Source organism: Gossypium hirsutum, chromosome D09 (genome assembly GCF_007990345.1).
Source record: "Gossypium hirsutum isolate 1008001.06 chromosome D09, Gossypium_hirsutum_v2.1, whole genome shotgun sequence".
Taxonomy (NCBI): Eukaryota; Viridiplantae; Streptophyta; class Magnoliopsida; order Malvales; family Malvaceae; genus Gossypium; species Gossypium hirsutum.
In genome coordinates, this window is record NC_053445.1 from 13,072,250 (window position 1) to 13,144,338 (window position 72,089).

At 32.8% G+C, this 72,089-nt stretch overlaps 1 protein-coding gene, 1 long non-coding RNA gene and 1 other non-coding gene across 6 annotated transcripts; 2 read left to right on the forward strand and 1 right to left on the reverse strand.

The window, feature by feature from the left end:
* Positions 1-13,918: 13,918 nt before the first annotated feature.
* On the forward strand, positions 13,919-14,025 carry LOC121221417 (small nucleolar RNA R71). Its single transcript, XR_005918808.1, has one exon. It is a non-coding gene; the product is annotated as a small nucleolar RNA R71 (small nucleolar RNA).
* A 19,195-nt stretch (positions 14,026-33,220) lies between these two features.
* LOC121221180 (uncharacterized) lies at positions 33,221-36,461 on the reverse strand. 4 transcript variants are annotated; one of them, XR_005918698.1, is made up of 6 exons: positions 36,059-36,461; positions 35,636-35,697; positions 35,382-35,437; positions 34,806-35,114; positions 34,309-34,707; positions 33,221-33,558 (listed from the first exon to the last, which is right to left on the reverse strand). It is a non-coding gene; the product is annotated as an uncharacterized lncRNA (long non-coding RNA). The 4 variants fall into 4 exon arrangements; XR_005918696.1 differs by having other exon boundaries at positions 34,309-35,004; positions 36,059-36,460; XR_005918695.1 differs by having other exon boundaries at positions 34,309-35,114; positions 36,059-36,460.
* A 29,431-nt stretch (positions 36,462-65,892) lies between these two features.
* Positions 65,893-68,888, forward strand: LOC107893003 (probable WRKY transcription factor 75). The gene is made up of 2 exons (XM_016818000.2): positions 65,893-66,622; positions 68,436-68,888. Exons 1-2 carry the CDS (start codon positions 66,270-66,272, stop codon positions 68,611-68,613), a joined length of 531 nt encoding a protein of 176 aa, XP_016673489.1. The 5' UTR covers positions 65,893-66,269; the 3' UTR covers positions 68,614-68,888.
* Positions 68,889-72,089: the final 3,201 nt, after the last annotated feature.

The following is a 72,089-nucleotide window of genomic DNA, read 5'->3' on the forward strand; positions in this document are numbered from 1 at the left end:
TGTTTATAATCCTGAGGGAAAAAAGTGGGAATAATTGCAATTAAAATGGAAACAAATAGATGGTTTCTTAACCCCTAACACACCTGAAGTAGAGGATGAAGAAAATTCTAAAAAGTCTATTGACTTAGAACACGCTACAAAGAGTGCAAAGTAAATAGAAGAAATCCCTACCATAAAAGAGGTTCTTGTAGAACCCACTGTTCAACTGATTGATAAAGAGATAGAATTCCATTTCATCTTACCTTTCATTTTATTATTCTGTGAGCCATGTGATATCTTCCATACTTTTCAATGAATCAATTATTTACCTTTCCCTGTTGTCGTACTTATTATTATGTGACAGTATCAACTAGCCTTTATAAAAACACGATTTTCACATACTTGAGAGACTAAACCAGGTTTAGCGTATTTTGCATACAGGGCTCCTTTCACATAATTTATCCAAGAACCGACTAAATTGGGCTTTGATACCAACTTGTAACACCCTCTACTCGACCCAAGTTACCAGTCTAGATCCCGGGTGTTACCACACAAAACTTAACCATTTAAAAGAACATTTTATAGTTTCTTACTTATTTAAAATATGTTCTATGGTATTTGAATTGAAAAACTTCTTATGTGAAAACAAGGGAAGTATCTTACAATAGTTTGTTACATGTATCTTGATACAAATCCCTACAAAATAGAAGTTTATTAAAAATAGACTTGAAAGAGCGTATTTAGAGACTATGCCATAATTCCATTGTATGCATAATAGCCCACTTTGCCACCAACTTGGCACAATCCTAGCATTGTCCCTCCAAGCAAAGTCTCTTCTCAAAAACCTAAAAAGAAATAACAAATTTTGTAAGTACAAGAGTACTTAGTGAGCTTATTAACCATACCTTGATGGATGCTTTGAATTCTTGTAGGAATTGCTATGAATTAACTATTGCTCTGCATCATTTACTTCAGCTGATATCATACAATTTTATCACTCTCGTATATGCCAATTATCATACCCTTTTTATACTTAATCTTTCATATCTAGTTAATTGATAAATCCTTCCCATTGTTTCATAATTTTATTGTCCCATAATACTTAATTCAAACAATCCATGCCTTAACCCATATTCTAAATTCAAACAGTTGTTCACTGACGTTTATCACATACAGATACTCATATATGTTTGACGAATACTTACGCAAAATTTAATACCATCAATTCAGACTTAGACAACCCCTAATTTAGTACCAGACATATTCATACTGATAAATCATTACATAGACCATTCAAATACACTCCACAACATACTATATCATAATCCCATAATCTGAGATAACATTAACTTAGACTCAGAATAATTTTAAAAAAAGATACAATACCACTCACTTTTCATACTTGCAAGTAATAATGATAGATACCCTTCTTAACATACTGATATACATCTCATTTCACGAAAACCCTTGAAACTTATTTGCTCTTAACCTGGAACATATTGACACCATATCTTAGTCTTACTTATTACAGAACTAAAAGAATTTACTCATATCTTATAATAGAGACAGACATGTAGATTCATATCTTATCAGACATCCCTAACAATTTATGTTACATAGGCCTAACAAAACACGCCACAGTGGCAATCATATAGAGTACACCACTAAGTCATTCCATTCAGAGGATGCCACATAGTTTGTTCTTAGTTTTATTATTTACAATATGGATTTGTCTAAACTCAAATTATGTGTGGTTTACCTATTATTGTCCTAGGACAAGTAGAAAACCCCATTGGGTAACCACCATTCATTAGTTTCTTTTAAGAGGGTGAATGGACATGGACTTATCTTTCAAGTTTCATATCAGAGTTCATGTTTCCTGTCTTGATAGACATCATCAGATACCACTGCGGTGACTAGGCACAGACTCACTTTACAGAGTCTTAATGCAGTGACTGAATCTAAGCCTAACTCTTTAACTCTATCTTGCGTGTGAATATGATGTGCAAATTGTGCAACTGTACATGTCGAATCAAGTAATAAAGTGATGAGTGAGTATGTTCCCATGAGGATTGGATGAGTGTTATTTGTCTAAGTTATCACAATTGAAGAGAAAAGATAAATGTATCGAATGATGTTTACTGAATTTAAAATGGGATTAACACATTAGAAGTGAGAGGAATAAAGTATAGTAGCAGAGATTACCATTGCAACAAATCAAACAAGATCACTAAGGACTTTAACAAGGTTGAAATATTAGTCATGAAGGCAGGGATAACTAAGGGACCTGTTCTAAGCCGTGAACAATACCGTGGTAAAACTATTGCGAACTTACTACTCGATTGGGTACTAATGCGGTTTATCTCTGTCGAAAGCAAGATCTAGGGTTACTCACCCCAAAGGCACTATATGTATATAGGCTTGGGATTAGCAACTACTACAAAAGCTCAACCCTCTAAATCATATAAGGTAAGGCTTTATGTCTAGAGTTTACATGAGAATTTCACTCAACACTAACTTGTATTACCCAACTTTGGTCCAAGTAACCTAATTCTATCGGTGTCAAGCTACCTTAAGACTTATTGAGCATTCATAAACACCCTTAAGCATCTAAACAAGAACAACCATTGGGTAAAGCTGTAATATGAACCATATTAATTCATAAACATTAATCGAAGTTAAAACATCATCCAAAGCAAACTCAAGCCATTTTAAGTTAGCTCATGGCTAGGCTACACAAAAAATATCCCAAAATATCAGTTTAGAATAGAAGAATTTAAACAAAATGCAGAGGAAGAAATCTGGGTTTCAGAACTCAATTCCCCCCAACTCGGCGTCTTGTTGCTCGTCTTTACCAAAGTTCTCAGTCAGCTTAATTTGCCCTTCTTGCCATAATGAGACCTCTGCCGAAGCTCAGAAAAATTATCATTTTTTTCTCGTTTTTTCCTTTTTTTATCCTTCTTTTTGTCTTTCCCCTTTTTATTTTCTTTTGTACTTGGATTGTCTTCTAGGGTAAAATTCATTAAGAAATGATTTTTTTCCCTAATTTTGAGGTGAATATTCTCTATTACAAGTGCTTGTAGGGGACCAATTACTGACTAGGTGTTTCTCATTTTCTTCACCAACATTACAATGGAAATCTCTTATAATGCCTCGACAAACCTCCATTCTCTACTATCCTTCTCCCTTAAACCAGCCATTCAGCCACAGCAAGACCTTTCCACGAGCAATTAAAAGTAAAGATGCAATAAATTAATCACCATCTCAAGTTCTTAGATGCACTACTCAACTGAATAGAAATGATCATGCAATTACCTAAAATGAAGCTAATTTTACTTAAGTAGAAGCAAATAATTAAGTCTAAAAGTATGAATTATAAATCTTTCAAGAGTTATCACTCCCCAACACACACCCTAAATAACATACATCTCATAAGATACATTCTAGACATACGTATCTAGCAATACTTCAACATCATAGTACTCACACAACACCCATCACATATTTGAACTTATAAGATTCCAGACAAATTATACATACTATCCTTAGCAAACATTCATACACTTACAAATATTGTCAAGTAATCATTCATATAATAATATACATATCCTATTCATAATATACTTTTCATGGTTTTGGATTCATAGTTTAATCAATTTTCCTATAGATATGCTTCGGTATAAAGATTATACATGCAAGAGTCAACATAGGAACTCACTTGGAATTCATATACCGTAGCTTGAACTCTAAACACATCCAACATGAAACTATAGTAGCCACAACTAATAGTACATATGAACATCATCAAAGACTCACTCAAAAAAATTCTTTACATCACAAACACTAAGAACCCCAGTACAGAGTCTTCTACTTTGATTTTACTACTCAAATATTCTATACAAACTACTTTTTTTGAGTTCAATATGGAGAATCATATTACTTAACTAGACATGTAGTATTTATTGATAAGATCTAGAATTACAACTTCCAGCTTAAATGAGGGAGAAATGCTTTTGGTTCAAAAAGAACTAGATAGCGGTAATTTAGAAGAAGGAAGAAGAAGAACCCTCTATCTCTAAGCTCATACACATATATAAATAGACAAAATTCACTTACAAGAGCTCAACATGTGCTACCTGAATTTAGAGTTTAACTTTCATAATGGCTTACAGAATATAAGGATGAAATTAATAAAAACCCAACATTTTATATACCTAATAACTCAATCTGGTTGACTCCTAACTTGATTACCTTGTATCATAACTTGAAAGTGCTTCAGACATAAAATCACACTTTACTTTTGGCGTGAACTCATACCATAAATATATTTTTACTTTGTTGTTATCATATTGCAATTTAGATAGTAACCTGACATAGAACCATCATTAACTTAAACATAGTTTGGAAAATGCCTATCCTATATGCCAAAAGTACTTGGACGGATACTACTTCGCTACACAAACTATTTTGAAATTACGCGGCATAACCTTGAATCATCTAGAGCTAGAATGTTACACAAACACGTATGTTTCGACTGAATTAACTAGTGATCTGGGCATTCTAGTGGAAACCATAGATAAGAGAGTAACACTAACTAGTTTGTTTGGGGATAGTGTGTTGGTCAATAAGGTGCACTGCAGATGTCCTCTAACGATTCAGTTAATTTTTCTATACGAACATGATAGATTTTCCATTTTGTGCCTTCGACATGATTTTGGGAATAGATTGGCTGACTAAGCACAAAGGAAGGGTTGACTTTGAGATAAAGATAGTCACTTTGCAAAGTAATGAAGGTCAAGAAATTGCTATGGATGGTGAGTGAGCTCATTCTATGTATTTGGTCTCAACATTGAAGGTATAGAAGATAATAGGTAAAGGCTACAAAGCCTATCTCACTTTTGTGATTGGTAAGCTAGATGGGATTAAAGGGGTTTACGAGATGCAAACTATGCAAAAGTTTTCTGATGAGCTACTTGGTTTACCTCTAGACCGCGAAGTGGAGTTTTCCATTGAGTTGTACCCTGGTATTTTGCCAATGTCTATCGCATCATATCAGATGGAACCCAAGGAAATCAAGGAGCTAAACATACAACCTTAGGAGCTGCTTGATAAAGGTTTTATTCGACCAAGCATATCACCTTGAGGTTCGCCCGTGTTTTTTGTGATGAACAAGGATGCTAACATGAGAATGTACATTGACTATAGGAAGTTGAATAAATTGACTATCAAAAAACACACCCTTTACCAAGAATTGACAATTTGTTTGATCAGTTGCATGGTGCCACTGTGTTTTTAATGATCAATCTGCGATCTGCTTACTACCAACTTAAGGTGAAGGAGTCTAATGTTTTTAAGACAATATTCAAAATCAGGTTTGAGTACTACGAGTTTGTGGTGATGCGCTTTGGATTCACAAATGCACCTGTTGCTTTCTTGGACCTGATGAATCAAGTGTTACATGAATATCTGGATCATTGTGTGGTAGTGTTTATTGATTACATCCTAGTGTATTCGCAAACTGAGGAAGAGCACAATACTCATTTGCAATCTGTGTTGCAAATTTTGTGAGACAAGCAACTATTGGTGAAGTACTTCAAGCGTAAGTTTTGGCTAAAGAAAGTTGCATTTTTTAGGCACATCGTTCCAGCAGAAGGAGTTCACGTAGATACAAAAAAGATTAAAGCTATTGTGGAGTGAAGATCACCAAGAAGTGTGACTGAAGTGCGATGCTTTTTAGGGCTCACAAGTTACTATTGTAGGTTTGTTGAGGGATTCGCCACAATAGTCGCACCCTTAACAAAGTTGCTCCAGAAGAAAGAAGATTTCGATTGGACAAAGGATAGATAGCAAAGCTTCGACAAGCTGAGATAGATCCTTATCAAAGCAGCTATGTTGATTCAACAAGAACTAGGGAAGGAATTTATGGTTTAATGCAACGCCTCTCACACAGGGCTTGGATGTGTGCTAATGCAGGAAAAGAAGGTGGTAGCTTATGCATCAAGACAATTGAAGGCGCATGAATGAAACTACCTAACCCTTAACTTGGAGCTAGTGGTAGTGGTGTTTTCATTAAAGATTTGATGACACTGCTTCAATGGTGAGAAATGTACCATTTACATGGACCACAAAAGTTTGAAGTACCTACTTTCATAGAAGGAGTTTAATCTACAACAATAGAGGTGGATCGAGTTGCTAGAGGACTACGACTATGTGTTAAAATATCATCTAGGCAAGGCAAATGTCGTAGAAAATGCACTGAGTAGGAAGTCTTTGAGTGAGCTGTAAGCTATGTTCGCGCAGCTAAGCGTAACCAGTGATGGCGGGCTACTCGTAGAACTACAGGTAAGGCCAATATTGTCAGAACAGATTAAGGCAAAACAAGTTTTTGATGAAGAGTTGGCGAAGAGGGTTTGCCTAGTGCAACAAGGAGTGTGAGGTGACTACACACTTAACGATGAAGTGATACTTTGTTTTCATAAAAGACTATGTGTTAAATGATAAGGAGTTGCAACAAGTTATCCTTAGCGAACCCATAATGGTCCATATGAAATGCACCCAGGAAGTAACAAGATGTATCATGACCACCGCAAACTTATTGGTGGCTTGTTGCTTGTAAATAACTAATGCAATTATGCAAGTGTACACATCATTCAAGTAATAAAGTGGTAAGTAAGTATTGTCTCCACAGAGATCGAAAATTGGTAAGAAATTGAGTAAGTTATTATAATCCTGTTAACTATACTAAATATCAAGAAATACTCTTAAATTCAATAGGTTGATTATATAATGAATTAATGTAATTAAATGCTAAAAACAAAGAATTGATATGACAAATAAAATAAAGTGGAAAATTACAGAGAAAAGCAAGAGTAATTATGTTATAGAATGAATAGGGTTGGAATTATTCAGGTGAAATGCTCCTATCAAAATAATGTCATAGAAAAATATTGTCTAATCAACTGCTCAGAGAGTCAATGCTGTAACCTACCTCTTTCGATAGCTAGATCTTAAGCTAAAAATCTAAGCTACTGTATGTCTACAGAACTTTAGATTAATAACTACAATGAACGTTCTTCTCTGCACAACTCACAACATCTATGTCTAGAGTGCTACGAATATTCTTTTGAGTATTTGCCTACACCAAATGATTCAAGATCCAATATATTTAACCTTTTTAGAATTAAAAATACATCTAAGAGCACAACACACAATCAACTATGTCTAGAGTTTGCATGCATATATTTAAAATAACAATAAATCGAATAAAAAGTAACATAGACAGTCTCAAATCATGAGCATTAAAGATGATAAAACATTCACCGAAATAACTCCAACCCAGAAAAGATTTAGTTCATAGGTTCAAAAGTTAACACAAAAATAAAATCATTCATCAACATTTAAATAGGCTTGAATCACAGAAATCAGGAAAATAAAGGCAAAAATTGCAGGATTTCTCGCCACACTACAACTTCTCTTTTATCTTTTGATTGAACGTGAACCCAAGTCAGGTGTCTCTTCACCTTCTTCACGTTTATATTCTGCCCTCTATAGCTGCTACCCTTTCTTCCTGTGGAATTCTCCAATGGAGTTCTTCTTTGCGCAGAGAGAGGATTGCTATCACCATTCACTTTCTCATGCTAATTCTCATCCTCCTTTTTTTTTCTTCTTCTATCTCCTACTTTTATTACATAGATCCATCCCACCTTAGCACACATTTTTCATTACCCTTTCCATGTTGGTTTTTTGGTACACGCATAGCTGGCTGAGAATGACGTGGATAAAGTGTTGAGTCATCTTCCATGAATAGCCATGGCAATTCTGTTGGTAATCAATCTCACCATATGCCACGGAAATGTGTCACTTCCCTTATTTTCCCCCTACATCTTCTTCTTCTTCCTACACCTGTGTTCACACAAAACCACACATTTTCCCCCCAACTGATAAAAGTAACAAATAATGATCTTTATATCACAACCCAAGCTTTGTTATGCAATGTTCTAAAAATATCCTAAAAATGCAAATGTATTCACTTAATTACAACCAACTAATTCCATTTAGAGGCATTAGATATAACTCCTTTTAAGAGTTATCACACCCCCAAACTTGAATTATTGCTTGTCCTTAAGCAAATGATGTTTGAATATGCATGAATGCATGGAATTGCAAAAACAATGAATCACCAATTATATTGCCAAATCATAATAAGCATACTGTGCACCTCTATTTTCAGTAATCTTCTACTAAAACAAAGAGAAATTGCTTAAAGGTAAAATTTTCTAAATATTTCAACAATTAAACTATAGCAGATTTCTCTAAATATAATGAGGTTATCTCTCTCCAAAACTCAGTTTTTTTAGGAACTATATATTTCCAACACAAAATTTTCCTAGGGAATTCATATTGTCATATGCTTGTATACTTTACAACCTTAATGGAGCATACACTAGACTGCCATGTATATCATGTCACAATTTGAGTATAAATCACTTATGAAACAAAAGCTTTTAAACAACTACCTTCTTAGCAAATTAGCCTCAAGATTCAGTGGAATGTCCCTAAAATATGTACACATTTTTTAGACAAAAACTCATATTTGAACTTATTTTTTTGGTCAAAATATAATGGAGCAAACAAAATATTATTGACCTACTCAACAAGTTCAAACATTGGAGTACTCATATTATTTTACCATGACAAAATTATACCCTATTACAATGAAATTAAGTCAAGAAGTCCCAAATTTATTCAAAGAATGCTACTATAGCTTTATTGCATTTATATTTCAATTATTCTACTTTTAAAAAGTAATTTCCAACAATTGTCCAATGTTGAACATGCCTAAACAATTATCACCATATTTTCTAAGTTTACAAAGAAGAGTTGTTATCCTTATTGAACATCATTGATAACCATATACTTACATAGTCCGGTAGTTGAATGGAAATTAAACATCATGGCAAAAAGACTGTATGAACAATTAACAATGTAGTATATATGCACAACACACCACAAACCCAAGGGATGCATTGTCCTAAATGTATGAACCTGTGGGATCAGTCTTCCCTCAATCATGTGCTGACAAAGCAAAAGAATTAACATTTAGCGGGAATAGAAAATGGAATTAGCGCAAACTTGGGAGATTTAAAATAATTTGGGCTAATGGTTCCAATTTGTACTTAATTCAGGCCCAAATAAAAACCAGTAACAAGAAAAAAATATAAACAATGAAATAAAATTTATTGGGTAACAAATAAGAAAAGTAAAAAAATAATAAACAAAGAATTTTTTTTTGCAAAGGAACAATTATTAAGTATTATGAAGAGAAATGAATTTTTTGTCACGCATTATAAGAGTTCCAAAATAATGTTTAGGCATTGACCATTTACTTTGAAATTGGACCCAATGCTTTCATCTTTAAGGTCAATAGCTCCATGAGGATATATACTCTCAACTTCGAATGGTCCAGACCATCTCGACTTTAATTTGCTAGGAAATAGTGTAAGTCTAGAATTGAAGAGCAAGACTTGTTGTCCAGGTACAATTGTCGGGGAAAAATTTTCTTGTCATGCCAGTGCTTTGTCTTTTCTTTGTAAAGTCTCGCATTATCATGAGCTTGAGCTCGAAATTCATCCATCCCATTAAACTCCAGTAAGCGATGAGTAGCAGTAACACCCAGTCCATGTTTAGTTTTTTGATTACCCAAAATGCTTTGTGTTTTAGCTCAACTGGTAAATGACATGGTTTACCATAAACAAGCTTGAAAGGTGACATTCCAAATGGTGTTTTGAAAGTTGTGCAATAAGCCCACAAAGCTTCATCCAACCTTACTAACCAATTCTTAAGGTTGGGATTGACAACCTTCTCCAGAATCTTCTTAATTTCTCTGTTGGAAATTTTAGCTTGTTTATTTGTTTGGAGGTGATATGTCACGGAAATTTTATGTTTAACCCTATATTTTTCAGAGCATTGGCAACTAATTTGTAATCAAAATGTGAGCATTCATCACTAATTAAGGCACAAGGGGTACCAAACTTGGTAAAAATATTTGTATGCAGGAATCTAAGAACTGGTTGGCATCATTTGTAGGTAAAGCCACAGCTTCAACCCCTTTGGAGACATAATCTACAATGACAAGAATATAGATTTTTCTAAAGGATAGCGGAAATAGACCCATGAAATCAATTCCCCAAACATCAAATAATTCTATCTCTAAAATATTTTGCAGCAGCATCTCGTGTCTTCTTGATAAGTTACTAGTTCTTTGACAGTGATAACAGTTTTGACAGAACTCATTAGCATATTTAAACACGGTGGGCAAATAAAAACCAAATTGGAGAACCTTTGCAGTAGTTCTCATGCTTCCAAAATGTCCACCATAAGGTGAAGAATGATAGTGATGCAAGATACTTTGGAATTCATCATTTGGAATACATCTTTGAATTACTTGACTTACACACTGCTTGAATAGAAATGGCTCATCCCAGTAATAATACTTGACATCATGAAGGAATTTCCTTTGTCCTTGATGAATGAGTGCAGGTGGAAGCAACGAACTGACGAGAAAGTTAACAATATCATCATACCATGGCAATGTCATAGCCAACAATATCTACTCATCAGGGAATTCATCTTTAATCATTTGATTATCACCATACTTATTTCCTGCTTCCAGTCGTGACAAATGATCAACCACTTGATTTTTAGTGTCTTTCCTATCTTTGATTTCCAAATCAAATTCCTGCAGTAGCAATATCCATCTAATGAGTCTAGGTTTGGCCTTTTTTTCGTCACCAAGTATTTGATGGCAGAATGGTCTGTATAAACTGTGACTTTGGTGCTCACTAAATAAGCTCTAAGTTTTTCAAAGGAAAACATCATTGCTAGCAATTCTTTCTCCGTAGTGGTGTAATTGAGCTATGAATCTGTCAGAATGCGACTGGGATAATATATAGCATGAAACATCTTGGCTTTTCCTTGCCCCAACATTGCTCTGACAGCAAAGTCAATTGCATCACGCATTAGTTAAAATGGTAGAGTCCACTTTGGTGCAGTGACTATAGGTGATGTAACTAATCGCTCATTTAACTCTTCAAACACCTTTGACCATAACTCATCAAAATGAAATTGTCTATTTTGATCCAAAAATTGCCATAGAGGCTTTGATATATTAGAAAAATCCTTGATGAAGCGTCCTAAAATCTCGCATGACCAGGGAAGCTTCTGATTCCTTTCACTGAAGTGGGTGGTGGCAAATTTTCATTGACTTCTATTTTTACTTTGTTGACAACAATTCCTTGCTGTGAAATCTTATGGCCCAAAATAACCATGAAGTGGCATTTCTCCCAATTCAACACTAAATTTGTTTCTTAACATCGGTAAAGTACTAACTCTAAATTTTTAGGCAATATTCAAAAGTGTCTTCAAACACCGAGAAATCATCCATGACTACTTCGAGGAACTTCTCCATCATGCAACGCTAGAAGGTTGCTGGGGCATTACATAACCCAAATGGCATTCTTCTAAAAGAAAATGTTCCATAAGAATAGGTGAATGTAGTCTTTTCTTGATCAGTAGGGGATATGGCAATTTGGTTATACCTTAAGTAGCCAAATAAAAAATAGTAGAAGGCTTTCTCTACTAGTTTGCCCAACATCTGATCTTTAAAAGGCAGAGGGAAATGGTCCTTCTTCGTTGCTTTGTTGAGCTTTTGATAATCCACACAAACTCTCCAATCTATGATAGTATGTGTGGGAATGAATTCATTATTATCATTGCTAACTACTGTGACTCCTCCTTTCTTAGGTATGCATTGAACAGGGCATACCCAAGAGCTATAAAAAATCGAGTATATAATTCCAACATCCAACCATTTGATAATACCCTTTTTAACTACTTCCTTCATGACAAGATTTAGTCTCCTTTGCTATTCAATAGAATTGCCATGGCAATCTTCAAGTATTATTTTGTGTATGTAGATTGCTGGGCTAATTCCTTTGATATCCGTGATTGACCATCCTAAAGCTTTCTTGGATTTTTTTAAGACTTCCAATAATTGCATCTCAAGGTCTATTGTAAGCTCGATCGAAATAACCATAGGCAGTGTATCATTATCTCCCAAATAAGCGTACTTCAAATCCAACATTAGTGGATGTTCTAATGATGAGCGAGGAGGGTTGAAAAAGTGACTTGATAAGTCTAATGTTTCAAAGCTCCTTCTACATCCATTTTCAAATTGTTGAGTTTCCATCAGTTCTCCAGATTCTTCAGTCAATTTTGTTCCATTTAATTCGACAGAGTCTGCATGAGAATTGTTGTGCATATGTCTCGTAAATTCTTCCTAAATTACAATGTTAACAAATTTTATAGCATTGCATTCTTCATCTGGGTTGCATGCTTTAAAGCATCAAACACATTAAATGTCAACTACTGATCATTAATTCTCTTGGTTAACTCACATTTCTGTACATCAATCAATGTTCTACTAGTTGCTAAGAAATGTTGTCCAAGTATTATAGGTACCTCTTTATCTGCTACACATTCCAGAATAATAAAATCTGCTGGGAAGATGAACTTGACAACTCTTACTAGTATATCTTCAAATTTACCTTTTGGATGGACATATGATCTATCAGCTAGTTGTAGTGTGATTCTAGTAGGTCTTGTCTTTCCTACCCGAGTTTTGTGAAATCAGTCATAGGCATTAGATTGATACTTGCACCTAAATCACATAATGATTTGCCTACATAATAGTTTCCAATCGAGCAGGGTATAGTGAAACTCCATGGATCTTTTAATTTTGGTGGCGGTCTATTCTTCAATATTGTTGTGCACCCTTCAGTAATTGCAACAATTTCAAATTCCTCTAACCTTCTTTTCTTTGACATGATATCTTTCATGAATTTCATATAGTTAGGCATTTATTGTAATTCTTCCACCAAAGGTATGTTGATGTGTAATTGCTTCAAGGCCTCCAGAAATTTCATAAATTGAGCATTTTATTTCAACTTTTGGAAATGCTGGGGACAAGGTGGTGGTGGTCTTCCTTCCATTTGTTGAGGTTTCCTTACCATGTCATTTGTATTTTCTTGGCAAGATGAATTTGCTTCTGTATGCTTTTGTCTACTTCCATATTTTGTGGTTTATTCCACTTCTGATTTGAAAGTTATGCTTCAAGTAACTTCTGAACTTTCCTCCTCATAAAAGGCATCATTCACTAGGCAATGCTCCTTGTTGTATTGAAATTAATGCAGTGGCAATTTGTCCCACTTGATTCTCTAGAGCTCTTAAAGAAGTCGCTTAGCTTTGAATAATTGAATCATTCTTAGCCATATACTCTTTTAATAGAGCTTCCATAGTTGACGTTGAAGATGACGAACTTTGTTGCACATTTTGTCATGGCATTGATTGATTGTGTCTAGGTGGTACACTAGCCACATTCTATTTATTAACAGTGTTGCCATTTCCCATTCCCTGATTACTCTAGCTGAAATTTGGATGTTTTTTCCTCCCTTTATTTTATGTGTTGGAGTAGGGACTATTGTTGCTACAATTAAAATTCCCCATATAATACGTAAAGGTTGGATTGGATGGGCATTCATCGAAAACATGATCTTCTCTACAGTATATGCATGCTAGTTCTGCAACCTTCATCTCCTGTACTGGAAAAGGTCTTTTTAGAGTTTTAATCATAATTGTTAAAGATGATACATGAGTTGTTAACGATGTAACCGCATCAAGTTCCATTGCTCCAAGAACTCTTCTACCAGTACCAACTCTGGTAGTCGGGTACTAATAATCATTACTTGCTATTCTTTCCAGAATTTCATATGTTTCATTGTAAGATTTGTCAACCAATTTCCCATTAGCAGATACATCCACCATCATTCGCATATGAGCATTTAATCCATTGTAGAACATTTCCATTTGTGTCCAATGTTGAAAACCATGCATCGGGCATTTTCTAATTAGTTCCTTGAAACGCTCCTATGCTTCATATAATGTCTCACCTTCAGATTGCGTAAATGATGTAATGTTGTTCCTAAGCTTGGCATTCGTGTTGCGAGGATTGTACCTAAGCAGAAATCTCTAATATAGTTGATTCTAAGATGCCACTGTACCTGATGGTAATGCATTCAGCCATGATTTGGCACGATCTCGCAATGAATAAGGGAATAGTTTTAATCTAAGGGCATCTTCAAGAACAGCTAGCTACAAGAATGAGTCACAAACTTCAAGAAAAAGACTCAAGTGATATTTGGGATCTTCAGTAGGTAAAAAACTAAACTACCCTACCATCTATAGCATTTGAAACATTATTGGTATTAATTCAAAGTGTTAAGCTTGAATATGTGATCTAACAATTCCTTGACATAGATCACCCGAATAGGAACTACATGTTCTCTGATGGGTCTTTCTATGTCATCTATGATTCGAGGAATATCAACATTCCTTTCATTCTAGAGTACCTGATCTTCTCTGATAGGATAATTTATAATACTCTATATTTATCTTAACTCTTTTCTTCTTCTCCTTAATTTCCTTTCAATTTTAGGATCGAAACTATATTATGTATCCTCTTGAATACTTCTTCTAATGCACTAATACAAACTTGAAAAATCAAATAAAATACTAATTAACTGTTCTAACAAAAATAACAAAAATAATAACAAATCAACCTTTCACCAATGTTGTTGATCCCCGGCAGTGGTGCAAAAAAACTTGTTGCGTGTAAATAAGTAATGCAACTCTGCAAGTGTACATGTCATTCAAGTAATAAAGTGATAAGTAAATATCGTCTCAACAAAGATCAAAAATTGGTAAGAAATTGAGTAAGTTATTATAATCCTATTAACTATACTAAATAATGGGAAATACTCTTAAATTGAATTGGATGTTTGTATAATTAATTAATGTAATTAAATGCTAAAAACAAAGAATTCATATGGAAAATAAAATGTAGTGGTAAATTACAGAGAAAAGTAGGAGTAATTCTGTTGTTGAATGAATAGGGGTGGAATTATTCAGGTGAAATTCTCATATCAAAATAATGTCATGGCAAAAAATTGTTTAATCAACTGCTCAGAGAATCAATACTGTAACCTGCCTCTTTCGATAGCTAGATCTTAAGCTAAAAATCTAATTCAATGTATGTCTACAGAACTCTAGATTAATAACGGCAATGAACATTCTCCTCTGCACAATTCGCAACATCTATGTCTAGATGCTACAAATATTCTATCGACTATTCGCTTGCATCAAATGATTCAAGATCTAGTATATTTAACCTTTTCAGAATTTAAAATACATCTAAGACAACAGCACACAATAAACCATGTCTAGAGCTTGCATGCATGTATTTAAAATAAGCATAAATTGAAGGAAACAGTGACATAGACAATCTAAAATCATGAGCATTAAAGATGATAAACCATTCACCCAAATAACTGCAACCCAGAAATGATTTAGTTCATGGGTGGAAAAGTTAACACCAAAATAAAATCATTCATTAACATTTAAACAAGTGTGAATCACAGAAATCAGGAAAACAAAGGTGGAAATTGGTTGATTTCATTCCACACTTTAGCTTCTCTTTTATCTTTCGATTGTACGTGAACCCAGGTTAGATGTCTCTTCCCCTTCTAAATGTATGTATTCTACTCTCTGTAGTTGGTACCGTTTCTTCCTCTGGAATTCTCTAATAGAGTTCCACTTTGGCAGAGAGAGGATTGCTGTCACTAGTCTCTTTTTCACGCTAACTCTCCTCCTCTTTTTTTCTTCTCTGTCCTTCTTTTATTGGGTAGATCTATCCCAGCTCAGAACACATTTTTCATTCCTCTTTTCAGGTTGGTTTTCCTGATACATGCACAAATGACTAAGAATGGTATAGATAAATGGTTGAGTCATCCTCTTGGAATTGCCATGGTAATTCTATTGGCAATCAATCTCACCATTTGCCACAATAATATTTCACTTCCCTTATTTTCCCTCTACATCTTCTTCCTCTTCCTACATCTTTGTTCACACAAAACCACACCTTTCCTCCCCAAGTGATAAAGTATCAAATAATGACCATTATATTGCAATCCAAGCTTTGTTATGCACTGTTCTAAAAATATCCTAAAAATACAAATATATTCACTTAATTACAACCAATTAATTCCAGTTAGAGGCCTTAAATATAACTCTTTTTAAGAGTTATTATGGCCTGGATTAAAGCAAGATATTACAAAGTTTACGGCGAAGTGCTTAACTTTTCAAAAGGTGAAAGTAGAGCATCAGTATCCTTTAGGACTACTTCAACCACACAAAATTCCAGAATGGAAATGGGAAAGGATCACCATGGATTTTTTGTCAAGTTTTCCACTGACTACGACCAAGAAAGATGCTCTTTGGGTGATTGTAAATCATCTCACAAAGAAATCACATTTTCTAGTTGTTCGCACAAGCTATACTTTACAAAGGCTCGTAGAGATATACATTGTTGAGATAATACAATTGCATGGTGTGCCAATTTTTATAATTATCAATCGAGATCCTTGATTCACTTCAATATTTTGGAGAATTCTAGAAGAAGCTTTGGGTTCAAAGCTTCAATTTAGCACTATTTATCACCTTCTAATAAATGGTCAATTTGAGCGAGTGATACAAGTGTTAGAAGACATGTTACGAAGATGTGTTTTGGAGTTCACAGAAAGAGAGGAACGTTCTTTACCTTTAGCAGATTTTGCCTATAACTACAATTACTAAACAAGTATTTAGATTACACCCTGTGCAGCACTGTATGGAAGGAGGTGCCGAGCACCTCATTGTTAGGCTGACTAGGATGAAAAGCAAATTGTTGGACCTCAGTTGGTTCACAAAATTCAAGACAAGTTAAAGTTTATATGTGAAAGGCTTAAGGCTACTTCAGACATACAGAAGTCTTATGCTGACTTGAATCAACAAGATGTTGAGTACCAAGTGGCCGATCATGTGTTTTTTAATGTATCACCATGGAAGAAAGACCTAAGGTTTGGGCGTAAAGGAAAACTAAGTCTGAGATTCATTGGCCCCTATAAAGTGGTAGAAAGAGTTGGCCCTGTAGCATATCAACTTAAGTTATCCCGAAAACTTGAAAAGGTCCTTGATGTTTTTCATGTGCCTATGATAAGGAGATATTGCACAGACCCATCTCATGTTGTAGCAGTAGGTGATATTGAAGTCTGACCTGATTTGACTTACAAAGAAGAACCAGTAAAGATTGTGGCTCGGGATTTAAAAGTCTTGCGAAGAAGAATGGTTCCTTTAGTCAAAGTGTTATCGTGTGATTTGGCATAAATCGATGTACTAGATTAAACTAGTTTTCACACATGAAGGGCTTGAATACAATAATTTTTATTATGTTTTAATATTGGTCGCTGCGTAGCAACACTGGGAGTTTGATGTTGCAACATAGGGAGCAGAGGGCAAGAATTCCAAGACTGTCTTTAGTGTTGCAACACAACCAATGGATATCGTGACACACCCTAAAGTTTTCCTGAGCATACAACCTTCGATGTCGCGACACAATCATTAGGGTGTCACTTGACTCATTTAATAATTGAATCACAAGTGTTGTCACGACGACAATCCTACCTCTATAAATAGACTCATTTAACACTTGACATTATAGATTTTCATACTAATAATTTTATTTATAGTTTTAGTTTTTAGTTTTTCCATTTTCTTATGCTTTAGTTTATTTTCAATTGTGCATTTGTCAGGATATATGATTTGTGGAAGTCAATCAAGTCTTTGTAGATTTCGTCTTTCAATTAAATACAATTCAAGCTTCTCTTAAACCTTTGTCTCTTGATTTACTAATCATTTTCATCTTTTATATCATGTGTCTTATGTTTTTGAGATCCATGAGGAACTAAACCTCTCGTGGGGGATTAGCGAGTGTAGTTATGATTAATTGATTGTTGTGTAGAGTTTTCTTAGCAGATCAGTTGTTTGGGAAAGAAAGAATTGAAACCTTAGGCTTGACAACCCTAGGAAGTCATTTAGGTGGGAATGTAACCAAAATTGGTATGGCCTATCGTTGAACACCTTTACCTCAAACTAGTCTGGATTGTAAGGTAGAAAGATAACTAGTTCTTGCCGACTCATTATTCTAGTAGAAGATCGATAAATCATGTTAGGACAATGACTAGTTGATTGAAAATGAAACCCGAAGAAATAATTAGTTATGTTTACTGAAGCGAGCTAGTCTCCCATGGTAAGATCTGATTAATTTTCCATAGAAAATTTCCCAAAAATTTCCACTTTATATTATTTTATTTCTTTAGTTATTAAAATCTCTCTATGTTTAGTAGTACTATAATTTATTTAAAGTACTAATTAGCTCTATTTGTGCATAGGTTAGGATTAATTTAGTGGTCGCCTCCATTGGGTACTATCCTCGGAGTACTCACCTACTTCATTGTAACTATATTATAGCCTGACCCATCCACTTATGGATACCGCGTATTTAACATATTTTGTGTAGGATTTCTACTATAGACGTGGTTACGTCCAGAGGGAGGTCAAGTTGTTGGTGCCAATATCGGGGAGGCAATGCCACTAATTTAATTTTAATTTTTGCATTTTAAATAATAAGTAGGAAAGTTTTTTGTTAAAGCTACAACCTTATTTTCTTGACTGTGCTAAGTCATCTTAATCTCCTTTTGTTTTCAGTGTATGACTCATAGTTGGGGAACACCTATAGAGCCAGTTACTAATCCTAAGAAGATAATATACAGGAATCATTGACAGCAACAACAATAACAGCTATAGTAAATGCAAAACCCACAACCTATAATGGGAACCATACCTCACGAGAACCCACTCTTTGGTGAAGCTAACCATAACCTACTAGACTTATCATCACCACCACAGCTACTTGGTTTAGGCGAGTATAAGGAGGCCAGCTATTACGACCAATAATTTTGAGATCAAACCAGCAATGATTCAAAATTTACAGTTTAGGGGCATGATGACAAAGGATTTTGACCAACATTTAAAATGATTCCTTCTCCTTTGTGACACATTTAAATATAATGGGGTCACCGATGATACTATTCGTCTTTGGTTGTTCCCTTTCTCCTTAATAGATAATGTTTTCTCATGGTTAGATTCGCAAGCACCAGGATCCATTATGACATTGGACTAGCTCGCAGGAAAATTCCTATAAAAGTTATTCCCTATTAGCAAGACGATCCAACTAAGGAGAGAGAGATTGCTACGTTTAAGTAATTAGAAGGAGAAAGTTTCCATAAAGCTTTGGAGTGCTTTAAAACGCTGATTCAAAAATGCCCACACCACGGACTTCCTGAGTGGATACGATTGTAGATATTTTATAATGATTTGGATGCATATGCACAGTCTGGGTTAGATAGAGCAACAGGAGGAGCTTTAATGAATTGGACATATGAGGACGCATATGAAATGATAGAAAACATGGCAATGAACTCACTTCCTGAGTGGATACGATTGTAGATATTTTATAATGAGTTGGATGCATATGCACAGTCTGGGTTAGATAGAGCAACAGGAGGAGCTTTATGAATAGGACATATGAGGACGCATATGAAACGATAGAAAACATGGCGATGAACTCTTGCCAGTGGCCAACTAAAATCTATACATATGGCCAAATACCATCTACAGTGAATGTTGTCCATAAGGATGACAGATACTAATAATTAGTGGACAAATCAACCGTATTGAGGCTTCAAATAGTGCACCATCTACAGATGGAAGAGACAAACTTCTTTTCCCTATATTAACAATCCCTCCGAGAATGTGAACTACATCAGGAATAGGGGTGGAAACCCTTATTCAAATACATATAATCCTGGATGGAGAGATCACCGAAACCTTGATGGAGGGAAATCAAGGAGGACGTAATAGTTCTAATCAAGTTAAAAATGCTAACTACCAACTTCATTATTTGCCAAAACCTAAAGAGAAGGCCAACCTAAGTTACCATATTGTATGTGGTCAATGATTTGATCAAATCAAATGGGAAATGCAGTCAATGAGGATAGATGTGAAACAAGTGCAGTCTGAGTGCACCAATTTAGTGAAAAACTTGATTAAACCTGAAGATTAGATGAGTCAATTGATGAGCATGATGGGAGACATCAAGAGACAAATTGGCACTGGTATCCCTAGTAATGCAGAAGATAATCCTTGAAGAGATGAGAATGAGCATGTGAAAGTAATCATGCTCTGATCAGCTAAAGTGTTGAGTAGCCGGAAAGCCCAACTTAGTAGGCGAATAAGGGGAATACTGATGATCTTCATAAAGAACCTTCAGAAGCTGAATCGGCTATTGAGCAGGAGGAAGAACCAAAAAAGGAACCTGCAATTGCAAAGGTACCAGTCCTGTCATGGTTGAAGGAGAGACAAAGATGGGACGAAGATGATTTTTTAAGTTTTTTAAATTTATTTAAATCATTAAATGTTAACCTACCATTGATAGACTTAATTGAAAAAGTTTCGAAGTATGCCAAGTACCTTAAATAAATTATGTCAAGGTGTAGGAAAATTAAAATTAGAGAGAAGGTTACTATAGACGCATCGTGTAGTGTAGTAATATCTAGACAGGTTGCCTCAAAATTAAAAGACCTATGGAGTTTCACTATACCTATAGAGATAGGTGATATCCATTTTCGTAAAGCTTTATGTGATTTAGGAGCTAGTATAAACCTAGTGCCTCTGTTTATAAATGAAAAACTTGGGCTAGGGGACTTCAAAAATTTTCATATTACTTTACAGTTAGCCGATAGGTGGTTAGTACAACCTAAAGAGGTCGTTAGTACAACCTAAAGGAGTATTAGAATATGTGTTGGGAAAGGTGCATAATTTCATAATTCCCGCAAACTTTGTGATCTTGAACTTTGAGAAAGCTCGTTAAATACCTATTCTATTAGGAAGGTTTTTCTAGCTATGCTATGGTCCAACATCGATCTAGAAAAAAAGAATTAACCAAGAAGACCAATGGTGAAACAAAAACTTTTAAATATGGACACCAACAGAGTAAGGAAAACAAGAAAAAGTTAGGAGAACATTATCATAAAATTCTATCCTTAAGCCTAACTACCCTGAATCAAGAGAGTTATTTTCTGTAATCTATACAGGTAGAAAGAACATGTTTAAAGAAAGGGACAAATAGAAGAAGTTGGAGTGGCAGGATGAACATTGGACCAACATTGAAATACTTATGGATTTGATGTCGCGACACAGGTACTAAGGTGTCGCGACATCGATCCTATACAGGAAAGACTTGTGAGCCAGGGGCGTTTTAGTCTGCACAATCAAATATTAAACACGAGAGCATTAGCTGAACTAAGGTTAAGGACGACAGAACCCTAAATCTATAAATAGGCTCATTTAACACTTAACATTACAGCATTTCATACTGTATAATTTTCTTTATAATTTAAGTTTTTAGTTTTTCCCATTTATTAGGCTTTAGATTATTTTCCATTTTGCATTTTTTGGGAGATCTGATTTTGTGGAACTCAATCAACTCTTTGTGGATTTCGTGCTTCAATAAAATACAATTCAGACTTCTCTTAAACTTTTGTATCTTGATTTACTATCCATATTCATCTTTTATATCAAGTTTCTTATGTTTTTGAGATTCATGAGGAACTAATCCTCTTGTGGGGGATTAGTAAGTGGAGGCATGATTAATTGATTGCTATGCAATGTTTTCTTAGCAAATCAACTATTTGGGAAAGGAAGAATTGAAGCCCTAGGTTAGACAACCCTAATAAGTCAATTAGACGGGAATTAACCCAAAATTGGTATGGCCTATACATGAACAAATTTATCTCGAACCAGTCTGGATTGTGAGGTTGAGAGTTAAGTCATTCTTATAGACTTGTTATTCTAGTGGAAGATCGAGAGATCCTACTACGATAACAACTAGTGGATTAAAAAGGAAACCCGAAGCAACAGTTAGTTATGATTACCGAAGCAAGCTAGTTAACCCATGGTTAGATCTTATTAAGTTTCCATTTATATTATTTTATTTCTTTCTTATTAAAAACTCTCTCTTTATGTTTAGTCATACTATAATTTATTTAAAGTAATAATTAGCTCTATTTTTGCTTAGGCTAGGATTAATTTAGTGCTCCCCTTCTTTGCATACGATCCTTGGAGTACCCACCTACTTCGTTGTGACTTTAGCACAACCAAACCTTTATACTTGTGAATATCGCCTATTTAACATATTTTGTGTAGGATTTCCACTCTAAATGTGGGTACATTCGGAGGCGATCATGGCGAAACCACAAGACCAGCAAAGCTACTTAAGAGATAGAAAAAGCAATGAAGCAACAGTATCCTCAACTATTTAGAGGTGAACTGTTTAAGGACGAAATGTATTAAGTAGGGGAGAATTGTATTATCTCGAGATTGGACCTTGAAGTTTTAGCCTTGCAAGTGAGTGTTTGTCAATGCTTCAGTGATTTGGTGGTTTGCTAAGATTTAGGCGAGCTGGGGGTTTGCAAAAAGAGTGTCAACAAGGAGTTCACCAGTAGTAATGTACGCTAAAAAGTGTGGTAAGGGGTTTGCTAGTGTAGTTGGTAAACCGGTGTTCTCCAGGTAAGGTGTCGATTGGGGGTTCCCAGTCTATTTGGCGAACCGGTGTTCTCCAGGTAAAGTGTCGACTGGGGGTTCACCAGTCTATTTGGTGAACCGATGTTCTCCAGGTAAGGTGTCGACTGGGGGTTCACCAGTCTATTTAGCAAACCAGTTCGCCAGTTGAGTTGCGAACTCGGAGTTTTGCAGTCAAAGATAGAGTCAGACTAAAATTAGGAAATAAAGATATAGTGTATCTAGCATTACTTTACTTGCAAGTAACATCTTTCCAAAGTTAAGTAAGGTATCCTAAGATTTCCAAGTCACTCTCGTCTATAAATACGACCCTTATCCCATAGGAATTCTCTTATTGAATATTCTATCATCAATCTCTGTTTTGAGTCAAGTTTGTGCTACCCAGGGTAAGCCTCTGTCCTGTTAAGGTCAATTGTCCATGAAATAAGTTCACTTGTATGTGTTTATTCTATAAATTTTGTCTATTTAAGTAATCAGTGTGTTTATATATGTGTGAACCAGCTGGACCATCTACCAGCAAGGATAAAGGGAAGTCTATTCTTGTTTGATTCTCAGTTTTTGGTTAGTGATCTAGGATTCATCATAAGTATGTTCACTAATATGTTTTCAAAGTGTGAAGTTGTTAAGAAATTGTTTTAAGTATGCTATCTGTTATGATTTTTAAGAAATTTTTTTAAAAGTAAGTTTTTTTTTCGCAAAAACCTATTTTAACTTTGATATTTGTTTTCAAGGTTAAGTTTTCAAGTTATGTTTTAAAGATATGTTTTATGCGAGCTCTTAAGTGAGCCTATGTTTTCAAGAAACGTTTTTAACATATTGTTTTATAAAATGTGTTTTTACGCGCTTTGGTGCGATCTCTACATAAGCAAGTGTTTTCAAGTAAGCTCTAAATGCGAGCTCTCTATGATATGTCTCTGTTTGTACTCCATTGCAAGCTATGTTCGATATATTGTTATACCAAAGGATTGTGAGTACTTACCTCTCTGTTTCTATAATTCTAGGTGGTGAGGCACTCATACATCTGGAGAGATAAGGGAATGTCGAGCTATGATCCATTCACTAGGACAAATTGGTGTACAAGAGAGTGTATTACCTTGTGCTGCACTTATGGGACATGTTATAAGGATTCTTTGAGTAATTTTGAGGCGTTATAAGGAGACCTGCATATCCAATGAGATAAAATTCTGATAAGTGTGGGCGAGAACATATCTTATTTTCCTCTACCATTTTGATAAGACAAGTTGGTGACCGTGTTTCACATTATAAAAGATCTAATTTCAAACAAGCGCAAGCTAAGTTTTTAAGATTGATTTTCAATAGCACGTGCGATAATATTTGACAAACTTATGTTTTTTGATAGGATCTGTGAACTGGGTCTTGCAACCTGACCCGTGAACCCAGCATGCGAAATGATTTTTAAGACTAAGTCTTCTTTCTGTTTTCAGCTCTATTTTAAAGCATACCTTGTTGATTCCTGATTATTCACTAAGTTCGCAATGAACTCACCCACTCCTCTCTTACGTCGTAGGTAAGTTAGTCGCAGGTAGTAGTGGCAAGGTAGATTACTTGGCAAGGCTCACTCTTGACTAGATATTAGCATAACTGGGAAAATAGGTGATTGGGTTTATTTTACGAGGGTTTTAGACTTATTATGCTTTGCTGTTATTCAAATAGTTCCTTTAAAGTTTTTGTAATATTCTTTTGCAACCATGACTTGAATATTTGTTTATCATTTCTTATGTGTAAAATTGATGTTTTTTATGCATGAGTGTTACGTTGATTTACAATTAAAATATACGAGTTAGATTTATTTCTAAATATTGTTTTATGCAACCCTTGCATGTTTGCGATTCAAAAAATTACATGTGTACCCCAGCTAGAGATAATCTTATTACTTAGCGAACCTAGGTGAATTGTGCAAACCCATATATGTATTTATGCGAACCCTATTAAAGTATGAAAACCCATGCATGTATAATACCTCTTATTGCGAAGTTTGTTTGTTTGTGGAACTATATTGCATGTTGTGAACTTAGGTATTATGCAAACTATTGGTATTTAACGAACCTATACTACTGTATGCGAACTTATGCTGTGGTGCAAACTCATACTTTGTGTGTTGCGAACTCATGTTGAATGTTGTTAGGTGAGCTTATGTTGTTTGATGTATACGAACTTTTAAGTCTTTCTATTGTTTGACATGTGACCCTTTCCTTTGATGTTTTGTAACCTCGTATGTTTATATGCTATGTATAAGTTAATTCCACTTCTTTATCATAACTTAGCACATTTTATGTTATAAATAAGTGATGTTTTCGAGGTTCAGTTGGGAGTTAACGAAAAGTCACTTTGGTGGTAATGTAGCTCGCCAGATTCAGGCCGAACCTACTCATTTGGGTTTGGGGTGTTACACATATACCTCTGAATAATGTCCTGCACACTAACTGAATACGTTAGGCTTACTTTAGGCCTATTTTGGCTTATAAGTTCATATAAATGTCTCAAATTATACTTTTTATTATTTATTAACTAAAGATGAAAACTAAGTAAAAACATAACTAAATTCTTTTTATATGATCTTCTTAAGTAAGGAATGTAATAACTCGCCTGTGAAGTCTCCGTATTTGGTTATTGTTCGGCTTGTAATGGTAAATTAATGATAGATTTGAGTTAGTATGTGTTTGTTTTGGCTAAGTATAGAATTCTGTGTAATTCGTCATTTGGTGACCTATTAGTTTTGGTGAGCTTTAAGGTTTGGCGAACTCTTCTGTCAAGTATTCACCAAACCCAGATGCTTTGGGTGAACTCATTAAGTATGCAGGTGTTTAGAGTTGTTTCTTATTTTTAGTTTGGTAACTTGGTTATTAAGTTGAGATTTAGTCTATAACAACTCACTTTTTTGTGGTGTCAAAATCAGTGGTTTCGAGAACACAAATCTGACGTGTTAGACCGTAAATATTAAATAATTAATATTTACGAGGTCATTAATGTCGTATTAAAATTTGGCTATAAAATTTTATCATTTAGATAGTTAACTAAGTAAAATGGACTAAATCATAAAAGCTGAGAAAGTTTATCTCCACTAGTTGAAGTTATTAAATAGCTATAGAAAACTAATTAAAAGGACTAATATGGTGATTTAACCATTAGGGGTTGTAATGGACGGTTCTAAGTGTTAAAAGAAATGAAATTCAATTATTTTTTAAAGGGTAAAATAGTAAATAATTAAATAAGTGTTATAAACAAAACTAAATTAAAAGAGTCATCTTCCTTATTAAGCTAAATTGACCGATTAGCGATTTCGACCAACCAGGGTTATTCCATTTTAGAGGTAAATCCTACCAGTTTTTAGTAATTGTTATTTTTTTGAGCTCGTTTTAGATTCATTTAGCTAACCCGATGACTAATTTGCAAAACTTTCAAACATTATAGATTTTTCAATTGAAGATTTTGAGTTGTTCTTGAAGTTGTATGAAAGTTTATTGAGTTTGGTAGTTAGATAGGACTATTTTGTAAAGTAGTTTTTATGATTTTAATGTTTAAGGATTAAATTATTAAAGTGATAGAATTACTTGTACTTGATAAGAAATAATTGCAAATATGGACTGTAGTGAGACCCTTGAATGTTTGGGTAAGCTTAGGTTTGAATGAAAATGGTCAAATTGCATGTTTTGGGCATAGGGACTAAATTGCATAAAAGTAAAATATTGAGGGTGGTTTTGTAAAAATTTTAAAAAGGACTTAATTGCATAAAATTTTTTGATTTTCCTATTAGAATTAGTTAATTGAAATAAATTAATATTATAGATCAAGAACGAGCTGATAATCGCGAAAAAAGGAAAATTACAAAATAGTCCTTGTACCTTGTCGTGCTACAGTTTAGTCAGGTAAGTTCGTTTGGTTAATTCTAATACATTTGAAATATATATTAAATGAAACTTATATGTTGATTGATGATTAATGCATCGATATCATGTAAATGTGAACTGAAATAATGATTTGATAAAACACAATAACTCCTAAACCGATGAATATTGGATAGAGTACGACTGACATGTCGATAGGTTGTTTTGCGTGTGGTATGGGATTGGTATAAGATGTGATGATGATTTCTGAATATACCGAGGTCCTACATATGCTGCGAACTATCGTGTTATATTACAGTATTTGCTTGTATGAGTGTCTAGTGCGTTCTGGATGGTTAACAGTGTACTCGTATTCATATATCTTTCATCGGGCATTGTTTATTTGATCATTTAATGTTATGGAGATGTAGAGAATTTGATTGTATTATTACTTAAGCATTACTCACCTATTGTGACCTATGATTGACAGGAACTCTGTTATTAATATTATTATTTGATTTATTAATTTACTTCAGTATGCTTTATCGTTTAATTGATGAACTTACTAAGATTTATGTAAGCTTACTCATGCCATTGTCTTTTTCTTTGTAAATTACGTTTTTGTAGAAATCGGGAGCTCAGATCAACTCAAAGAATCACACTATCTGGGGATCTCCTTGGTAGATTTTGAATTTCACTTGGCTTATATGACACGTAATAGGACCATTGGTCATTTTATTTAATGGTTTATTAGTATTTATGAGTGATGTGCATTGTGCATTTGATATTGTTGTTTTAGCAACTAGATGAGGAATGCATGTTTAACCCTAAGTTTGTGCATAAATGGTCGAGCATGAAATGGTATGTTTTTTATGAATGAAGCATGGCATGTTGGGTTGAATATGATATGGTAGGTTTGGCTTGAGTTAAGCAAGACACTTTGGGATTTATTATGAGTCATTTGAAGCATGTTTGTGGCTTGTATTTGTATTTAAGGAAATTAAATATGTAAGTGTTGTATTGTGGTGTCAATGAGAGCATATTATTAGTTATTTAGGGGTTTGGATTCATAAATTATTGTATTTAGTGGTAAGGTCACTTTTGGCATGAATTAAAATTGCTAAGATAAGATTTTTACCATTATTGGGTTAAGAATCAATACTATGGCATTTGGTCTCGGTACTTGACCAGAACAATATCCAAACAAAACAGAATGCTAAAATGGTAACGATTTTTAGTTGAGTATCGATACTTTTCATAAAATATCGATACCAGCAACTAATTATTGATACCATTGCTTTTCAAGGAAAATGGAATTGAATTTTTGTATAAATTTTCCTAAAGGTATCAATTAGGTATCGTGTAACACCCCGAACCCGAAACCGACACCGGAGTCGAACACGAGGTGTTAACTGACTTTAACCCCTTATAAAATTTATTTTCCAGACACTGCCCAATCTGTGTACTATTCGTTTTAAAAATCATATCTTGAGTTTCGTAACTCGAAAATCAGTTTTGTAATTTTTCCTAGAAACTAGACTCATGTGCCCATCTATGTATTTTTTTCTAGAATTTTTGGTTGGGCCAATTAGTACAGTTTATTAGTCAAAGTCTCCCATGTTGCAGGGGTCGACTACACTGACCTTTTCCCATTACGACTTGGATATCTCCCTGCACGGGGCTTCAATACTGATGCCGTTTGTTTCTATGAAAACTAGACTCAGAGAGGAATCTGTACATATATGGTACGACCCCTAATTATCTCTGGTTAATTTATAATGAATTTCCAAAGTCGGAGCAGGGAATCCAGAAACCGTTCTGGCCCTGTCCCACAAAAATCTGATTATCTCTTAATATACTGCCCATATGATCTTTTCGTTACTTCCTCATGAAAACAGACTCATCGAGCTTCGATTACATAATTTATTCATCAATTAATTCCACTCCTACTATTTTTAGTGATTTTTCAATCTCATGACACTGCTGCTTCCAGCATCTGTTACGAAAGTAACTAGGTCCATTTCATGCCTACCCTTGATCCAACTCAATCGAACATTCGTGCCATTTTCGCATGGCTTAAAGTTTACATGCCAAAGTTCAAACACAACGTAATAGCTTATACATGCCAAAATGTTCTTCTAAGCCAACTAAGAAGAAAGTACCAAAACTTGCTATCCGGTGTGATGACTTCGATGACGGCCTGACCCCGCAAAAATAGATGAGTCCAAGCAACCTATAATGGGTGACAAGGAAACGCCGAGTGAGTTTATAACTCAGTAAGTCATAAGCAATGCACTACCATCCATCAATAACATTATCACAAGAGGAAACAAAATGGAACGAGACAATTTACTCCATCCATACCGAACCATACCATAGTTCCTCCAACCTATCGATTCAGTTTCATATCAATTCATGCATTCACATTCCATATACTCATCAATAGGACATTGAAGCATTTTCATAAATCAATTTATTTTCGTTACAATCAAACGACTAAACGGCCTTTCACCCATCCTACGATAAATTTTATGTACGTGACTTCAAATATATTTGTCACATAGGTTCAAACTTACCGAGCTCAACACCAAGTATAAGCATAGCACCTATTAGCCATGTACTCAAGACACTTACCCGATCCGCTGTCCGCGATCGACTCAATAGTGTCGCACACATAGTGTCCATAATGATTCACGAATGTATATTGAGCCCGCACACTCAGTGCTATATAGTCAACTCGCACACTTAGTGCTACGTAATCAAATCGCACACTTAGTGCTACATAGTCAATCTCGCACACTTAGTGCCGCATGGTCAATTCGCACACTTAGTGCATCATATTCATTTCGCACACTTAGTGCAACATAGTCAAATCGCACACTTAGTGCTGTACAATTTAATCCCGCGCACTTAGCGCCAATCTCATGGTCATAAATGGTTATACCCGCACGTTTAGTACCGAGATCAACAACTCAGTACATCTTACCTCTTTTCTTTTCATTCAACAATTTCATCATCACATACGTACATGCATATATATATGTATATTTATTCATTCCATTCAGCATCAATACATAAACATTATGACCATTTGAAAGAATACCAACTACATGCTTAATGACTTACCTTGTGTTGGGTAAGACGGTTCCAACTCGGCTACTCAGTGATCTTTTCTTTGCCTTTGCTTGATTCTCCTCCTTTAGCTCCTTGAGCTTAATCAATAATTCACTAGTTTAACCATCTTGTTAAACATTCATAATTCAATTACACATGCTTATGTATGTTTGTATATTCGGCAACCATCCTCACTAATTACTCATGTTGATGGCCGAATGGATGTATGTGTGTACAATGTCAACTATAACATCATGTAATTCCACATATGACTACATTTCTTATGTTCCACATCTTAATGCCCATTATACATAATCAAATTTAACATCATCTATATACTTACTCATATGGCCGAATATACATACCCCCATATAATATCATTTTCATTCCATTTAACACTTAATTTCCACCACATAAACACTTGGCCGATTTTGCTAGCACACAAGCCTATGACCGAATGTCCTTGACCTCTAGTCACCTAGATTTTTATTCTTTAAGCCTCATCCAACTCATATTTTTCATTGACAACCTCCTTAACTTCAATTTATTCACATCTTTAATCATGCTACATTCGACCATTATTTAACAATAATTCATGCATCCTTTTTATTAAACACTCAAAATCAACCATCTTCATACCTCATCACCAAAGACATCAAAATACCAACCAAGAATGTAACATTCATGGCCGAATATCATCTCCATCAATTAACAAAATTTGAACCATGGCTAGGTAGATTTTCACTTACAACTTAAAATATACATGAATCTCAAAGAATAATATCAAACATACCTTAGTCTAGCAAACCACCATAGCCGATTTTCTCAAGCTTTTCCCCTTCCTTTCTTTCCTCTATTCGGCCAAGGAGGTTCAAGAATGAACACTTTTTTTTTTGTTTTCTTTCTTCAATTCACGGCAACAAGGGGGTATGGATGAGACCATGTTATTTTTTTTTTCATCACCCTTCCTTTCATTATTTAATCACCATGCTCATTATTTTATTTTTCTTAACATACATCACTAGCATAACATGTTGGAGACATGTTTCCACCCATAACATGGCCGGCCACTATGCTTTAGGGAGGGGGAATTTGACATGCAAGTCCCCTTTTTCTTCCACTTGCACTAATAGGTCCTCATGCATTGACCTATCACATTTTAAAATTTTCTCATATAAGTCCTATGCAATCGACTAAATCGAAGCTTGAAATTTTCACACATTCATGATTACATATTCTAGACAATAAACATCACATTAAAACCTTTCGGTGACTCGGTTTAGCGGTCCCGAAACCACTTCCCGACTAGGGTCAATTTTGGGCTGTCACATATCGATACCTGAAACATCCCGATTTTGGGCCTAGTCGAAACAGTGGTTTCGGGACCACAAATTCGAAGAGGAAAAAATTATTTTTCTTATATTTTTATGGTCTACGATTTTAGAAAATGATTTCATGAAAATTTCGTTCGAAAATTTCAACGTTTGGGCACTCAATTTAGTCAAAAGGACTAAATTATAAAAAGTGTAAAAGTTGAGTTCTACATGTTAGAGGTATCGAATTGTTATGAAATTTTAAATTGGAGGTCCTTATATGGTAATTAGACCATTGGTTAAGTTGGTAGACAAAAATGGACATGGTTAGACATGTTTCCAAAGTTTTTCATTAAGGGCATTTTGGTCATTTAGTTATTAAAATGAACTAAAAAAAATTAAATGCCAATTTTTGTCCATCTTCAACCCCATGGCCGAATTTCACACAGGGAAACCATGGCTAGGGTTTTTCAAGCTTCCAAGCTCGATTGTAAGTCTGTTCTAGCCCCGTTTTTAATGTTTTTTATGTTTTTGGAGTCCCGGTAACTTGATTTAGCTTATTCTAGCAATAATTTAACCTAGGTTTCGTATTTGAAAATATACCCATAGGTGAAATGTGTTTATTTTGATGTTTTACGATAGGATATGAAGCTTGAAATTATGTTAAACAACTTTTGCTAAGTGATTTTAAGTGAAAACGAGTAAAACGACATAATCGGTAAAAATACCTAATGTTCATAAGTAAGTGTTAGAGTGGGAATTTGATGATGCCATAGAAGGTAAAAATGTTCAGCATGTCATAAAACCTAGAATAAGGGATGAAGTTTAATTTTCGAGCTTTGGGACAAAACTATAAATATGCAAAAGTTTAAGGGCAAAAATGTAATTTTTTCAAAGTTTGAGTTGAGGACTGTTTTGATGAATGTGAGTATTAAATAAGCTAATTTTCTATTATAGATCAAGAAGAATAAAATTCGAAGTTAGACTGAGGAAAGAAAAGGGTTGAGGACTAAAGTGCTGGATTTAATCATATTTTGTACCGAGGTAAGTTTACGGTAAACAAATGCAATATTTTGATAATTATTATTAATGCTGTTATTTTTCAGAAATTATGTATTTATTTCATGAAAATATCTAATGTTAACTCAAGTATGAGATGACAGAGAATCAGTGTTAAAAGGCCCCGTTGAAACATGAGGAATGTATTGGATACAAATGTCATGACATTCGGGTAAAGAGATCCCATGTAAGACCATGTTTGGGACATGGCATTGGCATCATTGAGATTATGAGAGGTCTCATGTAAGACCATGTTTGGGACATGGCGTTGGCACCAAGATGAGAGGTCCCATGTAAGATCATGTCTGGGACATGGCGTTGGCACCGAGATGAGAGGTCCCCCGTAAGACCATGTCTGGGACATGGCATGGGCACCTATATGAGAACTCTCATGTAAGACCATATCTAAGATATGGCATTGGCAGTACAAGAAACATCCCATGTAAGACTATGTCTCGGACATAGCTTTGGCATGTTGTATTCAGACAGGAGACCGAGTATCCTTAGTATTCCAAGTGATTCAACGGGCTAATAAATAGGCGCTGTTACATGAAAGTTCAGGTAAATGACTAATAGAGAAGTTTAGGTGAGTTAATAAGATTAAGAGTATCTCAGTTATCGGTTAAGAAAAGAAATTTTAGCAACGAAGGAGTAAGTTAAGCAAGCAAGTAAGTAAACGAGTAAGAGAGTAAGTAAAGAACACTACACCAAAACAGGCTTTTAACGTCACTTTTTTAGGCCTTTAGTGCCGCTAAAAGTCTTTGCGGCGCTTTGAGAAGCGCCGCCAAAAACCCCGCTAATGACAGCGTCGCTAACTTTAGCGATGTTTTATAACTAAATGTCGCTAAAGACCATGACCTTTAACGGCTCTCTTCCCAAAAACGCCGCTAAAGACCAAGACCTTTAGTAGCGCTTTTCCCACAAACGCCGTTAAAGACCAAGACCTTGAGCGGCACTTTTTCCACAAACGCCGCTAAAGACCATGACCTTTAGCGGCGCTTTTCCCACAAACACCGCTAAAGAACATGAACTTTAGCGGTGCTTACCCCACAAACGTTGCTAAAGAACTGATCTTTAGCGGCGCTTTTATCACAAACGCCGCTAAAAATACGGTTCTTTAGGGGCGTTTATGGAAAAGTGCCACTAATTTTGGCAAATTTGTAACATCCGATTTCCATCTATAAACAACCCTTCTTGTAACATAAAATCCAACCAAAAACGGCAAATTTAAATGATACTTCAAATTCAATTAAAGATATGTGATATAAATTAATAACTGAATTATATTTCAAAATATTTTTACAATAATATTAAAATTAACAATGTTAAAAATATTCTTACAATAACTAAATCACACTAAAATGTTTACACAATCACCTCCCAGAAACAGGTCCAGCAGTAACCACAAGAAAAAAAAAGAAAAATACACAAATCTCGAAACAACAATTTTTGGCAATCACTTTTTCAGGAGTAATACCGAAAAAATAACCCTTTGGTTTCAAAAAAAATGACACATTACTTAGAAGTCTGCTTGCTTTGTCTTCCGTTTCAAATCTTAACTGCAAATAGAAGAATAGAAATGCACTTCTGATTCATACATTAGAAGACCAAAACCACATCTGCAAATAAATAAAAGAAAAACATACACACAATAAGTACTGGAAAATTAAACCAATACTAACTTTCAAGGTAACACTTTGGAATAAAAATAAATAAGTAAAGGTCTAATAATGAATTTTATCCCCTTAATTTACAAAACCTGATAAGTTAGTCCAATTAATTAATTGGATAACATTAATAAACCTTACTGTTAAATTACTAGCTTGAATATCAACACTTCAATATTTAATATGTAAGGAATTATCAAAAATCAACATTTCAACATGCTAGCAAAGCAGCCTGCTCCTGCAGCATGCAAAGATGATCCAATGCTTCAATAGCATAAAAAAAGTAAAGTTTTTAAGCACGCTAAAATCCTAAAGAGAAATAAAGAAATTGACTTGGTCAAAGATATAGAAGTTTTTCATTGGCATAAATTTCAGTTAGAACATTGAACAAATAAGAAACTATATATATATAATGCAAAGTATAAATCCTGGCAATTCAATCTATTTGATTAAAAATCTACCAAATAGTTTGAACTCACATGCTTACCTGCTTCCTATATTGAAAGACAAAAACATGCATTAATTTTTCTATAGGAAGTGAAAACATAAAATTTAAGACTAAATAGAATATGGGTATCTCCCCATTATAAGGAAGAAAATCTAAGATGAGACGCAAAAAAAAAAATCAACATGAACCAGTTAAGGAATGAATTAAAAGAAACCCAATAAGCAGACAGAAAAAAAAGGAAAATTTATTATTACCTGTAGAAAAGTAACTTCAAGGGTGATTAATGTAAAAGCCTTTTCAGCTGAAAATAACGATAAGAAGAGAAGAGGTGAAAGTCCAAAATCCTATGCAAATATGGGTTTACTTTTTTTTCTTTTAATCATTTCTCTAAATTATTTACAAGAGAATCGGAAATTTTATTTAGGGGGTGGTGGAAAACCAAGAAACCATTCGAACCAAAAATTATAAAAAAGCAAGAAGCCATGTATTTAAATATATTCTCTTTTAGGAACATGGAGGTTTTGGGATCAAATTCTAACAAATTAAAGTTTCCAATGAAATTCAAAATTACACCATTAAGTAAATAAGAGTTTTAAATTACCTGAGATCAAAAACCCATTTTGGGTATAAACTTTTGTAACTATTTATTAAATCTGCAATGTCGTTTTGATGCAATTTTAAAACAACAAAATTTAAAAGAATAAAAAAAACAAAGCTTTTTTTGAGATGGGGATTCAATGAGGCAAAATACCTGTTCGTCAACGACATTGATATCACTGAGTTTAGGAGCAGATTTCTTCCCAGAACTGCCCATTTCTTTTGCTAAGAAATAGTTTCTTGAGAATCCAAATTCCTCTTCCTCCGTCGCGTTAAAATCCATTTTGTGAGAATCCGCTTGCTCAGATTCCATTCACAAGCATAGAAATGGTTGAGCTAGATAAACACAACGCCTACACAGGATCCAAGAAGTCCATTTACCTTGATATCAGTACTAGTGTATAGATATAGTCTGTTTGCTTAAAGCTTCATGCATTTGGTTCTGCTGCTAATTTGTTCAACACTGTACCACGTTGAAGGCAGAAATAGATAACTTAAACAAATTAGAAATAGATAAATTAAACAACTTAGACTAGATAACAGTAGTCTCTCTATCATATCCATCACTTAGAAATACATTTGCCTTATCTATTTATTTTTAAACTACTTTAAAAAAACATTCAGTCATCCTCAAAACCCAAAAAGTACCTCAGCCAAAATGGTTACATTAGCATTCAGCACAAGCAATTTAGTAAAAAAATTCCAAGTATTTCGATGAAAAAATACTCACTTATCAAAAACAAGAATTTTTGACGAATTACAAAAGCAGATCAAAGCCTGGTGCCCCTGTTAAGTCACAGTGAATATCTTAACCATCAAATTAACATATTAAATTCTATCAAAATGAATGATTAAAATTGGGATTAACATATTAATCATCAAATTAACATATTATGCATACAAGTCTAAAGCAATTTGTTGAACATCAACAGCTTAAAATTGGAATTAAAAGAGCAGTAATTCGTCATAAAGATAAAAACATACCGCGAGAGAATTTGGCTGTCGAGATCCATTTTGAGTGGCACTGCTGTCCCATAAGTATTGGCCTACACAGCATAATGAAATTTACTAAGGCACAAATGTCAGTTCATAAGACTCAACAATTAAACAAAAATTACAAATTTCCTCTCTTCTAACACATACTCCATAATAAAGTAATTGAAAAGAGAAAATCCTAAACAAAATTACAGTTAAAATCAGTATCGATAATAACAAATGGAGGGACGAGAGAACCATAAATAGTTACAAAGCCCTAAAATTTGAACCAAAATTTCAAATTTCCTCTATTCCAACACATTCATAGGACAAGTAAAATTAGATTCTGAGTAAATATTTTTCTCCATATTAACCAATACAAAAGAACAAAACAAATAAAAACTCAAAAGAATAGCAGAATAGGAAGCTAACCTGGTCCCATGTCTGGTAGTTATCATAAATCCTTGAGTATTTCCTCTCCATAGTCCTATGTACACACCCAGGCGTTTACGATATATAATTATATGATGGCGGTGGTGCATAACTAGGATGTTGCGACGTGTAGTAATAATTTTGTTGAGGATATGCAGATTGTGGTGGCGTGGGGTATCCATAAGGACTCCATGAATCTGTACCACTTTACCTGCTAGTTCGAGACCTCCTTCTGCTATAACCTTTTGAGGAGATGCAGAAGGCTGCCGATTTGGAGAAATTGGGGGGAAAAATAAAGAGAATCGGGGTAGGGGAGAAATGGTATGGGGAAAATAAAATGGGGAAAAAAGAAGAAGAAATTTCAAGTGGGATTTCTGGGGGTGTGGGGAAATAGATTTTGGGAAAAAGAAGGGGGAAAAAAATATTTCATTTGAAATTTTGGGATAAAAAATATGATTTTTTGTGGCGTTTTTTATAAAAACATATCATTGCTTATCTTTTGCGGCGTTTTTTATATAAATGCTACTAAAAATTAAAGTTCTGCTCATAAACGGCGCCGTTTTATTAACCTTTAACGCATAGTTCTGGCGTTTTCTGTAAAAAACGCCACAAAAAATTAATTTACTTAAGCCAAACGGTGACGTTTTAAATAAATAATTCTAAACTTTTTAAGTAATATTTATAAGAACTATATAAAATTATAAATTTTAGGTTTTTTTGTCTTTTTTGTTTGTATTTTTATTTCATTTCTTATAATTTGGTTCTATATATCCAAAATAATTAATTATACGTACCTAAATATATATCCATCCATATATATATCAATACGTATTTTAACTTATTTATTAATTCTATTTAAACTAATATTTAAATATATCAAATGGTTTAGATTAAATTTTTAAAAAAAACTAATTAATCTAAACCCAAAACCTTGATCTGACCCTAGAATCCCTAAACTCTAAATTCTTAACTCTTAACCCCTAACCCCTCTTTTACAATTATATAAGAACTTAATTAATATATAAATTAAAAAAATACTAATTAATCTAAACCTTAAACCTTAACCCGACCCTAAATCTCTAAACCCTAAATCACTAACTCTTAACCTCTAATCCCTAACCCTAAACCCCGAACTACTAACCCCTAAACCTTATTTAATATTTAAATTAAAAAATACTAATTAATCTAAACCCTAAAACCTAACCCGAATATGTAACCCCTAACCCTTAAACCTTATGTAATATAAATTAAAATACACTAATTAATCTAAACCATAAGCCCTAACCTGATATTGAATCCATAAACCCTAAATTCTTAACTCTTAATCTCTAACCCCTAACCCCTAAATCACAACCCTTAAACCAAAATCCCTGATTCCACAATCTATAAACCTTGAAATTGTAACTCCTAAATCGACCTTAAATCCTAAATTAACCATATACCCTAAACCATATATATTAAACCCTAAACTATAATGATAATTAATTAAATATTTTAAAATTAATACTATCATATCCTTTACAATTATATATGAAATTATTTAATATATAAATTAAAATCAATCAGTCATGTACCCAAAAAATTTTAAAATTATTTTAAATAATAGTATTTTAATTTTTCTATTTTTAACAAATATTTTTCTATGTTTTTTTTTCAAATTATTTCTACGTGTCATTATTTCAAACTTATCCATTTTTAACAAATATTCAATTAAAAATAAATTGAATTTTAACTAATATAAATAAACAAATTAAATAGTAAATAGACAAATAAAATGTTTTTGCGGCGCTTTTTCAAAAACGCGGCTAAATCCCCTAGCATTAGCGGCGCTTCTTGGAAAACGCCATTGAATCCCTGAGCATTAGCGGTGCATTTTTAAAAACGCAGCTAAAGCTCTGAGCATTAGCGGCGCTTTTTCAAAAACGCCGTCAGAGCCCTCAAAAGGTCAGAAAACGATGTCGTTGGGCTTAGGTTTTTTGCGGCGTTTTTCCAAAAAACACCGCTAATGCTCATTTTTAGTGGCACTTTCCTGAAAGCGCCGCTAATGCTCGATCTTTAGCGGTGTTTTATGTAAAGCACCGCTAATGCTCGATTTTTAGTGGCGTTTTTGTCAAAACACCGCTAAAAGCCTGTTTTGGTGTAGTGGAAGAAAGTAAAGATCTTAATGCTTAATAAAAATTTATGAATATAATTGTTTATGATAAATGTTGTTATTTATGAAGGTGTTTGTTGTTATAAATGTCTAGGTGATAAATTATGCATAGAAATCATGAAAAAGTAAAAATTGGTAGTGAATCAGTTTTGAGACAGCAGTAGTGACGTGATTTTGAAAAATCACCAAGGATAGTAGAAAATGAGTAAGAGGGTGGATGAGATATATAATTAAATCTTATTGAGTATATTTTCATAGAAAAATAACGGTGTAGACAAAGGAATTATGTATTCTGAGATATTTGTATTTTAGTTAGACAAGGTCAAAGTGGTTTTCGGAATTCCCTGTTATGACTTTGGAAAATCATTAAAAATTGTACAAAAATATTTATGAGTTTTAATTTATATTATAGATTTTTTATTGAGTCTATTTTCTTTACAAACAAGTGAGAACACCATATGAAGTCTGTACAATGAGATAATTAAATTTTAGTGACGAGAGGGCATGATAGTCAATCAGTGAAACAGGGGAGATTTTAACTAATAAACTGTACTAATTGGCTAAACAAAAAATTCTAAAAAAATTATGGTAAAAATATATATGAGTCTAGTTTCAGGGAAAATTTACAGATCTAAATTTTGAGTTTCTTATCTCGAGTTATAATTGATTTAGTGATTGTTGCACAGGTGGACAGCCTTATTATGAATAGTGAAATAACTTTTAAAAGTAAATTTTTATGCCTCGAACTTTTAAGTTAACTCAAGTAATGCCTCATGCTCGAGTCCGACAATGGTCTCGTGTAACGGGTGTTACATTTTATTGGTATTAGAGCAGGTTCAGTCGGTTCTTGGAATATTTAGTCGGTTCTTGGAATATTCAGTATGAATAAGAGTCTAGCTATAAATGCCATACTTATATATTTTGATAGTGTGACGACTCCTGACAATTTTGAAATGTTTTCTTTTATAGTTATGGATCTCGAACGAGTTGGTACAGATGAAGTAGAGAGTAATGTGCCTACTCTCACAGAAGGGACGGTGCCATCAGATGTTAATGTTAGTGAAAGGCCCGTTACAGTTAGTCAGGGATGAGAGGCTCGAGAAGCCTTCTTCCATGCTATGAATAAATAGTTTGTCGAGTTTGTTCGTATGAATCCGGCTGTTAGACCTCCACCCCCTCATGATTTTTATATTTCCTATGTAGCTCCCCCAATTATAGGTACAGTTATAGGAGAAAGGCCACCAGTTGATAAGATTAGAAAATAAGGAGCTGAAGAGTTTCGGGCTACTAAAGATGATGATGCAGAGAGAGTAAAATTTTGGCTTGAGAATACTAATAGAGTTTTTGATGAATTATCTGGTACACCTAAAGAATGCATGAAGTGTGTTGTCTCACTGCTCAGAGATTCGGCTTATCATTGGTGGAAGACTCTTGTGTCAGTGGTACCTAGTGAGAGGGTTACTTGGAATTTCTTTCAGGAGGAGTTCTGTAAGAAGTATATCAGTCAGAGGTTTATTGACCAGAAAAGAAAAGAGTTCCTTGAGTTAAAGCAGGGTAAGATGATTGTAGCTGAGTATGAACGTGAATTTGTCAGACTCTACAAGTATGCTCGAGAGTGTGTATCTACAGAAGCTATTATCTGTAAAAGATTTGAGGATGGGCTCAATGATGATATCCAACTGTCAGTTGGTGTTCTAAAGATAAAAGAGTTTGTTCTTCTAGTCGAGAGAGCCTGTAAGGCAGAGGAGTTGTTAAAAGAAAAAGAAAAAGAAAAGGGCAAAGCTGAAATTGAAGTTCAAGACTCGAAGAAAAGGCAGATGAGTCAGATAGTTCTCTTGCCATGATTTTTGTTATGTCTGCTCAGAAATGTTTGAGAAAAGGGTGTGAAGCTTATCTTGCTTTTGTATTGAACACTAAAGATCCAAAGTTGAAAATTGAATCAGTGCCAGTGGTACGTGAGTATTTAGTTGTGTTCCCGGAAGAATTGTCAAGTTTGCCTCCTGTTAGAAAAGTTGGATTTGGTATTGAGTTGATTCCAAGTACAACTCCTATTTCTATTGCTCCTTATAGAATGGATCCGTTGGAATTGAAAGAATTGAAAGCTCAGTTGCAGGAATTAACTGATAAAGGTTTTGTAAGGCCTAGTTGTTCTCCGTGGGGTGCACCAGTGCTTTTTGTGAAAAAAGAAAGACGGTTCAATGAGGTTGTGTATAGATTATCGGTAGCTAAACAAAGTGACAATAAAAAAATAAATATCCACTGCCCAAAATTGATGATTGGTTTGACCAATTGAAGGGAGCCACAGTGTTCTCCAAGATAGATTTGAGATCCAGTTACTATCAGTTGCGGGTTAAAGAATCAGATGTTTCGAAGACTGCTTCCCAAACTAGGTATGGTCACTATGAGTTTCTTATTATGCCATTTGGTTTGACTAATGCTCCTCCCATATTCATGGATTTAAGGAACCAAATCTTTGGATCGTACTTGGAAAAGTTTGTAGTTGTGTTTATTGATGATATTCTGATTTATTCTCCTAATGAGACTGAACATGCCAAACATTTGAGAACAGTTTTACAGATTTTGAGGGACAATCAGTTGTATGCCAAGTTTAGCAAAAGTGAGTTCTGGCTTCGAGAAGTCGTATTCCTTGGGCACATTGTCACAGGTGATGGTATTAAAGTTGATCCAAGTAAAATTTCAGCAATTGTTGAGTGAAAACCACCCAGAAATGTGTCAGAGGTTAGAAGTTTTCTTGGATTAGCTGGTTATTGCAGACAGTTTGTAAAGGGATTTTCCATGATAGCTACCCGATTGACAAGATTGTTGCAGAAAGATGTCAAGTTTGAATGGACTAAGAAGTGTCAGCAGAGTTTTGACTAGTTAAAGGCATTGTTGAAAGAAGCTCCTGTTTTGGTACAGCCAGAACCGGGTAAAGAATTTGTGGTTTACAGTGATACATCCTTGAATAAATTGGGTTGTGTACTTATGCAGGAAGGTAAAGTAATAGCATATGCTTCCAGACAGTTAAAGTCACATGAGAAAAACTACCCGACGCATGATTTAGAACTAGCTGTCATTGTATTTGCGTTGAAAATCTGGAGATATTACTTGTAAGGTGAGAAGTGTCGAATATTCATTTGACAAGTTAGCCGAGTTCTATATTTTAGAGATAGTCATACTGCATGGAGTATCGTTATTGATTATCTCAGATAGAGATCCGAGATTTACTTCAACGATTTTGGAAGAAATTGCAGGAAGCTTTGGGTACAAAGTTGAGTTTTAGTACAGCTTTCCATCCTCAGACCGATGGTCAGTCAGAGAAAGTTATTCAGGTACTTGAGGATATGCTCAGATGTTGTGTTTTTGAATTTCAATGTAGTTAGAAGAAATATTTGCCATTGGTAGAGTTTGTCTATAATAATAGTTATCAGTTGAGTTTGAAGATGGCACCTTATTAAGCTTTGTATGGACGTAAATGTCGTACGCCTTTGTATTGGACAGAGCTTAAGGAAAATCAGATTTACGGGGTTGATCTAAGCAAAGAAGCAGAAGAGAAAGTAAAAGTCATTAGAGATTGCTTGAAAGTAGCTTTAGATAGACAAAAATCCTATACAAATTTGAAAAGAAAAGAGATTGAGTTCCAAGTTGGTGATAGGGTATTTTTGAAAGAGTTGGGCCTTTAACATATCGGTTAGCTTTGCCGACTGAGTTAGAGAAGATTAATGATGTGTTCCATGTGTCTATGTTACGCTGTTATTGTTCAGATCTGTCACATGTGATTTCTCAGAGAGAGGTTGAGATTCAGCCAAACATGACTTATGATGAAGAACCGGTAAAGATATTAGCTCGAGAGACCAATCAACTAAGGAACAAAAGTATTGCACTTGTGAAAGTATTATGGAATAGGCATGTGATAGACGAGGCTACATGGGAGCCCGAAGAGGCTATGTGAAAATAGTACCCAAATCTCTTCACAGGTAAGATTTTCGGGGACGAAAATCCCTAAAGGGGAAAAGTGTAACATCCCGATTTTGGGCCTAGTCGGAAAAATGGTTTCAAAACCACAAATTCGATGAGGAAAAATTTATTTTTCATATATTTTTATGGTCTACGATTTTAGAAAATGATTTTGTGAAAATTTCGTTCGAAAATTTCGACGTTTGGGCACTCAATTTAGTCAAAAGGACTAAATTGTAAAAGTGCAAAAGTTGAGTTCTACATGTTAGAGGTGTCGAATTGTTATGAAATTTTAAATTGGAGGTCCTTATATGGTAATTAGACCATTGGTTAAGATGGTAGACAAAAATGGACATGGTTAGGCATGTTTCCAAAGTTTTTCATTAAGGGCATTTTGGTCATTTAGTTAGTAAAATGAATTAAAAACAAAATTAAAAGCTAATTTTTGTCCATCTTAAACCCCATGAACGAATTTCAGAAGGGGAAACCATGGCTAGTGTTTTTCAAGCTTCCAACCTCAATTGTAACTCTGTTCTAGCCCCGTTTTTAATGTTCTTTACGTTTTTAGAGTCCCGGTAACTTGATTTAGCTTATTCTAACAATAATTTAACCTAGGGTTCATTTTTAGAAAAATAACCATTGGTGAAATGTGTTTATTTTGATGTTTTATGCTAGAATGTGAAGCTTAAAATTATGCTGAACAACTTTTGCTAACTGATTTTAAGTGAAAACGAGTAAAACGACATAATCGGTAAAACTACCTAATGTTCATAAGCAAGTGTTAGAATGGGAATTTGATGTTGCCATAGAAGGGAAAAATGTTCAGCATGTCATAAAACATAAGACTAAGGGATGAAGTTTAATTTTCGAGCTTTGGGACAAGAGTGTAAATATGAAAAAGTTTAGGGGGAAAAACATAATTTTGTCAAAGTTCGAGTTAAGGACGTTTTGATGAATGTGAGTATTAAATAAGGTAAATTTTCTATTATTGATCAAGAAGAACAAAACTCAGAGTTAGACCGCGAAAAGAAAAGGGTTGAGGACTAAAGTGCTAGATTTTATCATATTTTGTACCGAGGTAAGTTCATGGTAAATAAATGCAATATTTTGATAATTATTATTAATGCTGTTATTTTTCAGCAATTATGTATTTATTTCATGAAAATATCTAATGTTAACTCAAGTATGAGATGACAGAGGATCAATATTAAAAGGCCCCGTTCAAACATGAGGAATGTATTGGATACAAATGTCATGACATTTGGGTAAAGAGATCCCATGTAAGACCTGTCTGGGACATGACATTGGCATCATTGAGATTATGAGAGATCCCATGTAAGACCATATCTGGGAGATGGCATTGGCATCGAGATGAAATGTTCCATGTAAGACCATGTCTGGGACATAGCGTTGGCACCGAGATGAGAGGTCCTATGTAAGACCATGTCTGGGACATGGCGTTGGCACCAAGATGTGAGGTCCCCCGTAAGACCATGTCTGGGACATGGCATGGGCACCTATATGAGAACTCTCATGTAAGACCATATCTGGGATATGGCATTGGTAGTACAAGAAACATCACATGTAAGACTACGTCTAGGACATAGCTTTGGCATGTTGTATTCAGACAGGAGACTGAGTATCCTTAGTATTCCAAGTGATTCAACGGGCTAATAAATAGACGCTGTTACATGAAAGTTCTGGTAAAAGCCTAATAGACAAGTTCAGGTGAGTTAATAATATTAAGAGTATCTCAGTTATCAGTTGAGAAAAGAAATTTCAACAACGAAGGAGTAAGTTAAGCAAGCAAGTAAGTAAACGAGTAAGAGAGTAAGTAAAGAAGAAAGTAAAGATCTTAATGCTTAATAAAAATTTATGAATATAATTGTTTATGATAAATGTTGTTATTTATTTACTTGTAAAATTACTATGCTTTATTATTATTTCTTTTATTTCTTTTTCTTTCATATAGTATTATCAATCATAGTCGGGATCTTGAAGACGTTGGAGAGCGTTCACACTATCAACCACCACAACTCGGTATTTTAAGACGATAAATTTTTGAGCTATGGCATGTATAGGGACTTGGTATTTCAATTGTATATTCTTAAGATATGACCAAAATATTATATGTAAAAATTTGATGATGAATAGTTATTAAAATGACTAATTGTGAAGGTGTTTGTTGTTATAAATGTCTAGGTGATAAATTATGCATAGAAATCATGAAAAAGTAAAAATTGGTAGTGAATCAGTTTTGAGACAGCAATAGTGGCGTGATTTTGAAAAATCACCAAGGATAGTAGAAAATGAGTTAGAGGGTGGATAAGATATATAATTAAATATTATTGAGTATATTTTCATAGAAAAATAACGGTGTAGACAAAGGAATTATGTACTCTGAGATATTTGCATTTTAGTTAGACAAGGTCAAAGTGGTTTTTGGAATCCCCTGTTCTGACTTTGAAAAATCATTAAAAATTATAAAAAAATATTTATGAGTTGTAATTTATATTCTAGATTTTTTATTTAGTCTATTTTCTTTAAAAACAAGTGAGAACACCATATGAAGTCTGTACAATGAGATAATTGAATTTTAGTGACGAGAGGTCAGGACAGTCTTTCAGTGAAATAGGGGAGACTTTAACTAATAAAATGTACTAATTTGCTCGACCAAAAATTCTAAAAAATTGATGGTAAAAATATATATGAGTCTAGTTTCATGGAAAATTTACGGATCTAAGTATTGAGTTTTGTAGCTCAAGTTATAATTGATTTAGTGACTGCTGTGCAGGTGGACAGCCTTAATATGAACAGTGAACTAACTTTTAATAGTAAATTTTTATGCCTTGAACTTTTTAGTTAAGTCAAGTAATGCCTCATGCTTGACTCTGGCAACGGTCTCGGGTAAGGGGTGTTACAATACCAACTAAGGAACTTTCATTTTTAGTGTTAAAACTTATTGTTTTTGAGTTTTAATCCTATTACATGACTGAAGTTTGTAAATATATCTTGTTAGAGTTCTAAAATTAAATTATATATTAGTTTACACATGATTGATGTTTTAAATATTAGAGTTTTGTGTATAATAAAGTGATTCTCAATGATCTAGCTTTGTCGTAACTTCAATTACTCAGGTCCGGCATTTGGGTAAGGTAAGGGGTGTTACATAGTCTGAATAGAACTAGACTGTTGTAGATTATAAGACCTAAATTTTGTCAAGTGCACTTAATCATGGTAATCAAGAGAGTTAGTGGAAATATCTGATTTTTCCACTAATCCTTGTCCCGTTGCTTAAGTATTTAAGGATTGTGGTGGCCTTTTGGAACACCTTAGTGTCTTCTTCTTCTTTCTTGATTTCCTTTGAAACTCTCTAAAACCCTAAGTTTAAAAAACATCTTCTAAGTGAAGGTTCGTAATATCTAGCTAACTTATATATTAATACCAGCTCACTGGTTATTACTAATGAACCCTTAGGTTACTATCGAAGTCATTTACATGCCTTTCGTACTACATACATAGATATTAGAATGGTGTGTGAGGAAGGAAACTTCCTGATTCTGGATTAAGTGATGTTGATTCTTGCAAGCATGTTCAGATTTGATATATTGAGGATCTGATATGTATAATTATTTTCCTTTTATCTCTTTGGAACTCACTAAGTTTGTATGAACTTACTCCGCTACATTTTTCTTCTCAAGCATACTAGCTGAAGGAAGACTTCGTTTGGAGGATGCAAGAATGTTGCTGTTATTGTGAGCTGACTGTTTTATTATTTATCATGCATGACTCTTGGGGGTGGCATATAAATGTATTATGAAAATGATATATATAAAGAACTTCCATTTTGACAAGAATCTCTTTTTACGAGATATCTATTAAGTATAAATGCCTAATCTGAATCATTACATTTTGTGTAATGAAGTTATTATATTTGAACTTATACGCCAAAAGGCTTGAATGTTATTTTTGAAAATTTTTAATGGTTCAAACTTTAGGAAAGAAACAACTATTATATGTTTGATATCTAAAACTAGTAAAATTTTATAAAGCTTCCGCCAAAATGCTTTGAAGTTGGGTTGATTTCAAGTAGTTCCACACCATACTTGGATCCAATTATTGAGTTGGGTTTGGTGTGTTACATAAAAAATGGTTTAATCTACTGTAATGAATTGCGGCAGATCGATATTGAAGTATGTTATGAATTGTTAATCCTTTTGAAACATTTAGGTGTGCCATAAGTAATAATATCTATGTTCTTTCTTTGGAATTCAGTAAGTTCGTATGAACTTACTCCATTACCTTGTCTTTCTTAGGCTTACTAGCAGAAGGAATACTTTGTTTGAAAGACTATGCCAAAATACTGCTGCTATTATGACCTACCTATTTTAATCTATATAACGAATGACTCTTGGGGGTGGGGTATAAATGTAGTTTGAAAACGATCTATATAAAGAACTTCCATGCTGACAAGACTCTATTTTTACGTGATTTTTGTAAGGTATCAATGCCTGATTTGACTCATTACATTCTATTTAATGAAGTTATTGTATTTGAACTTACACGCCAAAATGCTTGAACTTTTTATTTTTAAACTGTTAATGATTCCATTCAAACTTTAGTAAAACAACAATTATCATATGTTTGATATCTAAAACTTGTGAAATTTTATAAAGCTTTCGCAAAAATGCTTTGAAGTTAGGATGATTTTAAGTAATGGCACACCATACTCAGATCCAAATATTGAGTCGGCTTTGGCATGTGTAACACCACTAACCCGTATCTATCACTAGAATAGGGTTACAAATTATTACCGCAAAAACATAACTTAAAAACATTCATTTCCAAACATTTCATAAATCATATCGTAATCCATTCAAACACATGCATATTGTACCTTGTTCGAGCCCTCTAGGCCTTATAAACACTTTAGGAATGATTCAAGACTAAATCAGAAAAATATGAAACCTTAAAGAAAAAGTTAGAAAAATTCACACTGCAGGGGTCACATAGCCGTGTGGCCAGGCCGTGTGGCTCACACAGATGAGACACACACCCGTGCCTCAGGCCGTGTAACATTGAAAATAGGGACACACGACCATGTCCCAGCCCGTGTCCGTGCCCGTGTAACTCTTTGACTTGGGTCACACGGCCAAGCCACATGCTCGTGTGCCAAGCCGTGTAACAATCAAAATGGCCTCACACGCCCGTGTGTCAGGCTGTGTACTAAGCTGTGTAACTTTCGAAAAGTAACCTTTAAATCCTATAGGGGACACATGGCTGAGACACATGCTGGGGTCTTAGGCCGTGTGGACAAGAAAATTGACAAAATCAAGTCATTTCTTTCACCCCTTCAAACATGAACCTACAAGCAACTTGCACATATAATCAAGACCTTAAAAAATACCTAAATCATGCATAAAATGACCAAATATCTATACCAAATATCCATACAACCAATATGCCAAAAGGCACCTCAATCACAATTCATTAAAACTATTTGGACATGTGCTAATTTATCATTTCATTAACCATTCATAACTAACCTATTTCCATACCAAACTTACCATATTTGACCACACTTATACTAATACAAATAGCTCATAACTACTTCAAACCATAACCCAACTTGGCCACATTATAAACATACCAACACATACCAAATTTGGTCATTCAAAACATACATCAACCTAGCCATATTAACATCAACAATCAAGGCATCAAAATACCATAAGTTCCACAAATTGAAAACAACATTACATTCCATAAACATCAATTAAAAATTAGACACAAATCAACTTGTACATGTCATTATAACAATGACTAAAATATAAAAATCTAGTGACATAATCTCTGGATAGTGTGATAGATCTCCGATGAGCTTCCAAGCTAATCGAGCTTCTGATAATCTATAAAACATAGGAAAGAAACCAATGTAAGCATATAATGCTTAGTAAGTTTGTAAATCATGAACATAACTTACAATTTCAATGCAAAATCTTATAAAATACACATAAATCAATCTAACATAACTTGGCACAAACCTAAGCATCAGTAACAACACAAGTTAGTGATTAAACACATAACTTAACCAAAATCATCACATGGTAAGATAGATTTCATGGATATATCACATTTAAATTCATAATTTCTATAAACATGGTTACACATGCTTTGATCAACATCAATTCTTACTTTTCCATAAGTTTATAATATAGTCAATCGAAAAACTTATCGTTCCTTCCCTTTACATGCCCGTTGAACCACTTAGAATAATATCGGATACGCAGGAAGCTCACACAAAATGTGCTAACATATGGTCAAAATCATTCCTTTTCCTTTTTCCTCTACATCATTGCTCACTTGAGCCATAAATGGGTCTGCTCACACAAGCTTACGGTTGGAATGTAGCTGCACGATGCCGCTCACACAAGCTGACGAGTAACCACAACAAATACCGAAACTGAGCCATCAGTAGGACATTCAGGACCAGCACCCAAAACATGGTAACCCTAATGACATGTCACTTGTATCATATATATTCTTAAGGTTCAAATGGGGCTCGATACTCATCGTATGTTGATGGATTTCTTTCGTAACATGATATGATAAATAACATAATAGCACATAAATCATATAACATTAAAGCATTATTTAAACATACAAACTTACCTCGATTTTAAAGATGTCGAAGTATGATTCACTAATCTGAGACTTTATGTTTTCCTTGATCTAGATACTTTTATCTTTTCCTGGATCTAGATTCGTTTAAGGCTTAACTTTATATGCACAAAGAAGGCTTTGCCGAACCTAGCAAGCTTCCATGGAGATTTCTTTTTGTTTGAATTTTGGTGGAAGAGAGGACTTAAAAAGATGACACTTTTTTATGGGGATTTTACATAACTTATTTATTTAATTACTTAATTAACCTTAGTAATTAACCTTTCAAATCATTTAAATGATGTCCATAAAAGTCTACCAACATTATGAATGGTTTAATTACCACATAAGTTCACTCATATTAAAGATTCATAGCAATTTGACACTTTAACTTATAGAGTTCTAATTTTGCCTCTTTTACGATTTAGTTCTTATTACTTAATTAAGCATGCAAATGTCAAAATTTCTTAACAAAATTTTTATACGACTCTACTAAAATTCTATAAACATTAAAATAACAAAATAATTGTTTTCACGTTAGATTTATGGTCCCAAAACTACTGTTCTGATATCACTAAAAACGGGTTGTTATAGCGTGTTACATCAAAAATGGTTAAATCTGCTACAATGAATTACAGTAGATCAGTATTGAAGTATGTTATGAATTTTTAATGCTTATCTTAACAATGGTTTGGTTTGGTAATGATTTGGAATGTACTTATGGCATTTGAAATGGTACTTTTGGGAGGTGAATTGGTATGAATCATGCTAGTATGTGGTTGATGGTTGATTGGTGTTTCTTGTTCAGTAAAATTATGAGTTTGATGGATGATTGAAAAATGTAATTTGTCTGGCAGATGAATGTGTCATTTATACATGTTTGATTAAGGTTTGTAAGTGCTTATTGCAGGTAAAGGTACTTGATTTAGGCATAAGTTGAAAGTGTGATGTGATGGCTTAGATTTAGGCACAAAATGGTATATTTTTTCTAAAAGAGTATGTCATGTCGCAACGTCAAGCGATGTTCATTGTGACAAGTTTGAACTTTAAGCCATTACAGAACGACAAAACCGGTCACCGTAATGAGGAGGTCATTTGGCCAAGTTAGTATATTGTGCTACAATGACGAACCCCTTCACATCATGACGTCAACTCAAAGATTTGAAACATTTACAAAATAGTTCTCATTTGATTTCAGGTAACTTTAGGGCATTTATATGCTTGTATACGACTCGGAGACGGTTGATCTTGATATTAAATGCGTGAAATGTTTTTGCTTACCTAAATGATGATTTGAAATAATTAAATTATTATGAATTCGTCAGAAATTACTCTGGCAATGAATGTGACATCTCATAACTCTGACCCGACGATCGGTCAAGTAATAGAGTGTTACATATATCAACTATAAAAGTCTCAAATGCGTCTTTGCGCAAAAGGAATTGAATTGGAGACATCATTTTTGGATTGGATTGATGAAAGATTATTATTTTGTAATTGATTTTCATCCTGGAAAAACTAATGTGGTTGCTAAAGCCTTCAGTCATAAGTCATTAGCCAATTTGAGGTCTTTGTTCACTCACTTGATAATTTTTAATGATGGAAGCTTGCTAGCTGAACTAAAAGTAAAATCAATGTTGATTGAGCAAACTTGAGAAACGCAACTTGTGGATGATAACCTAGTTGAGAAAATAAAACTTGTTCAGCCAGGTAATGGTGAGAATTTTAACATCACTAATGATGACTGCGTTCGATTTCGCAATCGAATTTGAGCACTTAGCAAGGTTGAATTAAGTAATTGATTCTTTCTGAAGGTCATGATGGTCCATTCACTGTGCATTCTAGTGGTGCAAAAATGTATCATAATGTAAGAGACTCGTATTGGTGGACGAGTATGCAAAGGGAAATTGTTGAATATCTCGCAAAGTGTTTGACTTGCGAGTAGGTTAAAGTTGAACATCAATTTCCCCTTATTTTAATTCAACCTATTTCAATTCTTGATTGGAAATAAAAACAAATTTTTGTAGTGGGTTTGTCGACTTCTTTGAATAAAACAAATGTCATTTGGGTAATAGTTGACTATTTAATGAAATCTACTCATTTTCTAGCAATGAGAACAAATTGGTCACTTCAAAAGCTTATTGTGGTATACATTCTCGAAATAGTAAGACTCCATAGTGTACCTATTGGATGTAGTTCCCTAAGTGTAGTATATTGTCCTTAATGGATTTTGCATGCAAAGTTAAATAGAAGCAAATATTAGCTTACTAGTTATCTAATGTTTAACTAATACTAAGCTGTATTATGTGGTCAGATCGTAATACGAAAAGATAACTTATATTAGTAGATAAACCTTAAAATGTTCTTAGTCTAATTAAAAATGAGCAAACTGGTTCAAAGACTAATATGTCGTCTATCAAGTCTAATGAGGGAGATGTTTTGTCTTGAGCTTTGGAATGAATGTCTCCTAAAAGATAGACATAGATGTGATTGACTAGACTAACAATATATCGAATAGGACCCAAATAGAATAGATCTCAAATCCATTTATAGATTTACTCACTTTTAAGGCTTATAATGTAGCATACCACAATCCTAAGTGGATGATGGACTATATATGCATGAATCATATACTTTTATTTAAGTAAAAAACATAGTTCAAATAAATAAGGATCAAAAAGTTGGTGCATTGGGTATACGACTTCTGCAATATTTAGCATCATTCATAATAGTGGAATTCATAGCCCAAGAAATGGGTAAATGATATCCTCTCATTGGCATTACATGATAGATGAAAAGTAAACATGACCATGGGTCATTTGTCTTTATGACAAATGACTTAATTACTATTTGATAGTAATTGACTTTTCATAAAGGAAGATGTAATGGTTACCATGAGATAAAATGGGATCATATTGGGAGAACAAATTTATCCCAAAGAGATTTAGGATATCCTATGAGGGTAGCACACTTATAAAAAATTCATTGGATGAGTACTGATCGAGTAGCTTTTGTAATGGTGTGTAATTGGGGAGAGATCACTCATGATACTATAGTGAAATGACTTCATGACTAAATGAGTTTACAATTAATAGGCAAATAATTGAATCTTAATTATAAATCATTTGAGCCTTAATCACATATGTCCAATTGGTCCCTCCACTAACTCTTTGAAACCATAAATGAATTGCATTTAGAATCAAATGAACAAAAATGATAAAGTTAGAGAAATAGGTTACATTCTAAAATGAGTGTGGTCTCCCACTAAGTGTGGAAATGGCCTGAGAATTAATTTAAGTTTTTTGAAGTATTGTTTAAGTAAGTAATTAAAGTTCAAAAATGAAATTAAATTAATTGGTCATTATGAGTTTGTTGAATGTAAAGATTAAATATATTTTGTCATAAATTCTTTTACTGTAAAGTTCCATTACTTTAACAGAATTAGAATTGGATTAAGAAAATTATTTAATTGGGAAATAGAAAAAAATGTATCAGGTTGGATTAAATTATAAATTTTTGGGTTAAAAGTCCAAGAAGCATCTAAAATTGGACCTGATATAGGAGAGGCCCAAAATCCCTCGTAAGTAGTGTGAGGGGTGACAAACCTAGTATTATTAACTAGGGTTAGCTGCCCCTCTCTCCTAATTCAACAAGAGGGTTGATTTTTTCTATTAAATAGGTATTACTTGTATTCTATTAATTTAAATAGGGTTAATCTATGTCTCCCTATAAATAAATGGCACTGATAGGGATAAATATACAAGTTTTACACACATCTTTCAGATATTGTGATTCTGCTAAAAATAATAAGAATTTATTTCTAAATATAAACTCTATTTTTTGGGAATAACAACAATCTTGCAAGTTATGCAAGGCAAATGTATCGTCAGATACCGTTGCTAATCTAACCCTCAGCTACCTTAGATGATTAAACATGCACTGATTAAGTACTATGTCCATTAATTACAATTTCAGTCCACTTAAATAATTAATTCATTAGTTACCTAACAGTTGTAATGCAAGAATAACTTAGTAATGATTTTACTTAATCAAGCATCTTACCGAGGCCTATAACAACATAACACAATTTTAATAATTTTAACAAACGAAATGCAATCAACCTAACAAGAATTAAATTCAAGCTAAATTGATTAAATTAACCATTCCAACAACATAAATATTCTTAGATATGTTCAGCAAAACAACAACAAAAATTAAAAAGATAGGGAACAAGAATCAAATATGATGTCTTTTCGTGGCTTGACTAGTTGCTCCATTTTTCCTTTCCATTGTCCTTGTCGACCAAGGCTGCTATGAACACTTAATTGCTGCTCCAAATATCTGATGAATGCCCCTTTCCCAAGAGGAGAAATCGGCACGAGAGCAAGGGAATTTTGGAATGGAAAATAGAGAAAATGGAGAGAAGAGAGGAAAGATGTGAATGCTTGAGGTGTGTTTCTAAAATGACCAGCCTAAAGGGGTTTTATAGCTGAGGAGGGCTATTAAAAATAGTGAAAATTATCAGCTAAAGAGCCCTCCCTTGGCCGGCCACACATGTGGCAAGGTTGATGGTTTCAACTTTTCTAATTTAGGCTTGGGGCAAATCTATAAAGCCACCAATTGTGAAGGGATTTGAGTGCAACTTGAACAAGTCTTCAAGGGCCTCTTTGCAAACTTAAATAATCAGCTAAAACCCTGATTTGGGTCAACTCTTGGGACGATTTTTGGGCTATCCATTTCTTGGTCGGTTCGGTTCACTCAGTTCAGTTCAACTGGACCACTTTTTCATAATTAATTAATAATAATTTATTTACTCAAATTAAATTAGATATAAATTAAAATTAATTATATTTTAAATTAATACATATAATTTTGGACCGTTTTAGGCTGAAATTTAGTTTTCCTCGATACTTCAAATTGCTTCTCGGTTTTGCGCTTCTAGCAGTGTCTGCCGAGCCATTTTTTGCCCTTTGTACAAATCTGTCTAAAATAACCAAAATTCATCAAAATTAATTATAAAATTAACTAAAATTCAACATGCTCATATTTTAAGTGCACTTTAATTATTTTGTAAAAATTAATTATTTTTTCGACAAGAATTTTATCGAAACTGTATGATTTTAAGTTAAAAAAGGTATGTAAAAATGTGCAAATTTCCGTGTTTCCAGAAGGTCATGATCCACATCATTTTTTTGGAAATTCATATGGAAACTTAGGGTTATTCTGAAGAAACACAACTTGTTACATCATGACGGCGTGATTACTCATTCACGACGTCACCTGGAAAGGGGGCTTTCATCCTGGCGATGCAATAAACGACATAACAACGATGATCCCTCGTCGTAATGTCGTTTATGGCTCGTCACGATGTCAACTGCAATATGTACAGAAAAATCACAGAAACCTGCATATAACACTTTGACTCAAGACTAGACATACCATTATATGTTTTCATGGTCATACCCCTATTATAACATGTCGAATAACATACGGAGATCATATAAATTATGCTCAATTACACAAGATCATACATTAACATACTTTGGCATTCAATCTAATTATCTATGCTAGTATGCATTTCTAAAGTCCCAATTCAATTTAATCTGTAACACCCCCAACCCAATCCAATTTTATGGACCCGTATCTTGGGCATTACCAATGAAAATTGCCAAAACTTAATCTAATTATATACCTGTTACAATTATTTGACATCTTACTTAATGAAAAATTTTCAACTAAAATACATGAATACAAATACAATAGGTAATCACAACTACATCATGTGGTAATTAAATTATAGCAATATCTAAATTGAAATCACATTCCATGACAGATGCCCCAAGATAGGGTCTTCTGAGTGACAAATCAGACCTTGAACACGTCACCAAACTCACTCTGTATACTTAATAACTCGATACGACACTTTTTGGCATAGTCTTGGCATCGTCCCTTCTAGCGCAAACCCACATCATCTCACCTGTAACATAACACACACAAATAAGTTCACAAGAACTTAGTGAGGAGAACATCATTTACCTAAGCCATATTTTCACATTGCAACTGATAATTTATATACGCGATCTCATCGTTCTTGACCTTCAACTTAGTTTCTGGTGGATACTTCCTGAAGTTTTGTTCCTTCATACTTGTCCGATACTATACCTCATTCTGAAATTATTTTCTTTTTATTAAAAAATGTCTTAGATGCATCACTTACATCTTTCATTCTTTGAGTCATCACCTCATCACGATTCCAGAAGAAACACATAGGCAGATTATAGATACTTCCTTTGATCATACAAATTCGTGCCCTTAATCGAGATACATTTTCAATGCTTACACATTACATCTCTATGTCTCTTCAATTAATTACTTTTGACCAAGTCTTAGCTTTATATAATACCTTACCATATAGTCTATAGATACACCTTGCCCTTAAAGACTCCATTCATTACGCTTAAAATCCATATAGAACACACCACTAAGGAAATTCATTAGATTTTGACATGAAGGCCTTATCGTGACATGCCGCAAAGAACATCCTTCTAACTCTTCACTGAGAGTCCAATTAAGACACGCCACAAGGCAGTCAATCCAAAGTACGCAACAAAGGCTATCCTTGTAGAATTCACCACAGAGGCTATCATTTCATATTTTGTCACAAAGGCTACTCTTTCTTATTTCGCCACAAAGGTGTTGCTTAAAGGTTTGTCACGAGGGCATTTTCTTTCCTGGCGTGTTTGTGATATGGATTTTCTTGGACTCACATTTTGTGAGATTTTCCCATTATCTTCCTAGAACACACAGGAAACCCTATTAGGTAATAAATATCCTTTAATCCCTTACAGAGGGTGCCATAGTCATAGACTTTCCATTCAAAGTTCATGTTTAAAGTCCCAACGGACCCCTTTGAACATCACCATGGTGAACAGACACAGACTCTCTTGTCTAAGCCTAACCTTTTATTCCACCAACATACACCCACATACATTTCCAACTCACAATACACATTCTAGGCATACATATATATAACCATACCTCAGCATCACATTACTTATTGACCATTCATCATATAGTTGAACTTATTAGACTCCATACCATTTATACATGCTATCCTCAGCCAACAACCATACATTCACAGATATCCTTTTGCAATTACTCATGTAGTTAAATACATATCATACTGTACCTTTCATGATCTCTGCTTCATATTTCGTTTAGTATCCTACCGATCTCTTTGCATAAACAGTACATATGCAAAAGTCAGTAGAGAGACTCACCTAACAACCACGATAGCAACTCAAACACTAAACCCAATAAGAAATTGTAGCAACCACTGCTTATTAAATAGGAGAACACCATTAAAAACTCATTCGTAACCTTTACAATCATCTCAAACCCACTAACCCTCATATAAAGCATTACGTTTTCATTTTACTATTCATGCACTTATTTAGACTGAATCCTTCATAACTTTAACATGTAGAGTCACAGTATTTACCTTGACATGGAGTAGTCACTAACAAAGAACCAAATTTATAACTCCAACTTAAAGGAGGAAATACTTTTGGGTTCCTCCAACTTCAGATAACAATACTTTAGAAGAAAGAAGGAAAACTTTCCCTTCTTTACCCATAATATCCACATATGTAACCTAACTTCTTATTGAAACTTGGCAAGTGTCATAACTTTCAGGACTACCTTTATAAATGGCTTACAGATGTAGAGAGAACCTAATTAAAAATTCAATAAATTATATACTTGGTTCTTCGGTTCTATCCATTTCTAACCAAAATGTTTTTAACGTATCTAGCAGAATAACTTAATGAACTTGGCGTACAATACCTTCAGTGATAACTCCAACTTACAAAATTCTCAATACTCTTACCAAATTCCTCTTCTTTACAACACAACACATTCTAAGTTTGATCTTTACATAATATTCTAACATAAACTATACGCCCGATCTATACGCAAAAACAACAATTAGGTAGATAGGTGGCATCTCACAGGTTACTTGCAAACTACTCGTCAAAACTTAGAACTAGCCAAAACTGGGAATTACATACTCACCATACCAAATTTGCATATAAGGTAATTTTAATAGCATTATAGGTCCATACATTACCATCTAGTCATTTTGCATTTATCCAAGCATTCATCCAAACATTTAAGCATCTATAACCATAGTTCACTAAGGCGTATGCATGCTAATCAACATTTAACCCTACCACTCATCTAACATCATTCATGCAACAATCCAAGTAATAAAAGCATCCAAAAACTAGTTATAAAAGTCATTAAACAGTCCATAGAATGTCCATTCACAAACCAAAACAGAAGCTAAAGTCTATTCCTTCAAAATGATCCCACATTGCCATCTTTTATTTTTCAATAAATCCATCTTGATACACAATCAATTAGTTTTGCCTTGGGCTCACAAGCTTTCTCACTTCACCACTCCACTCAAGGTATTTATCTACAAAATAAATACAAGGGAGTGTGAGCTTAAACCAGCTCGGTGTGCTCAAGATGCTACAATAAACCACAATATCAAGGGTTAAAAGCAAGACTAGAAAGCACATAACACTTATCACCATTAATCATTTGATCATGTTGATACATTGGCATCTTGTGATTATGAAATATGTATAAAAATACAAAACATTGGATACTTGGATCTCCATCACACCAGTTACTCATAGAGTCTAACATGTCCCAAGTAAGTGTACTATAACATGTCCCAGTGAATGGAGCTTAGCTCTACATTCCCTTATCCCTCCAACATTTCCCAATTATCAAAAAACATATATAAATACTTAAATCCTATGGAATTCCAACTATATACAAGGATTTGAAGAGATCACAAGGTCAATATATCCATATTACACATTCATTTTCTGGTTTATGCACACTTACACTTATAATATTTATCATGATCAAAAACACTTATCATATGTTCATGTAATGTAGTTTTAAGTACAATAACTTTGCTTTTTGAGTCACAAACACTTTCATATCAGATGTATGTATTAAACCAATAGATCAATAAGCATATTCTTACATATTCACATCCATTTCTTTAACATATCACATACACATTTGATCATAATTCATCATCATTTGCAAAATATTATAGCTTAAGGAAGAAACACTTACTCTTGGAACATAGGATAGGTTTATTGGCTACCTAAGCTCCAATTTAACACACTGACTTGTGCATTAATTACCACACACCAGATCTCTCACCTAAATAAAGCTTTGTTTCAAGCTAAAGCCCAAATAAGCTTTTGCTTGCCCTTATCCTTACTTGTAGAGGCTCTCGGTTGATTTGTCACTTTGTATACACATTAAATAAATTACAAAAATATAATGAGAAGTCACAAATTCATTTAAATATCAACAAAATCATAGATCCAAGCTTTTCATTCAAAATATCGAAAACTAACTAGATTTATCAAAATAAGAGGTTACATCACTTGATTTTTGTTTCTAAAACTTAAATAAGTTTTTAAGCATCCTAAATATCATTTAATTATAGATCTAATTCATTAAAATCATTTAAATTAACTTTTTCAGAAAAATCAAGCTCATAAGAACACAGAAAAGGGGAAAACGTCTAATTCATTAATATTCTTTGAGGATTTGTTAAATTAAGTTTAAAAAAATTTTAGTTAGATCAAAATGAGTTGAAAATAACTTTAAAATAGTAACTTAGCTTAGTATTATGAGATCTACCATTTTCAACCCAAAAATCAGTTTAAAATCATTAGATCTATTGAAATCTTGATTAAATCAATTAAAACACCACTTGAATTAACAATATACTTAATTTAATCATAAAAAAGTTAGAATGTTACCACAATTTGAATTGATCGACGAGTTTAGGATCAAATTTAACAAAAAACGTGTTGAAGAACAATGATGAGATTGAAGGAGAAAACATGAATTTTCTTCAAATTTGAAGGAGGAATTCGTGTTTGGAAGGCTAGAAATTCTAAAAGGATGAATCAATTTTGAGAGAAAAGATTTAATTTGGTGTTTGGGAAATTGTTTTAAATGAGGTGAAAAATGAAAGGGAATAGACAATGGGGGTTGTTAATAGGCAACCAATTTTTAAAAATTAGCAATTGCGCTTTTAACTGCCTCCAATTTTTTCCCTTTCTCAACTCAACCCTTGTTTTTAATTAAAACATATTTTATAAATTATTTTCAAATTCGATTTCGTTTTAAAAATTTGTTTCAAGCAAATAAAATCTTGGACACCTAATTTTAACTTCTTAACCTAAATTTTTAGTTCTAATTATTTTAATATTTTATTTTATTTATTCTTATTTATTTAAAAATCTAACCTATTTTTGGTGTCTAGCTCACTAACTCTCAATTTACTAACTTGACACATGTATACATAGTATGTAATCCACTCTGGATTTAGGTATGTCACACTATGAACATCACATGTGAATAAATCTATAAATAAATTCAAGATCTATTCTTCGTGGGTCCAGTCTAACTACTGTCAGTCTAGCCAGTCACATCTCTATCTCTATCTTCTAGGAGTCATCTGCTCTGATGCCTAAGACAAAGTATCTCCCTAATTTGACTTGATAAACGGTATATTAGTCTTTCAATCGGTTTGCTCATTTTTAATTAGATTAAGGACGTGTTTAGTTTTTTCTACTAATATAAGTTGTTTTCTTGCATTATGATTCCACCACGTAATACCGCTTAGCATTAATTTAAACATTAGATAACTAGTGAGCAACATTTGCTTCTATTTTCCTTTTCGTGCAAAAACTATATGAGGACAGTTATACAAAGTGTATTAATATAATCAATGAATTTATTTTAGTAGCTTATCTGTTCGAAAAAATTACAAGTTTACAAATGGATATACTACACTCAGGACACTAGATCCAACATTGTCTCGCACAAAGCACATGTACTTTTTGGGAAAAGTTTGTTACTATAAATATCACAAACTGACTTGGTTTTCAAGTTTTTAATTTTTCACTATACAAGAAAACTATTTTCTAACTGGATTTTTTCCAGCAGTACCAATGTCGATTATCTCGGATCAAGATCCTCGTTTCACATCTAAATTTTAGAAGCAACTACATGATACTTTGGGTACAAGGTTGAACTTCATTGTTGATTTTTATCCCCAAACTGATGGCCAATGAAAGTGTGTTATTCAAGTGTTGGAAGACATGTTACGAGTCTGTATCATTGATTTTGAATCTAGTTGGGAATGTTATTTACCTCTAACAAAATTTGTTTAAAATAACAATTTCTAATCAAGTATTCAAATGGCTCTGTATGAAGTTTTGTATGGTCATTGATGTCGAACACCTTTGTGTTGGTTAGAACAAGGCGAGAGAAAGATAGTTGGATCAGTTTGATGCAAGAAACTGTAGGCAGAGTACAATTAATAAAAGACAAGTTGAAAGTAGCATCAGAAAGGCAGAAGTTATATACAAATATGGAATGAAAGGAATTTGAATATGTTGTAAATGAGAAAGTGTTCTCGAAATTTTCTTTAGGGAAGAAAGTTTTGTGTTTTAGCCAGAAAAAGAAGTTAAGTCGGAGAAATATTGGACTATATAAAATTGTTGAGAGAGTTGGTCTAGTTGCTTATCATTTGACTTTGCCACTAGATTTACAAAAGATTCATAATGCATTTCATGTGTCAATACTACGGAGGTATTGTTTTGATCCCTCTCATGTGGTACCCGTAGAAACGATTGAAATACAACCTAATTTGTCTTTTAATGAAGAACTAGTAGAAATCTTAGCTCGAGATGTGAAAGAGTTAGAAAACAAACATGTTTCATTAGTGAAAGTTTTATGACAAAGCATAGTGTCGAATAGGCTATTTGGGATCCGAAAGAGTCAATGAGATCGCAATATTCTCATCTCTTTTCAAGTAAATTTCGAGGACAATTTTTTTTAAAGAATGGGAGATTTGTAACGACCTAATTTTAGTCAATGTCAAAAAATGCAATTTAAAGTCAAATTTCATAAATCAATCATAAAAACTAGAATAAAAGGATTTACGTATTTAATATGAGTTTATATTATTGGATGGTCGATTAGTTGAATCGAGAAAGCAATTAATTATAATACAATGACTAAATTGCAAAACTACAATCACTATTAAATTTAATTTAGAAAATGATTTAGGGCTTAGTTAGCAATTAAGCAAGGGACTTAATGGTTATTTAACCATTGTTACTTAAGATTTAGTGGAGTGTTATGATGGAATCCACTTAACATTATTATCATTATAATATACAAAATGGTCTTATGATCATAAATTAATTATGATTAATGAAATTAATTAAGTTTAATTAACTCCTTAATCTAAGTATAAATAGATAATATTAGTGAGAAAGAGAAATGTGACATCTTCCTCTCTTAATTTTACAATCTAAGCATAAGAGAAAAGAAGAAAAATTATCTCTTTTCTATTCAGCATTCGATCATTAAATTAATCAAGTAAGTAAGCTTAATTCCTAGTGATTTGTACAAATTCTTGATCATTTAAATTTAGTATTACTTGCTTATGTAGCAGAAATTCAAATTATTAGGTTAAATATAAGTTTTCATTAATGGATATTTTATGAAATTAAGCTTGTTTGTGATGAGATTGTGACTAATATGTTTATATTATGATAGGATTAAATTAGAAAGTAATGCAAAGTGGTGGATTTGATTCAAAATTCAAATAAGCCTTATAATTAATTTTATGACATTAGGGATTAAATTAAATAAATTGAAAGCTATTAAGAAACTATGCTATAAATTAAAATTTCGAGTTCCCTAGTGAATAAATATAAAATCAAATTTTGATTTGATGTTAAATATTGAAATATATGAGAATTTCAAATCTAGGGACTAAAGTGAATAAAATACAAATTATGTTAAATTGTTTTGTTTTCTTGTGTTTGTGTGAAACTAATATTATTTCTATTATTGAATTTATTGCACGTAGCTAAAGACGATGTTAGGCCTTCTTAATATAAAGGAAAGGCGAAGACCGTAGACAAGTAGCCTATTTCGGTTTGTGCTTTTATGGATTGTTTTAATATATAGCTTGATAGATTTTAGATGAATTGAGGTAATATAAATATGATTGTCTCATGAAAGGTGAGTAAGCCTACACTTATGATGAATTGTTGCAAAATGTTAATATGAGATATATGTGTTAGTTAATATAAGGAATCATGATTATGATATGTAAATAAATTGTTATATAAATGTTTGAGATATGTAATCTATATATGTAATTGAACATTGAATACCCTATAAATGGTCTCAGATTGAGTCGATTATAGTTGGCATACCATAGGATTACTGTACACGATTTTTACTTCAGTTTATATGATGAGGCATAGAGCCCATATTTTACTTTGGACGTACCGATAAGGTGCTAGTCACACTTATATATTTATTTTGCTTTATATCGATGAGGCGCGAAATGCTATATACTTTGGATGTACCGATGATGCGCTGAGTGCTAGTTATATTGGTCTGATGGTTGGATGATCCATGTATTCGTCTTGAATCCGTGTCTTGTTACTAGAGATCATAAAATAAGAAAATTGTTAAGTGATATTGATTGATGATTTTAATTTGTATACAAACATTATAGCATTGATAATAGCATGTAAAAGACGATGCGATACAGTTATTACGAGCCCTGAGGGCAGATACGATTATAAAACGAATCAACGGATTCAAGTATGAAATGAAAAAGTGAAATGGTTCATTTGATATACCTTAATTTTCATGTAATCGAAATGTATTGATAGATGAACTAAAATGATGGTATATGACATGATAATAAACATAAAGTATAGTATTAAATGTAAGAGACAAGAATTGTAAACATGATTTAAGTTATGGTCGAATTTCATATTAAATTTATTTGGTAATTTGTTTATAGTTGATTATTGTTTGAATCATGTAAGCACCACTATGCCCTATTGCTCAGTGTACAGTTTTGTTTGTTCCCGTGCGGGTCTCGAATGAAAACTTTAGTAAACTCGATCTAAAGCATCCAGTTTCTCCAAAATCAGCTCAAAAGACATCTTAATACCTTTTGTATGTATATATATGTTTTAAGTCGTGTCGAATGTACTTAGGTTTGTTGGTATGCTCTTACATTAATATTTGGAACTTTTGGTATTATGACCTATAAAGTTTTAAAAGTTAAGTTTTATCACCTGATTTGTGATTATCTATGTTGGTTTATATAAGTCTAAATGTGTTAGTTGGCAGGTTAAATCTTAATGTTTTTGATACTACGATTTAATGACATTTAATTGTGTTTACATGTGTTAAATTGGTGAATTGCCAATGGTGTAATATTTGGGTATGTCTTGTGTACAATTAGGTGAGGTTTGAATGTTTGAAAGTATGCATTTTAGGCTATTTGACCATTAATTCTCAAGACAACGAGAGCATGTCTTGATGCCATTAGAACAAAACTTACCATATTATGCATTCAATTGCTTAATGTCTCGCAACATGTTCATTTGGACTCAAAACAAACTCATCTAGTTCTTGAGACTACTAACCTATGTCTCGATGCAAGGGTACATCGAAGCTCAATGTCTTTTGCCTTGCTTTACGCCTAAAGACATAATCTTGTTGTCTTGAGACATGAAAATATCAAGCTAAAGTAGGAAAACAGGGGAGGTCTGTCTTCAGACCCAGTCTCGAGACTTAACAACTTTTTTCACAAGATATGAACTTCATTGTCTTGAGACGCGTAAACTTTGAAGAAAAATTTCAAAAACTTATGATGAGACTTGTCTTGATACATAGAGTTCTTGTCTCGAGGTATATTGTCAAAATTTGACAAAAAAAGTTTGAATTTGATTCTGTTTATTATATTAAACCTCATTTAGACCCGAATGCTTAAATTATGATTGAAATGTATTTACGTGTCTTAATTATATGAAATGACATGTATGTTTAGTATGAGTTACTCCAGCAATGAATGTGGCATCTCATACTCAGACCCGATGACCGGGTCAGATGTGGGGTGTTACATCAAATAAATTTCAATATCTTGTACCTTTTTCACAATTGTCCATGATGCTTTCTCATTTGGTAAAACCATTGAATTATCATTCCTCATCAGTGTTCTAAGTATCTTAGAGAGTTTGTGTGAGAGAAAAAAAAATTGAGACAAAAGTGACAAATGTGGAAAGAAAAATGTTATGAATTTTTTGGTTTTAGTGATTAGAGAGAGAAATTTATCTTCATATGAATTAATTTGTTTTAAAAAGTATTTTTTAAAATTTGCGGTTTTTTTTCAAATATTTTTGTGTGTTCAATTTGCCAATGCTTTAGTTAGAAATTATTTTGATCAAGTAAATTTATTTCTCAAAAAATTGTGGGGTTAATTGACCCCACAATCATCAATGTGGTTTTGCCACTAACTTTTGCTAAATATAAGTACCACATTAGAAAATATACAAGTACCACATTAAAAAAATATTAAAATTAGGTGCCAAATAAAGTATTAAGTCAGTAATTATACTCAAAATGGGGAGTTAGTCATACTTTAATTTGACACTATTTGGTCCTCTTTCTATTATTAATGTTATATGTTAGCTATAAATCATTACTGCTATTAAAAAATAGCATTACCTGATTTTAGGGATGATAGAAAAACTAGACCTAATAGGTTTTGACCCAAACCAATTCAATAGGGTCATTATTTTTTATATTAGGTTTCTAGGCTGATCGGGATAGATCTAATTCCAAAATTTGTTACGCCAAGTCATAGTTAGGCTTAGGAAAAAGCCACTCGCCTTGTGGTAATTACCAAATACCCTTTATATATAATATTAATTTATAATATATGATAATAAAATTGATATTAGCATTTTCTCTAGCCTAATTATAGAAAATAATTAATAGTGTTGATACACAGATGGCTTGGTAGCGAAGATGGTTGATTCATCCTATACAAGATTGGCGAAGAGTCGGTGAGAAAGGTGGCTGAAGTTGGAGGAGAGAAGAAAGGGAGAAACTAAGGTTTGGCAGGGATAGTGAAAGTAATGGGTAGCTTGCCTCTTTCCTTAGGCTCTCAACCTTATATATGGTAGCTGCCCCTATCCTATGTGCCACATGTTAAGCAAGTATTGGTTGGTAAGAGGTAAGTGCCCTAGCACCATAGGTTTAAGTATGTAGAATGATGTTACAATATGCCCTGGTCATCTCAGATGAGATATGATGGTTGAGATTTGATATGGCGATTATTGAGTGGACTCGTCTGTCGTGTAAATTGCTAACCAAAAAGGCCTCCACGAAAGGTGTCAAATCAAGACGACTGCTCAAGATTAGTTAAGGGTCCCAAAGAGTTGTAACGAATAGTATTATTAAAAATAATAGTAACTTGAAGTAATATCACAATTAGAAAAGCCTTCAAGAGTGTACCAAAAATCCTATACTCCATTTATGTTTTTGGAAGAATAAGCAAGAAAAAGTTCATTTTATTTTAAGAAAAACTATATTTTTTATTTTGGTAAAAGTATTAGAAAAAAATTGTTGATATCATGTCAGGGTAAGTATATTTTTAATTATTCGGGTTGAGTTTAAAACAGGAAATTAATATTTATTTATTTTAAATATTGGAATGGATTTTAGTTAAATTAGGGGTATACCAATCTCGGTCGGGGAAGTAAAAAATCATCCCACCTTACCATGTCTAGTTGGTTGACGTAAAATTTATTTTTCTCTAAATACTAAACTCAAAACTAAAAAAATAAGAATGTCATCCAAAAGGTAAAATTATTGTTATTAAAATTTTATTTATCAGTCTTCTAAAACTTCCAGTTGAATCTCATGATTTTAGTTTTTTAAAATTACATCAGCTAACTAATTTAACTTTTTAACTATGTTAATGATTTGAAAAATTATAACATTAATAAAATCAAGTCATGCGAAATTAAAATACAAGAGTATCCAATTTAATTTAATAAAAGATAAAAAGTAAGCCTATAAAAACTAAATTTCATTCAAAACACATGTGAATCGAGATCAGTCCAAATAGACAGACATTAACCTATAGAATCAACAGAAAAAAATTATAATATTCTTGGCTCATTTTTTTTTATAACAATATAAATATCTATTATGAAAAATATAACTTGATTTTACCTAGTCGTGAAGCCGCCCAAAATTTTTCCACAATGCTCCGCTAAAGAAGCTTCATTTTCTTCAACTTGGAAAATTATTCGTATCGTCCACGATATCTTTATAGTCTAACCCTATAAATAAGCCATCGTATTTCTCTTCTCCTTTTGCTGATCTCTAATATCCATAAATCTCCATTGAATGAATTTGTATAGCTTTTTAGCCAACAAAACGTTCTTCCAACCATCTTCTTCTTCATAAGTACTGCCTTCACTGTTGTTTCCATACATGGAAAATTATCAAATGTTTTTCCCTATTTCTTCATCCCCATCAGTAGCAAACATGGCACCTAATAGTTGTCAAGCTTTTAACAGTTTTCATGGGGATAGCTCAAATGGGTTGTTGTTAGATTGGAAGAGTAGCAGTAGTAGAAATGCAGAAAACTGCTTCATCCAGAAACCAGAAGTTGAAGAAACTGATAATCAGATGATGAAACCATCATCAGTTGGTAAACAAAAGGAAAAGAAGATTAGGAAACAAAGATATGCGTTTGAAACGAGGAGTCAAGTTGATGTACTTGATGATGGATATCATTGGAGGAAATATGGGCAAAAAGCTGTTAAGGACAACAAATTCCCAAGGTTTGTTTTCAACTTATTATATATATCCTGATTAGCTTAGCTCCCTAGCTATCTTTATTCCTTAGGAATCATTGCAAACATGAGTTGCTTTGTTAAATTTATTATTGACTCATTTGTAATAGAAGTTAGATTGCATCTTTTATACATTTAAAAAAAAGTAAATTAAATTTATCAAAGAACAAGTTGATCTTTTTTGATAAAAATTTCGTTTATTTTTAATTTTAAAAATTGGTTCTAGTACATCAAAATTAACCGAAAAAATGTGATTTTTTTTTCAATAGAAAACATCAATTTTGTCTTTGATCTAACATATAATGACTAATTTACTTATTTTTTAAGTAAAAAGAATAAAATATAATTTGACTCTCGATATAAGGACCTCTATGATATTTTTACCAAGTTGCTGCTATATTTATTGTATCTCTTCTTTAGACTTAAAAAACTATTTCAAACATGTATGCACTGCCCCTTTCACTGCATGGATGCAAAAGAGTTTCTATAAAATGATGCATGCACAGCAACCTCCCAACCCTTTAATATCTCCCAAATTTTCTTTGAAGATTAGAAGAATATTCTAAAGCCTCCATGAACCCAACATTGCTTTTTTTTTTATTAATTTCCAAATTTTTTCAAAGAATCATTCAAAGAAAAAAAGATGTTTCAAATATAAGCCAACAACCTTAATAAATAAGTGCGGTACGTTAGGTGGCTTTATTGTATAATGATTTAGGAAAAACATTGGTGGACAGTCTACGATTCCCTTTATATTTTAAAGGTTAAAAGAATTTCATCACAACTGCTTTACTGGATAACTTGGATTTTACGGATTTTTCATCAACAATATGTACTCATATTTTACTTCGGGGTTTAAGGTTTTTTTCCAAAAAAATTAAGATTTATAATTTAGATTTAAAGCTAAATAATTTTTTATAGTTAAAATAGTAACTGATTGTTCAAATAATAGCCTAATAAGTTTAAACGGTAATAGTATATTAGCTCACAGAGATTAAAGAGTCTGTTTAGATTCAAAGGCATTAAAAAAAATAGTGAAATACTATTAAGTACATTAATATGAAAATACATATATAATGATGAATTATTTTTAGATATTTATATATAAAATTTTAAAAACAAATTATTCTATCAAAATATTAATAGACAATATTTTACATTAATGCCTTGTTTGGTTACTAGTTTAATAAAATAAAGGAAAAAATTTATTTATTACATATGCATTATAATTGTTAGACATAAAATAAAGAGTAGTTAGTATAAATTTAAACTTGAAATTAGAAAGATTAGTAAAAACTTTTGTAAAAAATAAAATCTCTTCAAAGTAGGTGAAAATTTTCCCTTTCCTTTACTAAAAATGAACCTTAAAAGTGACTAAATATTACCAATTGAATTATTTTATTAATAACCATTTACTAAAACATGTGTAGAAAACAATTCACCCATCAAACATAGTATAAATGGAGCTCATTGAAGCGTTGTGGCTCCAGCTTACTCGATAATGGTGCAATGAGCTTTTCCATAAATTTTGCACTGCACTGGTGCTTTCCGAACAGCTCTGTGGTGTAATTGGTGTAAAATAAGCACTAAAACTCACTGGAATGGAGTTAACTAGCCATTGAAAAGGGTCTAAAATTTTCCATGCAAATAAATCACCACAATGTTCCTCTTAAATCTAACAGACAAAAAGTCAGACAATTTGGTCTTAGAAATATTAATAGGATCTCAATCTATTTAATTATGTAACTGAGGTTTTAAACTCTTGTTTCTGATCTAACAGCACAAATTTTGCATGCAACAGAAGCTACTATCGATGCACACATCAAGGATGCAACGTAAAGAAGCAAGTCCAACGTCTAACCAAAGATGAAAGTGTGGTTGTGACGACTTATGAAGGCATGCACACTCATCCCATTCACAAACCAACTGATAACTTTGAACACATCTTGAATCAGATGCATATCTATAAACCCTTTTGAAAGCAATCATACATATACGCCCACCCACGTCAGGATTTGAATCTCCAACATTTATAACTGTTTCTTTTTATTTTTAGATTACAGTCTCGTTGTAAAAAAAAAATTTTTATTTTTAATTTGTTTTGGTTTTTCTACTCTTATACTAGACATGGGAGGGCAATTCAAACTTGAAATATTACTTGTGAGGTTGTATGTGATATTCTTATTGATGATGACATATTGTAAAAAGTGAATTATTTGAATATTATTATTTTTAAAAACCTTTTAATTCTCTATACTATTTATAAACTTTTTTTACTTATTTGGTGTCACTCAAGTCTCAATTTAGTTAGGAGAATTACTTTAATATCACTTCCCATTTAAAACAAATTATATTATTTGAAGCTATTTAAGTCTTTTTATTTAAAAAACAATAAAAAATGTATTAATGGGATTTGAATTCATGCTAATTAGATTAGCAAAATTTTCAATTTACCACTCACTTAAAGTTTTATCCTAACAATTTTCTTATTTAATTTTATTATGCACACATTATTATCTCCATAAAGTGTATATCTATACTTACTATTTACAAATCTGTTTATTGAGTTGGAGTCACCCACAACCTGGTTTCAACTTAGTTAGGGAAATTACTCTAATGTCCTTTCACATATTATTATTTATTGTATGTATTTTTGAAACGCAAATTCCTGTTCTAAATACGTGATTTCCACAAACATACGTGTGTGATAGAGTTTCTATATTAATAATGTTGTTGATTGAGATGATATCACAAATTAACTCGACACAACTTATGACCGATGATAACACCGTGATAAATGTATTTTTTTTCATTTAATATTCTTAATCTAATGTTTTCATATGTTTAAATTTTGTTTTACTTATAATTTAATCTATTTTTTATTTTAATATAATACATATTTCATGTGTTATCTATACCATTATTTAAGCCCCTACCTGAGTTGGTGTCATAAGTCAATCAAGCACTAACTTGGTTAGGAAAATTATGAAAATATCCTTTTGTCATTAAAATGAGTTATATTATTTGAGAGTAATTTAATCTTTTTATTTTAAAAAAAACCAATAAAAATATGTTCACACCACTTGGATTGATAAAGCCTCAAATTTATCATTCAACCAAAGCTTCATTTTGATGTATTTTATATATTTTTATTTTAATATGCACAATTTATTATCTCCGTAAATTGTATATATTAATAATGATGTTAATTGAGTTGGCGTCACTAGTCAACTCGATACTAACTCGCCATTGATGACAACACCATGACAAATGATTATAGTGCAGTTAATATTGTTAATTTGATGTATTTATGTATTTAAATTTCGTTTTACTCACATTTCAATCTAATTTTTTATTTTAATACCGTACATATTTCATGTGTTATTATAATTATTTAGTTTCAAACCAAAGTTTCATTATTTATTATATGTTATTTTTAAACACATATCTATATTTTAAATTTATAATTTCCATACGCTCATGTATAATAAAATTTGTAGTATACCTTTATTTGATTCTTATGAAATTATACATTATTAAGATATCAAATATAAATGCATTAAAAGTAGAAATATTGGACATTATGTAATTAAAATATTATTACAGATATAATCATCACACTTCGGCGATATGCATTTACACTCCTCCCCTTGTTTTGAAGTAGATCCACTGAAATTTTAGTGTGGTTTAACTTAGAGACAACAAATACATAATTAGACCACAATTTAAAGAAGGCAAAAATTAAACGAAAAAATATATATTAAACAAACCTCAAAATTTAGCGTTGATAAAATGAAAAAATAAGTATTGAAAAATTAAATATTAATATTTTAGTATTGAAAAAATTAATTTAGTATATTAATAAAAAATAGTACATAATAGTAAGCAGTTATTTTTAAAACATTTCTTTTATAATTTTAATTTTATTAATATAATAATTTATATGATTTTAGATGAAATTTAAATATAATAATTTTATTATCTCATTTTTTAACAAAAATAAAGAGATAATTTGTTTCAAATAAATTTTTGATTGATCAGTATTGTAATACCTAATTTTAGCCCGAGCTCACATATGGAAACATAATTTTTGAAGATATGCAATCTTAGATATGATATATGCAATCTTAGATATGATATGTAATCTTAGAAGATATGATTTTGTAATCTTAGAGATTTAATTTGTAGATACCCTTTAATCTCAGCCGTTGATCTGTACCGTTGGATTTGGGGAGGCTCAACTATAAATAGAGGCCTCTCCCTTCATTGTAAAAAAAAAAGAGAGAAAAGAGGAGGAGGAGGAATAAAAAAGAACGATTGGCAGTTTTTTAAAGATGGTTTACTATTTTTTTCTTTCGATTATTATTATTAGTTATTTACGATTTTAAAAAAGGGAGAAGGTGATACCACTGCGAATTTTATTTATTTTTTTATTTAGCCCCTCCGCCTTTTAATGTTTTTGTAATTAAGTTTTCTTTATTTTTTTAATTTACCCTTTTATTTATTTTAAATTCCAATTTAATCCTTTTGAACGACACCGTTTTAGAGGAGAAGGGAAAATTTCCCTTCCAGCCCCTCTATGTAACTCGCGCGTTCAAATTAGTCCTTTTACTTTTATTTATTTACGGATTTACCCCAGATATTTTAATTGCAATTCAATTTAGTTTTTTTATGTTCTTTTTATTTATTTTATTAATTAATAGCGTAATTATTATTTTTATTCTAATTTTTTATCTATATATATTCCTTTTATATGTACACATATATATATTTTAAAAAACGAATATTTTCCTATTTTTTTAATGAATATTTTCATATATATATGTATATATTTACGTTTTTAAGTGATTAAATACTCACCTTTTTTCCTTTTTTAAAATATACTTATTTTTTATTATTTTATATATGTATGCATAATTATTTTTTTCTTTATTTTCATAAGTATATTATGTATTGTATTTATATATAAATTCTATAACCTAAAATTTTATTTGTAAATTATATGTATATTTTTAATCTTCATAATTTCTATGTGTACATCTTTTGATCCTTATTTATTTGTTTGCTATCCCATCCATTGTATAATTGTGTTTACATTTAATATTTTGCATGTCATGGATTACCTTTTTTTATTTCATTTATTCATTTGCTTATATTATTTTTATGTCGATGATGTATTTATTGTTGTTATTGTTATTATAGCATTTGTATGTATAAAATCACATTACATCATTTTTACTCAAATTTAAAGATAGAAAATTTTTTAAAATTGAGATAATGTTCGTATTTAGGACTTTCAAGGGAATTGAGCCCTAACGTATTGGGTTCCAATTCTCTTCGTTAAATCCGATAATCGAGCATTTCTCTTCAATCAAAAAATAAATAAAAACTCATTATTGGGAATTCAACACGTTGTGTCCTAACGTATTGGATGTGACGCATTGATTTCTCGAAA

Excerpts from the sequence above, each read along its gene's own strand:
- LOC107893003 (XM_016818000.2), top strand. The coding sequence starts at position 66,270 with ATGGAAAATTATCAAATGTTTTTCCCTATTTCTTCATCCCCATCAGTA. Across the intron at positions 66,623-68,435 it reads AAGGACAACAAATTCCCAAG|AAGCTACTATCGATGCACAC; the intron begins GTTTGTTTTCAA and ends TGCATGCAACAG.